This window comes from Anarhichas minor, unplaced genomic scaffold, assembly GCF_050575085.1.
Source record: "Anarhichas minor isolate MPS153535 unplaced genomic scaffold, ASM5057508v1 ptg000026l, whole genome shotgun sequence".
Classification (NCBI taxonomy): Eukaryota; Metazoa; Chordata; class Actinopteri; order Perciformes; family Anarhichadidae; genus Anarhichas; species Anarhichas minor.
Genome location: NW_027466472.1, coordinates 6,673,632 through 6,739,351, shown reverse-complemented (window position 1 = coordinate 6,739,351; position 65,720 = coordinate 6,673,632). Strand labels below are relative to the sequence as shown.

Genomic DNA, 65,720 nt, shown 5'->3' with positions numbered 1-65,720 from the left:
TCAGTGTGCCACAACCACAATACAAGACCCACAAGTAGCTATTGTTGTAAAACCACTAAAAACATAAGAATTTAATAAAATACCACCAAAAAAACACAGTGTTTTATTAAGCACACATTCTATTTTTGTTTTTTTTAAAAGCCATTGGCCCCGTCTTAGATGTGAATTATATTCGGGTCTTGTTCTCATGTGTGTGTGCAATGATATTATGGAAAACACATGAAGTCTTGAAATAAGTTTCATAGGTGAAAAGGGGGGGCAGCTCAACTTCCACCATGAGAGCTATTGTAGGCAGCTGACGCCCCCATCTGGTTTCTCTGAGACTGTCAACCGATATCTTCAATGCAGAGTTGAGCTGGTGTTTGTTGTGAGCCTGGTGCGTCTAGTAAGTACATGTTTTTACGATAGGCGTCTGTCACAGAAGACATTCTGACATGTAGGAAAATCACAGGTGGGAATAAAAAAATAATTAATATCTGAATGCCATCTTGCTGGTCCTGGTATTGTGCACGCTGGTTCATTGTCACACTAGCACGACTTATGACACTTCAAACCATTGTTGTTATTTTTAAAAACTGTTTAATTCAAGTTTAAAATAAAATAACAGAAATTGTATCATATTCATAATTGTAATAAATAAATTCACTAACCACACTTGTTTACCGTTGAACTGCTGTACTGGACTGTTTTAGATTATGTGTACCTAATAAAGTGGCCAGAGTGCATGTTACAATAAATTAGAACTATACTGATGTATAATATACTGTATTTATGAGAATTGTTACAATAGCAATTTGATACATCATCATGTGTTAACATTTCAGGAGTTTTAAGTGTTATGAAATATCCAATAATGTCACTCTTGTGATGTAGATCTCACCAGAAACAATATGCCCACAAGTTCCATTTTTAAATCCAGGCCACAGTTTAAAAAAAGATTCGCTACACAATCACAGCACGTCAGCTGATCGGCCGAGACCGGGCCAGCCACCATAATCAATATGCTACTCATTATACCATCGGGGCTGACCATTATACCTCCAGCCTGCTCAACATAAACGGTCTGACTCCAGACAATGCCGGCTCTTTTCCAGCAAGTCGCTCCACTTCCTGGTACGGCGTGGGCCCTTCGTTGTGAGGGCAGCCTCACAGAGCATTTCTCACATACAGCAGTCCCACTCTGTCTCTGCCTGGCTTCTCACCCAGCCACCCAAAAACCCCTTCCCCTTCCTAGTTATAAAAGTTCACATTAAAATCATGTGTCATCATCTCCTCATCACCACCTTTCCATTCAAATGTTTCAGATTTAAAAAGGTGAAGCAGCAAAAAATATGGTTTTATCCGACTCGTGTGGATGAAGCTGTGATGGTTTGCAAATGCTTTACTGAAGAGCAACAGAGACTTTTAGTTATACTTAAAGTCTCTTAAAACTTAACACATATATGATATGAATCCTAATGTCAAAAATATGCAGATTCCTAACTGAAATTACAGAGGTGCAGAATACGTGATTTGCAGCTGACACCCATGATATCCTAACTTTTTCTAACCTCGAGGGAGAATTTCAAAAGTTGCAGTAATAAAAGTGATTCACATTGATGTACTTTGAACTAAAACACGGTCCGTGTTGAGCAAACGTGCTAAAGCCTGAGCACAGAGGTTAAAGTCCTCCAACGCAGATGTCTCTCTTCCCTTCAGTTTATGATGCGCAAAACCCCAATACAAGGCTGATCCAGCATTTTGTTCAAAGCGTGAACAGATGTTTTATTTATGTATTTGCTATAGGATTCTTAAATCAGTCTGCAGCATTAAAGCAAGTTTGCGGATGATATTTGGACACAGATATCTTCAGACAATGAAGGGTAATCTTCTGCTCACGTCCTTTGTGCTTATTTTAGCCGTGAATAAGCTTTCCCTTTGACCTGTTGCAACAACAGTGTGAGTTGGCATGGCATGCCAGTTTAAGGGCTGGGCAATAATTACATTTTATTGTTTATCTACTTTTAGTGGAATTATCATGATCATATCATGTTAATCATTCTGGAAACCCCTTTTGTCCAAATTAATGTTTCTAAGCAAGTAATCAAAAACTTTAGCTAGAGTTTTATTTTGACATTAATTAAAAATGTGTCTGTTGTAATTGAGCATCAGTTCGATTACTTTATATGTGATTCGTGTTTTGCCATCAGAACATATATGTGTATTTGATGAGTATTTAAAATGAGGACGCTCGTGTTGAAGCAGGATCATTTGCATACCACGCGCTTACACCGACGATGTAGGTTTCAGACTGACTTTTGACCTTTGCTGCATGTGAAACAAAAAGCATCACTCCATCCCCGTCTCTCTCTCCCTTTACCGCTTTACCATGCTGTAAAACACAGACGAGAACTCCAAAACAATCTGTAAATCAAAGCCATTGTTAATGCCGCCAGGAACTCATCGGTGCACTTTGTTCCACTTACTGACCTGTCACTCATGTCCAGCTCTATTATTCTACAGCCAGTCAGTGCAATGAGGCCACAAACCACCGCCTGCTGTTTCTGCCGCCTCGGTGCTTTTAATGGTCTCGCTCTCATGCTCGCATGCTTGTCTGTGTACTACATGTGTGCGGATATCCCTCCATAACTTCCCCGCATTCTGAATTGCAGGATGTAAAAGAACTCAAGACAATGAGCGATGGAGGGCGAGAACAACAAGGCAAAGAGGAAGACAAAAGACAGAGGAGTAAGAGCTGAGCGTTCAATGAGATAGAAACACTGTTGTACAACCACACCAACTGCCAACCACGCATGTAGTCAAACACAGACACAAAAAGAAGAAAACTCCGTGTGGACCAGTGAAGGAGAAGGAGGAGGCTGGCAGCCGGTCTAATTTTAAGGCCTTAATTATGTAACATACGATGTGGTGTCACTCCAGGGCTCTCGCTGTCCCAGCTGAGGAACTGGTGCCCCAGAAGTTTCCCAAAAGCACTAATTATGGTTCATATGAGTCCATAGATTACTACCTACCCCAGCCTTCAAATGAAAGACCTCTCCTGACCACCAACAGCTTGGAGACCGTTTTACAATTTAGGAGAGTTGGCATCACTGACATTTTGAAGCCTTTAAATAAAGCTTATACCGTTTAAGTGTTTAGAACTGACTTGTTATTTACTTGTTGGTTGTCTTACGGCTATTGAGAACACAATAGAACACCGAAACATCCAATTACGTCGAGACAAACCAAAGATTGAATCTCCCCTAAACTCTGAATTAAAGAGTCAGCTGCTATTATGAGGCAAAACATGTCATTAAAAACAAGCGCTGTGTGCTATCCGGCGGCCCTGTTTCGATCTTTTTATAACCCTGTGTGGACACTATGACAGAGAGGATTTTGAACACACCCTGGCTGTTTACCCAACAGAGAGACAGGCGAGCACTTCTCAGAATCAGTGTTTCTATACTTTGGCTTTGCTGTCTGCAGTGCACACTGCTCATATTCACATTCATGTAACTGTAAAATATTGAAATCAGGTTGCATGTTCAAGGACATACTGTCTCATCTACTGTTCACCCTTAGTACTGTCATACTGCCAAACAAATGTCATGCAAAGCAACTGATCATGAAAGTTATTCTGCTCTGTGGTTAACACAATTATCTCAAAAACGTTTCTTGTTTCAGTCACAAAAATATGGAAGAACTTCCTCATTCGGGCTTATCAATACAAACATTCAGCTTTCACTGTACTTTATGGCTAAAACGAGACTGCAGGAGACGACAGACCGATATGCAGACAGACAGGAGGTGAAAGCCAGCCACCCAGCAGATTTAGGCAGCTTTAGAGCACAACAGATCAGATGAGATTATCTCTCGCTGATCCCCTGTAAAGTAGACAGCAGATTCATTGATTCCTGCACCGCCTGCCACGGCTGTGGATCCCCCAGTCAAAAATCAACCACACAGGAAAGTATAGGGAAACAAAACATCAAGACTACTACGAGGTAAAAAAGAAAAAGAAAATCATGACCAGTGACTCAATATATCACAGCATTACAGAATTGGCACCATTGGTATCAACAACAAACTGGTTGAATGTGTTTTGTTGGACCACTGATGAATAACTTTATAATGGTAGCAGTGAGCTAAACAAAGCTCTGTGCTTCATTTAAAGGATCTCAAATAATTGAGAGCTAACTTCCTACTCCATTCTTTTTACTTCCATTGATCAGAACTCCGAAGAAACTATGTGCATGACTTGTGTTGTGATCCTGGAGACCATTCTGCCTCGACACACTCCCAAAGGGTGTGATCTCAGGAGCATGACAGTGACCTAGTGACCACGCTTGGCTCGGGACACATAAAGCCATGCATGCGCCCCTCCCAGTCTCTAATCCATGCTGCTAATGTCCCAGATGGGAGAGGCGTAAGAGACCGAGGGGAAGGGAGGACAAAACTGTATGCAAAACCATCCGGACGCAGAATTGACAAACACGGACTGTCCAATTTAGCTGCCGCTGTACACGGGAGAGAAGCACGTTGCAAGCACTACCACGGCAGTTTGTGCTGCCTTGATCTGACCTACTTTCTGCCCCCTTTTCCCTCCCCATGTGCCTGGTCTGGGGAAGGGAGAGGGGAGGGGAGACCACCAGGCAGGAAGCAGCAGGCTCCACAGTATAACATACATATGCTCACTGGGAGAGCACTTCATACAAAGTCACGAGCTACACGGTATTCATTATTCAGCAGAGGACATACCAGAAAACTTAACATAACAAAGAAAGATCAGTGCATGTATTCCATTTAGATCTCATCATTCCATCATCACCATCATCTCTGATCCTGCCTGGAGGCCTAAAGAAGGCGCTGACAGCCTGTCTTACTTGACAGCTCCAACTTGCCTCCCTCTTGTCTGGTTTATTCTGCAGATAGGCTAAACAGCACAGTTATCTGAATTCAAAGGGCCTTTGACCTACATTTCAGCAGCTCTTTTGTTGTACAGTGGACTCATTTGTATCTCTGCTGATCACAGACAGACATCAGGGAGAGCAGCACAAGGAACAGCCCATAATCTGAGCAGGAACAGTGAAGAATCAAAAATGGAAGGGTTTCCTCCAATATGTCAAAATGTGATTGTCTTTTTTTTTTTTTTTTTATGGATCCTGAGCTCCTATCGTTAGAAAAAAAGAGATCTCACAGTGCACAGTTAAATTTAGGAGCTGACAGCAAATATCCTGGCATGATAATTATCATCCAGCCAGGATCTTCCTCCCACGCTTTCAGGAAAACAACGCTATCTTTTTATTAATCATTATGTGACCTCCTCCTCCTCCTCCTCCTCTTCTGCACCGTACCTGCCCTCTCTCAAAGTTGTCCTTCTCCAGCTCCAGGCTGTTGGCCCCTCCGGTAGTCCGTCGGATCACTTTGGGAATAGCGTTGGGTACTTGCTGCATGGAGCTCTTCACGCGATCCATTGTCGTGTTTTTCCCACAGCAGCAGCGAAACAAAACACAACTTTCAGCCGATAAACAGGCCGGACTGTAATAAAAAACAAAAAAAACGCTGCACTAACTATGGCGCGCACCAGTCCATGCTGCGCTGGACTCGTCGCCCCCGTTGGGTCATTTGGCCTCTCTGTCCACCACCCCAGTCAATGACAGGAGGAGCAGTCTGAACGGCACCAGAGTCAAGTGAGCCAGGCTTAGAGGAGGAGGACACTTCCGCTTTTCAAAATAAAGTCCCTGTTCGTTAACGTGCTGCAAACATACAGTCTGACTGCAACGTTTTTTTTTGTCTGTAAATGAAATCTGTCGGGCGTAAAAATAGGTCTAATGCTTACATGTAAAATAATATGAGTCATATTTCTGATTGTATTGCCATAATTAACTCGTATGCGCGATGAACTGCAACCGGAAAGGACAAGTGGCATTTTCAATTATTTATATTTCACATTATTATTGTTGAAAGACTAATATGGTGCATGATGAATTTCATCTAAAAGAATGTAGGAAGTTTATTTTACAATCCACAAAAAACAGAAATGATATGTGCAACAAATTGCGGGAACTTTACAGAACTTAATATCTGTCTTTGTAACACTCAGTTCTTCAGAAACCTGCACAAAACACACGACGTCCATGGGAAGCCTTCACGCACAGTGTTCTCACACACACACACACACACACACACACACACACGTACAAACGTACGTCTGCTTCAGGTGTGAGGACACCGTTTAGCTGCATGCTGATGAGTGTCGCTGTTATTTGGATATTTTCTCTGGCAACTGTCTCTGACTCCTCCCAATGTTGTCAGCCACTGGCTGGAGCTGCAGCAGGCTCCGCCCACTCCATCAATAATGCGTTGTGATTTTGAATTTCCAACTATATGTAAAACAAAACTACTCCTGCAGTCTTATCTTACATATATGACATAAGTGTTTACAAAAATATGTCTGGGTTGGGGGATTCAGGCGACTTCAGGCACAATAATATTCAGTCAGTAAAAATACTTTCAGACTGTTGATGTTTATTACTTTTGCTGGAAAATGTTTGAATCTATTTAATTCAATATAATTTCATGAGGAGCTGTGTGTCATCGTGAATAATGACACACAGTCACAAGCCAAATTATTAGAAAGTTGAATGCATTTTAATGTCTCATGCGCAAACATCATTTTGCCATAAAAGCCCCAAATTCCTTGTCATTGAAAATACAGTGCTTCATGCTATACGCTCTGCATGAAATTAAGAATTTCTGTAATGGTGTCCTGATTAGTTCTAGCATTACTTGTCCAATTAACAACAAACTGGCACTGAACGTTGCTGGGGAAGTGTGCCACTATCAGCACTGTCTGAGGAGTGATACATGTTATCAAGTATTGATTGCTATTAGTGGGAGAAGAGCTTATCATACTATGTCTTTGTTCCCCTTTCCCTTTCAGTCACAATATGTTTTACAAAGGCATTCTCTGGATGATATAGGCAAGCAGCGCATGGTTTCCTGTCAGTGATCATTCCTAATTACAATTACTGCAACAGGCTCAACCTTTGCTATCAGGTTGCGCTGCACAACTCAAGGCTACCCTCTGTTGGTCAAAGATGGGAACCAGGAGTCAAAACTATAGTGTACATTTAACCAAGCTTTTGTCGACATAAACACATTAGTAAAGGAAAATCCAGTTTTTCACATTCACAAAAATACAAAAAAAAACAAAGCACAAAAAAAAGATATAATAGCAAAGGGACCACCTGGACGTTATTTAAACAGTTAAATAAAAGGTATGTACCAGAAGCACAGTTTAAAAATACTCCATAATAAATAAATGCCCTGCCTTTAAAATCCCACTTAAGTAAAAGTACAAAAGTACCTAAATGTACCTAAAGTATACTCATTATCATATTATTAGATTTATGGTCCAATATTGCTGAATTGTATTGGCGTATAAGTATACAGTTGCATAAAATAGAAATACTCAGGTAAAGTAGAAGTACTTCAAAATTGTACTTAAGTATATGAATACATGCACTGTGAATAGCAACTTCCAACCCAGATGAATACATATAGAAAAAAAAAATAATAACACAAAATGTGCGCACCCAATGATTACAGTAAATACAGTATGAGCAGCATACTGAGGAGGATCAAGCCCAAAAAAAAGAGAAACTAAAAAAAAATGAGACGATGAAATCTCGCGAGACTACCACTGTAACGGAGGACTGGGGCTTGGTCTTGAAGTTTTCAGATGCATCTGTAGATGAATCATAACAGCATCAAGATGTCGGGACGAACAGGCCGCGCTGAGACCCGAAGTCGGGCTAAAGATGACATTAAAAAGGTCCTGGCGGCCATCGAGAAGGTGCGCAAATGGTACGTAGGCTGTCCGGGGGACAATATGGAGGGGAATGTATTAGTGACTGTAGCCTGATATCTGCTGCGTCGCTCAACAAACTTCAGTCGGAAAAGTTAGATGATTGACGGGGCTGCCGACCAATCAATGCCCCGGCTTGACAGGAGAGGCGGAGCTAACTGAGTTTTTTTCTGCCAAGAGCTGTCAATATGGCCACAGCCTCACATGCCGCCGTAATGTAGCGGCCGTCCCGTAGTCACACAACAGGGACGTCCACGAGCACATTTGGACATCCGTCCTCGCGGGCTTTACACGCGCACGTCACCTAAAGTAAACGATGGCTGTAAAGTGAGCATAGCAGGATATTTTGATGTAGCTGTCATCTCTCTGCTGTGGGCAGAAAAGGACACGAGCACGTAGCCCCACGTTACAGACTAATGCTATTAAAGCGGACGGTGTGGCGTTGGACCTACATTGAGCTCATTTTAAAACAATAATGTCTGAACTCATTTCATTCCCAGGGAGAAGAAATGGGTGACAGTTGGGGACACATCCTTACGCATATTCAAGTGGGTGCCAGTAACAGAAACAAAGCAGGTAGGGGCCTCTGCCACGTAAAAATACCACGATCATTTTAAGGATTTACTTCAATGAATGTTGTGGCATCAGTTGTCTGATTTTTTTATTTTTATTTTACATCCCCTCTTTCTTATCAGATATATCGCACCAAATCCACAGGTGGAGATGCTCGAGGAATGAAAGATGTGGTCCTGGAAAATGCTAACTCTTTACTGGATTTCACTGGTGACTTTTGTGGCTGTATTTAATAAAATACTGGAGCCATGGCATGCATAATGGCCTTTACGTATATGTCAAAATATCACACAACCAAACGCATCAAATAGAATATAACATAACAATATAAAAAACCCAGATGTTAAGTGCAACTCCTCTATTCCTCAGATGAAAACAGCAACCAGAGCTTTCTGTCGGATGTCTACCAGCCTAAAATGGATAACAGCAGCAGCACCTCCAGCTCGCAGCAGGTCAGCCCTCCACACACCTCCAGCCTCCGGACTGAGGACTCTCAGCCACCAATGCTGGGCCAGGAGAGTGTGGATGGTATGTGGATGGCTCTCTGGAGCATATTTACACTCAATTTTTACACATTATTCCTGTAATTTAAGGTTCACACAATAGATCCTGTATTTGAGTATAAAATGGCATCCTAGAGCTAAGCGCTGCGTTAATGAGGTTATATTTCCACCCTTCCCTGTGAATGCAGAGCCGGTTCATTTAGGACAGGAGGGGGCTGATGAGCCTCCCACACTCATCAAGGAGGATCTTCTTTCATCAGGAGCAGTCCGACAGAGCACCCCAGACACACAGGTCCACTTTCTGAAAACGGTTTTGAAGGATAACCCAAAAAATGTTCTTTGATTAATTAATCATTTAATCTCTGCGGTCCGTAGCTTGGTGTAAAATGTATGTGAACATTTAAGTAACATCGTGTTCCTTTTTATTCGACAGGAGGAATTGGAGGAATCAGGAGCACCGCCTTTAAAGAAGATTTGCACAGGAGAAAATGCTGTTCTGAGATAGCTCATTTATAATAGTTTCGTCAAAATACACACAGTACCTGTCCTCAATCAGATTAGCTCAATTTAAAAATATATATATTCTAAGGGTTTTCTTGACATATTCACGCAACTGTTACATTTCAGCAAATGAGGGAAAAAAAGTATTTACAGCTCAATCTTTGTTCATTTTTAAAGGTCTTTAAAGTATGCTGTTATAAGTGATTTTTGAAATGAATGGTGGAGAATTGTCCAAACTTTGTGTGGCAAGTCACTGCTGTTGCAGGCGGTGTATTTCAATTTACATGCTGTAAATGTTTTCCTGCAACTGTTTCCAATTGACTCGTTATGCAGATGAGCTTTATGTTTGCATGTATCCTATTGCTTTATTTTTGAGGTTTACAGGCCATTTTGAAAAGGTGTTAAATGTGTAGCTTTATGCAGATTGATGTTTAGATGTGCCATTTTTCTATTAAATACAAGGCACTTTCTGGAACAGAGTTTCTTTTGGCTTATCGTATGCAAGGAAATGTTTTTTTTTATATTTAAAATATAATTTGCCCATGTTTATAACTGACGACATTGTAAACCATAATAAATGCTACTTTCCAATTCCATTTCAATTAATTGATCCTGCGGTCCATGCTGTGATCGGTATGCACTCATTATTATATCTATATTATAAAGGCAGGGCCTATTGTTTAATCAGACATGTTCAAAATGGAGACCAGACAATGGATTCAGAAATGAAGTCAATAATTCAAGAGGGAATTAATTCCACAACAATTTTAATCAAATACATAATCAGAGTGTTGAAATGTATTTTAGTATAAATGAGATATATGGATCATATAATCTTTATTGTCGTCAGCTGACCTCGAGTTTTTCATCTATATTCGATGCGGGCGTGGTTTATTTGAAGGGGATATTCTACTGTGACGGACAGGCCACATCAGCCAATCAGAGACCGGTTCAGAGCAATTCGACGAAGGCGCTTTGCTGAGGGAGCCAATGAACGTCGAGAGGGGGCGGGGCGTGCTCCCGACGCTGCTTGCTGCCGGGGAAACGGAGTTCCGATTGCGGACGGACGTGTGCCGGTGGACTAGAAACTCCCGCCATTTCGACAAGGAATTAACCTCTTGATTGATCCAGGTTACTTTTTTTGTAGCTCTTGCTAATTATCTTATCCGATAACAATAAGCTCCGGCAGTACGAACACGCGGGGAATACAAGTGATCCAACGAGAACAGGCCTAGTTTGGAAAGACTTTGGAGTCGTCAACGCGCCATACCTCCTTCTGAACTGAGCAGTTCGGTGTGGTTCATCCTTACATGTTCACTCGGAGGAGCTAAAAGTTTACTAACTATACCGAGCGACAAGTCCGGCAACCTGGTTTACACCTGAGACACTGCGTAAAACCAGCATGGCACCGCTAATAGATGAGAGAAGAAGGATGCGATGAGGCGGGCGGCAAGAAGAAGCGCACTGTTATTGTTTTGCAACGAGATAGCATTTGAGCCCGTTTGCGTTAGCTAGTCAGCTAGCTGCTACACGTTGGAGCTGGGCCTGCCGGCGGTAACGTGCTAAGATATTTGCGGGACACTTGCATACATGCTAAGGACATATTATTGCATATTATTGTACTAGAAGATTTAATTCTACCATTCTACCCCGTGCCATCTGTGGATTTGGAAATGGCACCGCTTTTAGGCCGGAAACCGTATCCACTGACTAAGCCGCTAGCCGAGCCACCAGGCCCGGGAGAGGAGGTCTACATCATCGAGCACACCAAGGAGGCCTTCAGGAACAAAGAGTATCCTTTAACGTGATGATGCTCAGACTTATCGAGCCACTCTGCATGCTGTATACGTGACTTTGTCTACCTGGCTAAACTGATGTCCACATAATCCCGTGCAAAGGACCGGGAAGCCAGCGAATTAAGTTAATTTGATGTTACCTGGCGGTTTCCCCATTTAATGTTTACCCGCATGTACACAGTGAAACGTTACACTGATGACAAGTTAGCTAGCTAGCTAATGTTCACACCGCTGTGCTAATGCAGCTAAGTTAACTGGCTATTTCCCAAAGCTAGCGAAAGTATTTTGTGTGGCACATAGGGAAATATATATATGCTTAATTAAATATAGAGAGACGATAAAGACGTGCTTTCACTTTCAGCTTCCACGGCCCCGCTGACGGCAACCAATGCTAGCGCGGTTAGCTCGCACGCTGCTAACGTTAGGTATCCCATTATATCACAATAGCCCGTCGTCTTCTCTCTTAGGCTGAGGATGTTGCTCGGCTGGTAAGAGTTAGCTTTTAACGTTAGCCTCTGTAGAATAGCTAGCATTAGCTACCAGTGCATTTCTTTTTGAGTTTGACAAGAGGACAATAGTCGATTCAAATTGGTTTGTTTATTCATGGTAGCATGTTTGGTAATAGCTTTGGTTATGCTGTAATAGTAAAGTGACTTTACTTGTTTCGGTGTCTGAGTGAAAACTTTAAACGTCAGAGATCCTCAACTATCAGTTATGACAACCCAATGTGACGCACGCAGTGTGGAAATTAACTTCTAAGTTGTATTTATGGTTACCTAAGTTGTCATTAGTCGTAGTAGATTTGGATTTCTACAGTGGCATAGCAAAATTGTTCACTCAACTGTTTTTATGTAACGTTTTAACATCGACATTTGTCATCATTTCATAAAGAACAGCTATGTGAAGCGCAGGCCTCACTTATACCTCCCCATGCTATCCCATCTACAGTAACGGGGATCTTCACTTTACTGTTGTAGTTACTGCAGTCTTCAGTGGTAGCACAGTCAAACTTTCTACTCCCATTAACTACCCGTAGAGGTGTGTTCCACAGAACTTCTCTTCATCATGAGGTAGCTAGGACTCTTTTCCAGCTTCCATCACAATCATTATTCGTTCCTAGCTCCCTGTACCGTTTTGCATTGTTAATTACACCGTTTGTATACTTTTTAGTTCTTAGCATATAACCGTGCATTTCGTTTTTGTATGTCTGTGTTTGTTGGTTGTCCCATGACCTCAGCTTCTTTCTATATTTCTGTCAACGACAGACCACGTGTGTCTTGCTTGTAATTAGTAAGTAAATGGCTAAATAAGGAAGAACTGTTTCCATATGACTGTTGTAATTTCTTTAACCAAACGCCTACAGAGAGTATGAGGCACGCTTGCAGAGGTATAGTGAACACATCTGGACATGCAAGAGCACTGGAAGCGGTCAACTCACGCACAATGAAGCATGGGAGGAGGAACAAGAAGTCACCGAACTGTTAGTATGACTCCCTGTTTGTGTTTGCATCTACACGATTCTATCCAACATGTGAAATAAGAGCCATTAGTCTACTCTCTGTTGTCCAACGCCTCTACAGATAGGCTGTTGATGGAGTTCTGTGAAGAATACACAGGTACAGTTCAGTAGATGGTAGTGCTTTGCATTCAGATGCCCAGTAAACCTCTGGTTCCCATTATTTTCTAAATAGCTATGCCACCACCGGTTGTTTAGACGCCCTCAGAAGCAGATTCGCCTCTATGACAGCAGCTCGGTAGTATCACGGAAGAGCCGTACTCTCCCAGTGAAGGTCACAAGGCTGGCTGCTTTGCTATGATTGGATAAATCTGCTGCTCCTCCTCTCATTCTATTTAGAGGGTGTGGGATTGAGTCATCCTTGAATCTGCAATGGCCTGGTGAGAGTTCCTTATCCTGATCTGCAAAATGGGGGAAAAAAACAGCCATATAAAATGTAGAATGGTTCAACTGATCTTTGTCAGTCCGCTCATCACCAACCAGGTGTGCGTATACTGTGTGTACGTGCGCTGTCAGCAAGAGAACGTTGGACCAAACCGTATATATATGTGGCCATGGAGATCTCACAGCAATGACGGGGCAGAACATTGCTCAGTTGCCCGGAGCTAAAGTCACTGAGGATCACAGGCTGTGTTTAAGCTCTGTCTTATTATATCAGCCAGGAGGTTTTACTCCCCCTACTGGTCACTCCCAGCCCTTTGTTGTCCAGTTATGCAATGCTCTCATCCCGGTGACGAATGCGTTGCAGAAATCCAAACAATGTGAAAGAAATCATGTCTGGAATAGATTGCTTCACACCCTTGAAAAAAATTCAATTGCTTGTCTGATATGCCAGTGGCCTTGTTTGCTGAGCATCAAGGCATTAAAATCAGTGTCTCGCTTACTACAAAATAGTCTGAGCTTACTACAATGGGAATGCAAGACACTTAACTGTGTTGCACTTTTATCTTCATATGCTGTTAAACCTTGTTTGTTTTTTAATGCTGATTTATTTTCTGTGTGCAGGCTTCAGGAGGAGTATCCCCAGTGGTTTGAGAAGCCAGTCCTGGAGATGGTCCACCACAACACAGTGTCTTTAGACAAACTGGTTGAAATGGCCTGGCTGGAAATCCTCACCAAGTATGCTGTGGATGAAGAGTGTGACTTCCTGGTCAGTTTGACCCGTTACATTTCTAAACTTGTTTTTTTATTTATCTTTTATTTTGCATTTTTATCAACAAATTAGACACTTGACATTTTTGCTGCATTTACTAGAGCTTATTAACATGTTAAGATGAATGTTCTGCCCGTCCTCAATGGTAGTGATGTGGAAAGCAGGTGTTTTTAAAGGAAAACTTCCTCGTGGTGTGTTCTGAGATTCTCACAAGACTTCTTCACTTCAGGTGGGGAAGGACAAAAGTTTGCAAGTGAAGGTGGTGAAGATCCATCCCCTTGAAAATCCAGAGGGTGAGTCTGGGGAGAAGAAGCTCGAAGGTGCCTGTGACTCTCCATCCAGCGACAAGGAGAACGCAAGTCAGGAGAACCAGAGGAAAGAACCTCCTCCCAGAGAAGAGGAGAACAGGAGAGAGAGTCTCAGTGAGTTCCATTCGCTGCATGAACCGTGAAAACAGAAAGTTTTGATGCCCGTATATGGATATGACAAAACTTGTGGTATAGTGATTAATGATGATCAGTGTGTTCCTTTTTAAACTGCACATTGGTTGTAGGCCCAAAGAAACAGTTTTTTTCTTTAAACGGAATGTTTTCTTTTTCCCAGTTTCCACTTATTTCACAAAGTTTCAGCCACTTTTTCTACACGATTGGGGCGAGAAAAGGGGTCCTTTTTTACATGTTATTGTTTCACTACCTATCAGGTGACCGAGCACGACGTTCACCAAGGAAACTTCCCACTGCCATGAAGGAAGAAAAGAAGAGATGGGTGATGCCCAAATTCCTTCCCCATAAGTACGACGTGAAGCTCATCACTGAGGATAAGGTCTGTATCCTGTGGTCAAGAGAAAGTCTCTCAACTGGTCTCTTGAAACCATGACAGCATATTACTTCTATTTGTGGTTCATGATCTTTTGAGGTCTACACAGTTTGACATTTTGTGAAAGAAGCTGACGCTGAATCTTCCCCAACGACTTGTCTCACAGGTGATCAGTGACGTCCCGGCGGACAGTCTCTACAGAACGGAGCGCCCTCCAACCAAGGAGATCATGCGCTACTTCATCAGGCACTATGCTCTGAGGCTGGGCATGGGCGAGAGTGCTCCCTGGGTGGTTGAAGATGAACTTGTAAAAAAATTTAACTTGCCCAGCAAATTCAGTGACTTTCTTCTGGATCCACACAAGGTAATTTGCTCATGGTCATTTTTTGTTCCTACATAAGACAATTTTAAAGATATTGCTTGTTTTTGTCTCACACTTTTCTTCTTTTTTTGTTTGTCTAAAGTTTTTAGCGGAGAATCCCTCCGCAAAGCGTAAGAGCTTGTTATCTCCAGAGGGTAAACCGAGCAAGAGGCTCAAGACTCCCGACACACCAGGAGAGGATTCAGGAAACGAGAAGGGAGAGAAGAAAAGGAGACGAAAGAAAGACTCTTTAGGCATGCCCCTTAGTCCAACCATTTGGGGCCACATGCAGGTAAGCTGGCTTGTATGTACATTATTGCGTGTCAGTTATTACTTTATGATGATGGGGTATCTCTTTTCAAAAGCTTCATGGGCTCATATTGTCTGTATTTCAGAAAATGAATGGCGCCCCACTAAATATGAAAAACTCTGGAACTCCAAAGAAAGGAGAAGGCAAAGGCTCGGCTCCCTCCACTCCAAAATCAGGCAGGAAGTCCGGGGACAAGAAAGAAGGAAAGAAAACTGGAAAGAGCGGCGATAAGAATGTCCTCAAAGCTTCTAAAAAGGACGGTAAAGCTGGCGCCAAGACGCCGAAGATGAAGCAGATGACTCTGCTGCATCTGGCGAAGAGCACCTCCTCTGGGAGCCCTAAGAAGAGAGCCCGTAGTACTGGCATGGGTACGCCCAAACTGGGGAAGCCACTGCACCCTATGGCTCTCCACCTCCTTCGTTTCTATAAGGAGAACAAGGGCAAGGAGGACAAAAAGAACTCTCTCTCCTCCCTCATCTCCAAGGCCGCAAAGACCTTGTCCCCAGATGATCGGGACCGGCTGCCAGAGGAGCTCAAGGAGCTGGTGCAGAAACGCTGGGAGCTGCTGGAGCAGAAGAAGCGGTGGGCGGCCATGAGCGAGGAGGAAAAGCAGGAAGAGATGAAGAAGAAGCGCGAGGAAGTCCGAGAGAAGCTGCGAGAAAAGGCCAAGGAGAGGCGCGAGAAGGAGATGCTGGTCCGCCGCGAACAATCGCGCAGATACGAGGACCAGGAGATCGAAGGTGGCAAGACTCTGCCGGTGTTCAAGCTCGTAGACATGCCCGAGGGGTTGCCCAACACCCTGTTTGGTGACGTGGCTATGGTCGTGGACTTCCTGCAGTGCTATGCAGGGCTGCTGATGCCCGATGACCAGTATCCCATCACAGCAGTGGCTCTGATGGAGGCACTGGCAGGCGAACGCTCCGGCTTCCTCTACCTGAACCGTGTGCTGGTGGTGCTGCTTCAAACGCTGCTGCAGGATGAGCTGGCGGAAGGCTACAGCGAGCTCGACATGCCGTTATCCGAGATCCCGCTCACCATGCACTCGGTTTCAGAGCTGGCTCGGTTGTGCCTGCGGCCGTGCGACGCCCACGGGGAGGAGAGCAACCAGGGCTCGGTGGACACGGGGGCTTTGGGCGGCTTCGACGATGTGGTGACCAGCGAGTTCTTGGAGAAGCTCGAGACAATCGAGGTGTTTGAGCTGAGCCCCGAGGAGAAGGTCAGCCTGCTGGTGGCACTGTGCCACCGCATACTCATGACGTACTCGGTTGAAGACCACGTCGACGCCATGCAGCAACGGTCAGCCGAGGTGTGGAAGGAGCGTCTGGCAATGCTGAAAGAGGTCAACGACCGCAAGAAGGCCGAGAAGCAGATGCGAAAGGAGATGGAGGGCAAAGGTAGGCGGGGGTTAGCCGGAGAGCTCCTCCTGCTGTTTTTAATGTTAAAAATATGTTTTTATCATTTCTATTGTTAAATCTTCCTTCAGCTCTGCATTAGTCTTTTATTGATGGTACCAATACATCATTTTTTTTTTTCTTCTGGGCTCAAAGGTGAGAAAAAGAAAGAGGGAGCTGCTAAGAAGGAGATCAAAAAAGAAGTAAAGGTAGAGCCAGAACCGGAGCCAGAGGACATGATGAGCTCAGTGAAGAGCCGGCGGCTGATGTCCATGCAGGCCAAGAAGGACAAGGAGGAGATGGACCGACAGAACAAAGGTAAACTTTGTAGCAAGGAGTTGAGCTGTTGATCCATTTCAAAATGTGCTATTTAAAAAGAAGGCAAGTTGGTTAACTGACGAGCTTGATAGGACTGAGGACCCAGAACACAGAGGACCACAGAGGACCACAGAGGACCAAACACAGAGGACCAATCCTCTGTGTTTTGTCTTTCCACCACTGAGATATTTTAGAGCAAAGCCAGACAGTCTACTGTTAATTACTTTATAGTTTTTAAGTTGCTATACCTCACTCTTATTTGTTTCTGTGTTATTTCCCCAAAGAGCGCATGGAGAAGGAGGCTGAGGAGGAGCGTATGCGTAAGCAGAGGGCTTCTGTAGAAAGGGCCTTTCAGGATGGAATAACCAAAGCCAGACTCGTCACGCGCAGGTCCCCACTGGGAACTGACAGAAACCACAACAGGTCAGTGCTGAACACCGTTTCTACTCAGATAAATGTGAATTTGTAGAACAAAGTAAATGATAACCATGGTTGCTGGATGCCTTTGTTCAGATACTGGCTGTTCTCTGACGTGGTTCCTGGTCTGTACATTGAGAAAGGCTGGGTGCATGAAAGCATCGACTACAGCTTCACCCCTCCACCCGAGGACAAACCAGCCGAGCCCGAGGTGGAAGAGGAGGGTGAGTCGGCCGCTACTCATGATTCACAAGGTACAGTAACTTTAGTGTAAGTTACCTTCATTGAAATGTTAAAAAAAACAAATGGTGGCATCAATTCTGCAATCTCGCTCTGCTTGGTGTGGAGTTTTGTGTGTGGACATAATTGGTCATTTTGGTCTTGGATAATGAATGTTTATTTTGTAGGAGCTGAAAAAGACGATGGCAGCATAGACGGTGCTATAAGTGAGGGACCCCAGCATGGAGCAGCGGCAGACATCTGCATAGAAACTACTATTCCCAACCAAGGACAGAACCTCTGGTGAGAGCTTTGTTTCTGTCTTCTCTTTCTTTTTATCCTTTTCTTTTTACACGATCTTCCATTCTAATATTCTGCCTCTTGAATACAGGTTTGTTTGTGACAATGCAGCTGAGCTGGAGGAGCTAGTGGAGAGTCTTCATCCTCAGGGCGTTCGAGAGAGTGCACTGAAGTCGAAGATACAAAGCAGGTGCATGCTCTCTCATTATAAGAGATAATATCTTTAACAAACGTGTGTACAGCTAAAGCATTGCCAGCTGTGCTATTTAAAGCTTTTACATTCAGTTTGCACAGATATGCCTTTATTTTGAAATGATCATTTGTTGTGTTGGTATTAATAGCAGCAGCAAGCTTGTTAAGTTGTTTAAGTGAATACAGAACCACCAGAGCGTCTACAAAAAGTATGAACAATGAAAAGAAGCGGGCAAAACAGATGAGATCGTTTTTAACAATGCAGCAGTGATGGAGAAAATATGAAGCCGTCTCTTCCCTGTTTCAGGTACCAGGACGTCCTCCACTCGGTCCATCTGACCCGTAAGGCCAAACTGGGCCTCAGGACCTGCGACGGCTTCACAGAGCTGCTCAATTACCTGCGCAGTGACATCCAAGAGGTAGCCTCACGGCTCCAGAAGGGAGGCCTGGGATACCTGGACGACAACGTGGACATCGAAGAGCAGGTAATAAGTTTGTCTGGTTACAATATCAATATTAATGTTCACTGAAGATTATTAATCGTCCGGTTTAAGGGAGTTTGTAGTACCGTGTCAGGCTGTAGACATCAAGCATAATGTGATAAACTTATTGGCATTTTGATTATGCAGATAAGTCTACTCGGACAAGTGATTTGGTAATTCATGTATATATATAATTATTGGGTTAAACTGGTTGCCCTAGTTTTTAAGGATTGATGGTGCACACAAACTATCATACAACTTTAAAAGGTTTTATTTAGTGCTGGGCAACGATTAAAATATTTAATCGCGACTAATCGGATGGATTTTTTGCGATTAATCGCATTGTTATGGCAAAGTTCAAAAATGAATTCAAAAGTAGTGTATTGCGCACTTTTATTTTAAAAGTACTGCTATATGAACAAAAGGGCAATAACATTTGGTTCACGAGATGCAGGTAGCATGTTTTATACTAAATGTGAATATAATTCATACTTTGTTGGCATCTTATTCTGAAAACCGGATGTTCGTCTGAAGAAACCGGATGTTGTCTCACGTTAATCTTTCCGCTAACTTTCAAAGTCGTTCGCTCGCTCCCGATCTGTGCCGTTTAAATGCGTTTACCGTGAATTTCAGCATATAGGTGCACTAAAATGACTGACTATAGGATGTTTGCTGGCTTTTATCCCACTGTTCTTGTCATCCTCTTGTTGTTATGTATATGTATTGTCTCTTGTCTTTCAATTAAAAAAAAATTAAATTAAAATTAACTTGCCCAGCACTAGTTTTATTATATCATACTATGTTTGTAAAACAGCCTGTTTTTATTATACTGTGAAATATATTATTTCTGATTTGTCCACTGAACGTTGTGATTCATAACGTTTCCTTCCTCCTATTCACAGTTGAAAGACACGGAGAACTTGAAAGACTTTGGTGAGTGCATCATCACCATTCAGGACTGTGTCATCAAAAAGTTCCTGCAGGGATTCATGGCCCCGAAGCAGAAGAAGAAGAAAAAGCAAGGAGGGGAGGAAAGCAGCAAGGCCGAGGAGGTGGACGACGAGAAGAGACTGGCGGAAGAGGCCAGGGTAAGAGAACCCAGTTTCAGTGTTCAAGTTCAGTTTTAAGTCAATATTAGATGGCCCACATAACAACAAAATTAAAGTTAAGATGCTGAAGTTTGCTCATGAAACACACTGAATATTACAGGCAGAGCTACCACTATTCAAGTCTTTCTTCACGCGAGTTTAAACAAGTCTGTGCTTTGTTCCTGTCAGGTGGCGACCGCGGTCGAGAAGTGGAAGACTGGCCTCCGAGAGGCCCAGACCTTCTCCCGCATGCACGTCCTGCTGGGGATGCTGGACGCTTGCATAAAGTGGGACATGTCTGCAGAGAACGCTCGCTGCAAAGTCTGTCGCAGGAAAGGTAGGCTTGTTTTCAGCTGCTGTCTCGCTCTTTTGGTCTCAAAGAAAGGAATTGGAGCAATAGAAATAAGAGCATTCGTTATGCCTTTTATTGGAATAGAAATGCTTTTGTTATAACGCGGCTTTCTTCGTTCAAAACAGAACTCCAGCACCTCTACTGTCTCCTGTCTAATAAATATGGTTTCCTTCTGTTTTTCCTCGTAAAGAAACAGTCAGTCCGTACTTGATAGGTGTGCTGAATTATTGAGTTGCAGTGCTCCTCTACTACCCTTCTGCTCCCTGTCTAGTGCTCAAGCATGACCCGTCTGTGCTGAAGCTGATGGAGTCTGGACCCAGATCCAAACAGGGCAGCAGGGACAGACTCAGAGCAGGAAAGACTAGTAATGTCAGGCAGGTCTACATACAGAGCAGCCAGCTCCGCAGGCCAACAGGTGAACCTGTAGTGATAAGATGACGATAAAAGACAACTTGTTTACTTGCACAGCTGCACACAAATGTTGTTGGCCTTTCAGGGAGTGAAGACAGAAACAAAAATATTGTCATACTGAACGTCTTTAGCTCAGAGCTAAGATTTACATGTCGATCTCCTCCAGGTGATGATGAGAAACTTATCCTCTGTGACGAGTGCAACAAGGCCTTCCACCTGTTCTGTCTGCGGCCGGCCCTGTACGGCATCCCTACCGGAGAGTGGCTGTGTCCGGCCTGCCAGCCCACTGTCTCCAGGCGTGGCTCCCGTTCAAGGTGACCGTCTGCCTCACACTTTGTCATATTTTTCTTCAATGACTAACTTATCGGTTTAGGTTTTCAAAACTCACGAGAAAATATGGTACTTATCATTATAATTATAACTACAGATAATGTTCTCTTTGTAATTTTTTGATTATCAACCTCTCTGTTGTAGAAACTACAACCAAGACACGGATGAAGAAGAGGACGAGGAGGAGTCTGAAGAGGAGGAGTCTGAGGAAGATGAGGAGGAAGAGGAAGAGAATGACTACACAGCCATGGGTCACTGCTGTGAGTACCAGCAAGAGAGGATTTAGTCCAGATTCTGATGGTTCACCATAAGGGTTTCAACCAGAAGAAGTCCATGTTTCCGTCTCTTTTGACTTCTATGGACCAACTCCAGACTGGAATCTTTGCGTCATCAATGCGTTGCGTTTTGTATTAAAAGCCAGCATTTCTCAGATTGGAGTGAGAGAAGGAGAAAAGGTGATGTTGTGATCTTCGCAATAAAACATCTTTGATGTGACTTGTCTAGTCTTAGCCAATCAGCGTTAAGCTGTCTACAGCGTCTTCATTTCCCTCCGTTACAGTTTAAGTTGCGTTCATACTTGCTGGGTTAAGTTAACGTCCTCTGCATGCGGGACTTTGTCGACTGTTGACGTTCGTCATAAAGAATTGTAACGTGATGAAACATGCAGCCCCCCCCCCCCCCCCCCCCCCCCCCCCGTGTTCCGGTTCAATTCACACGGTCAGTTATTAACGTTAAACCGGAACACCAAAGGATCTGGTTGCAGGTTGTTTTTTTTTTAAAAATCAAAGTAGAATGAGGCCCAGATACTGATGAGATAATGAGGTCAAAGAGCTTAATGAAGAGGAGGCTGGTTGTGGAGCGCAGCTTGATGCAGGGCTGAGCTGTGAGTGGAGCGGGGCCTGGATAAAGGTGGAGGTCTAAATGGACGTGAGTACAGCTTCCTGCTGTCACAGTGTTTTAAATACATTGATAAGGCAGGGTATGCTGAATGCAGCCTCATCTCCAAGGAGATGAACTACAGCAAAAATTTAAAAATGAGACCTCGGTCTCAATGGATTTTGTCTAAATAAAGGTTAATAATAATAGAGCGGAAATACTGATTAATAACTGAATAATAAATTAGTTTTTTGCTTAAAGTAAATGTCTTATTACTTAATTTTCTCCTCAGAGTACACCAGACTGCTACATTTTAAAGCTCATATTTAAAATGAAGTTCTCCTCCCGACAGGGTTTCGGTGCTTGTCACCTCTTATGAGTTTGCATGTATGGAATGAGAGGAATGCTGACGGGGAGTTACGGCCCCGCTCTCTTTTGTCTGGACCTTTTGCTTTGAAGCCTCGTTTCACTCCGGCTTCCCTCCGAGTATGCGACAGGATGATCCACGCTGTCGTTTCAAGCCGGCACGTCAAGGATAACGAATAGGAAGTTTGATGCATCAATGCTGAAGAGTTCAAGAGAGAATCCTAAGAATCTTTCTCATTTCTAGAGTGACACTTCGTCACAGTTCACGGCATTGCACCCTATGATTGAGTTGTTTCAAATAAAACTATAGAGAACAGTTGGGTCATCATTGTAATGGAGATATTGTTTGAAAGGGATTTAATGCCTAACTGCAGGTTGTGTAACTTTGGTTATTTCAGATGTTTTTATACCTCTTCTTGTCTTGATCCCCTCTCCATTATTTCTTTACAGTGAGACCAAGGAAGAAAAATAAGCAGTCTTCATCTCGGCAGAAGATTTCAAAAAGTAAACCCAAGAAGCAGTCGTCTTCAAGTAGTCAGAGCAGCAAACAGAGGGCCGGCCCCAACAGCCCCGCAGACATCGACGAACTGGTGAGAAAGCAGCAGGACTCCCTCGTACAGAAGCTACGTCTTAACTCTTAGACGTATTAAGGAATGAAGTGTGAAGTGTTGTTGTAATTGTGTGTGTGTGATGTCTGCAGGTGCGACAGAGTTCCCAAACAGGAGTTGTGCGCCGGCAGGTGCTGGAGCTGGAGAGGTGCGAGGAAATCCTCAAGAAACTGGCGAAATTCCGCTACAGCTGGCCGTTCAGGTGAGCAGAGAACACGATCCCTTTGAATGGACATTCAGTTTATTATGGAGCCGCAGCAAATACTTGCATGTGCAAGACCAGTGTTTCCACCCAGAAGTTCTAATAATCTAATAGAAATATCTGTAGAGGCACCAAATCTTCAGACACCATGATGATGATCTAACGTGGCTCTCCTCTCACGCTGTGCTCCTCTTTCACAGGGAGCCCGTGTCCGTGGAGGAGGCAGAGGACTACCTGGACATCATCTCCCAGCCCATGGATTTCCAAACGATGCTCGGGAAATTCAGCCAGGGCTCGTATCGCAGCGCCCAGGATTTCCTGGAAGACCTGAAACTCGTCTTCTCCAACGCAGAGGAGTACAACCAGCAGGGCAGCACGGTGCTCTCCTGCATGGTGAAGACGGAGCAGACGTTCACCGAGCTGCTGCAGAAGCTGCTGCCTGGCCTCGGCTACCTCCGCCGGCGTTCACGCAAACGCATCAGCCAAGCCCCTGTAACATCTGAAGAGGAGGAGGAGGAGGAGGAGGAGGAAGGAGAAGAAGATGATGATGAGGAGGAGGAAGAAGAGGAGGAGGAGGAGGAGGAGGAGGAGGAGGAACCAAAAAAGAAGATGCAGAACGGCAAATCGAACAGAAAGAGAACCAGAAATGTTCGAGGACGGAGGGAAGAGGAGAGCGAGAGTGGTGAGGAGGAGGAGGAGGAGGAGGAGGACGATGATGATGATGAGGAGGAGGAGGAGGAGGATGATGATGATGATGGCAGGAGGAGGAGTAAGAGGACCTCCACCACCTCAGGCAAGAAGGATTACAGGGAGGAAGATAGCGATGGCGAGCGGGACACGCAGAGAACTCGTCAGCGGGGGGGGCCGGGGCGATGCCGGCGGGGCGCGCAGTGAAGAGGACCGGTCCAGCAAGCAGCGACATTCCAAGCGACAGAAACGCTCATGAAGTCCAGGGTGCTTTTTCTTTTCTTTTTTTTTTTGTCGTCTCTTTGCTTTAAAGTTTCTGTCCCGCTTTTCTAAAAATTATCAAGAGCCCTTCATCTCCTCCTCCTCACAGCCAGCGGGACTTAATCCTCAGAAGGACTTTTTTGTGTTATTGAATTTCTGTTCATATTTTGAAAAACGACAAAAGAAAACTGATTTATATTTGTAACATGTTTAATATAGGTGATTATTTTTTTTCTTCTTTTTCAACAAAGAAAAGTAAGACATCTGAGATAATAGGTGGGTCCTTGTAGCTCTTAAGACTCTTTGATCTGACTTTCTGTTCCAAGTTGACAACATCTCACACACACATTCACACGTTTAATTTGACTTAATGTTGTCAGTTAAAGAGATGGTGTCCATGTAGCCGAAACCCTCTAGGAAATCTTTTTGTTTAAAAACAACGCAGATGACTGATTATGACTTTCTCCTCTCACCTGTAAATCACTCTTACTACTAAGCATCTTGACACCAAGATTCTCTTTGGTTCAAATGACAGTCTATAGTTAAACTTGATAGTATTTTTACTAGTTTTAGAATTTTTTTTTATTTTCCCAGCCCAGGTGCAGATTTAGTGTCAAAAGCTGGGTCGACACTTCAGGTCACACGTGTAGTCGCGTCGCTCTCGTGCTAGAACACGAGCTCCTTCTCGGCTCTCTTGGTGCCAAGATGTTTTCAAAAACACGGACCGGATTTGGAGTCTGGTTCTTGGCGTGTAGAGCTGAGCAGCCTTTCCTCTGTGGTGCCCTGCCACTTTAAAAAAGAACCGGTACCTCAACGGGCCACCAGTTTACACTCCTGTGTAAAGTGCACCTATTATTATGCCAGCAGCTGCAGGACCAGACTTTGTTGAAATGATGTGCATAAACATTTGTAAACAGTGTTCAAAGCAACAAATGTGACATTTGTTCAAAAAATGGGCATTTTTTTGAATATTTGATATTTTTTGCACATTTTTATTTGGTATTGTAAATGATAACTTGTTGATCTTAATCACATCAAATAAACGGCACGGTTTTGAATAACCGGGGGGGCTCTCCCAGTCAATGACGAGAACACGGCAGAAATAATCGAGTCACTTGTACATTTTGTAACTAAAACGTTAAGTCGCTCCATTTAAATTGTATTTAGTGACACACACATTGAGGGTGGAAAGGCGAGTGAAGGCTTCCCTGCATGTCCTGGCTCAGTCACCAGGTGGTGCTCTCCTCCTGCTCTCTGAGCACTCTTCTTCCCAGCAGTGCAATGACGCTGCTGCTGTGACTCTGCTCATCAAAGGACAGAGGGAGCTCCATGGCGCTGGTGTGTCTTGGCTCTACAACTTGTTTTTGTAATAACTTCCACACAGTCACGACTTAACAAAAACCCTTTTTTTTTTTTTTTTTTTTTCTTTTTTTTTTGGGATGTGCAGACGTTTGTGTGGTGAGGTTGCCAGCGATGTATATGTATACTGATGAGGCTGTGGTTGGTTTGACCTCTCCTCTGTGCTGTGATTTCACTTGGCCACCGATTGTCCCCCCCCCCCCCCATTTTTGTTTAAATCCAGCTTTGTTCCCGACACGATTCACAAATTGTTTAAATCACTGTTGTAATTGTTTGACATTTCTACGAACAAACAAAAAGGTGACTGCCCTTCTCAAGTTGAGACCTGACTGTAAATGCTTTCTTTGTTCTTTGGGGAACTGCAAAAAAGTCTTTTACACTTCCTTTTTTTTTATATATATATATTTATAGTCTAAAGCTGGGTTTGGGCAGGTTAGGAGCATTCACTTGTAAAGAATTTCCAATAAAGGCTATGGACGAAGACCGTAGTTCTCCCTGTGTTATTTGAGCCGATGAGCGTCCCCCTGGTCAGACACAGACATCACTGCCATCTGTAAAGCCTTGTAATAAGACAATGATTGTGGAGGAAAACGGGTTAGCCGTGACTGTCGACTGGTGTCTACTTTTACTTTTTAATAAAATATCAAACATGGTCTTACTCTCTGATGTGGACTCTTTTCTCAGGAGCATCTCCAGCTTCTAATAGAAGCCAAATTAGCTTCAAATCTGTTTGTGTTGAAACGCAATCAAAAGTGATGTTACGGAGGAGAAATGTCTTCAATATTTACAAAAGGAGGCTGAGCAACTTGGACTTATAATTATGCCATGACAACATTTTGTGGAAAATGTTAAGCTTGTGATGATTGAGTTTGGCCTTAATCACACAACTCGGGCTCTATAACTCACGTCATATTGAACCTTAAGAAACAATATTAATATCCTCAATTCACTCTGTTTACAGAAAAGACCAATAGAAAGCTGAGGACACAAGAAACTTAAGATATTTACACAAAGTTATTACCGAATCTAGACTAGACTGCCATTGAGTTTGGCTTCTTATAGACCAAAATAAAGATTTAGCTGCAGTCGGTAGTAGCAGGTTTCACAGGGAGCTCTCTCCACAAACATGTGCCCGTACAGGTGATAGGTGGCAGCAAAGATAACTTAAGGAACTGGGAAGTCCCAAAGTTATATAGAGTATGAATATTATACAAAGGGTGTGTCCGGGATGCATGGAGCAGAGGAGAGCGCAAGGAGGACAGCAAGAAGTGCTGACAGCGGCGGAGCCATCTGTAATTTGGCAACAGGTGTTTAGGGCTGAGATGTGAAAAGTCAGTGGAAACGTAGCACTTGATTAGTGAGCGTTCAAACACAGTGACGGCTGGATTCAGCTATTATAAACATAGAAATAAAATTTATTTTGGAAATAAGAATGCAGACATGTTTTTTTTAAACACATTGCTCATATCTCTGTATGTTAAAATGAAAGCGTGTCGTTCGTGTCCATCTTCCCCGGAAGCCTTTGCAACTGGCAGCATTTTGAGCCACAAAAGAAGACGGAGGACTACAGGTCCGTGTTCTTGACCCACAAGAGAAGAAGTTGATGACAGATTGAGGACATCGTGAGTCACGTGCCCCGAGGCGTTGGGAGGAAAATGGCAGCTTTTGTTGTTATTTCTGAGTCTCACTGCAGACTGCAGAGTCGCTGTGACAGACACTTTTCAGTGGCTGACTGGTTTGGGGAAATGGAGCCAAAACAAACCGAACATTTGCTTGAACTCACTTGCATGATTTGAGTGAACTTCCAGTGAACTCACGCCTCTTTAGTATTCAAGAACGCATTGTTAACCTGAATAATACAATACAGTCGTGATGTATTAACTTTTAGAAGTCTTCAGAAGATTTATCAGGGTCTCTCCAAACCATGAAAGGTGTTTTAAGTATTGTTCATTCCTCACACAGTGCATCCTACGCAGTGAAACACAGTTGAGACATTCATTAATCACCAAACTTCTACTCCCTGTTGAGGTAAAAAAAGACATCATCTAAGTAGCAAGACTTAGAGGCTCAGAAATAGTTACACAGTTACATGATCTGAAAGAATCCTATATGAGGAAACTTGCTGCAGACATGTATGCCCTCTTTCAGGATGAAACATTTTGGTAAAACCCTTGTACTTTTCCTGGCACCAGCATTAGGTTGAAATGTGTCCAATACTTTAGTTTAGGACCAAATACCTGCAAACAATGACAGTAGCCTCATCTGTACTTTGCTAGCGCTACTTAGCGAATATTAGCATGCAAACACGTTAAATATGACTGAGAAGATTCACACTTTTGTCCATTTTGTGTGGAACGTGGAAAAACTTTGCCAGAGTGAAAATAATGACATATTAATAAAAGAAGCAGAGGACTCCAACCTGTTGGAGAGCAGTATAATTTATCGTTAATCGCTGTACAATCTATTATTTTTATTAGTGACAACGTGAAAGGCATCGCTTGTGGTTAAGTCAGCCAACTCTGCAGCTCCTCTCAGCTTTACAGAGCTTTATATCATGTTTCAGCTCATTGTGTAGCCGTCCCGCCTTTTACCGTTACAGTTTTGGTTCACATTCACTGCTCTCAAAATGTTGTTTTTCGACTGCAGTAAAAAGGCTCTGAAGACTTACTCTACACTACCGGCTGAGCACCAAACAACAGATAAGACGCAGTTAGAGACTACCTTGTGAACATAATGGAGAATTTGACAGCTAAAGAGCCAGACATTTCCCTCAGGAGTTGATGGAGACCAAAACAGAGCTAAAAAGGGAGTGAATACTGGATTTACATTCATCCGTTTGACACAAACAAGACTCCAGATGAATTATATGTTGCTCTATAACTGCTGGATGTGTATATAAGCAACTGTTTGCAAAAAAGATTCACCATATTACCATGAAAGGTGATATGGGTCAGTGTTGTGTTCACAGCTCATCTCACTGTTTAACTTCTTGTAGCAGGTGGCTGTGGTTTGACAAGCTATCGTACACTTATTAGGTTTTATGTTGCCTCCACTATTATGTCACAAAGTCTGACCTGACAGGTTGAAGCAAGAGCAGCAGGTCCCTCACTCTAAAACAAGCAAACACTGGCCATGCGCTGAATAATCTTTGAACCCTGAGCAAACTGACAGCAGCAGTGTACGACCGAGACATCAACACGGTGCGTGTGCTTGTGTGTAACAGCAGAGCTGAGCAGCCCACCCTGCAAATATTTACTCCTGGTCCAAGTTGGTGCAGAGGGCATCTGGTAAGGAGCGAACAAGTGTTTCTCACTCTCATTCCAGCAAACATGATGTGCTGCATGTCTGTGGGGGGACTTTACTGTGACCACATTAAAGGACAGTTGAAACATTTCAATTTGAAAATGAATTTCTTTTGTTTTCATTGCTCATCAATACAATACTCAAATGAAAATGTTTATTAAATCTAATGACAGTGTTTCAGTAATATATTAAAAGTTTCCTGAATTGGTTTTAATCTCTTATTTTCGTCATTTTACATTCCTTATGTCCTTTTGTTTCTTATCTCTTCATTAAATGCATGCATGTAACCAAGACAAAAGGTGTTCTTTAATATTCACTCCAGTTTGGTTCCAGAATGCTCAAAATTATCCTCAATCAGAAAAGTTGAGACAGCAAAGAAGAGTTTCTGGCTGTCAACATCTGCTGAAATGAGCTCTGTATTAATGAAGGATCAGAATATCCTGAGGGTTTGGCTCCCACCTCTCTTAAGCCTTTAAAGAAAGGGCGTCGTCACACCCGATTGGCCAAGAGGGGAAACGCACCAAGCTGCTCTCAATTGTTAATTAGGAGCTATTCCTCACACAGTGCACAGCAGGTGATCTGAATAACCCTCCAATCAACTCATTAACATGATATCAATATTACATTTCTGAATATCTTGGTTATCGTCACTACTGATATATTGCGACAGCCCTTATTTGGTGTTTTATAGTTATTGTTTCTTGACTTAAATAGCAAATCTTGTTTTTGTTGACCTCTGGTGGTTTAACTTCTCACCTAGCTGCAGTGATGTAGAAGTGTGCTGCAGGGTGTGTCAGTACACTGTGACATCAGTGTTGGGTGTGTTTCAACCTGAGAGGTTAGTAATGAATACGTATAGGCAGCTAATTAAAGGAATATCCTTAATGAATTAGTGGGGATGCCTGGTGAATGGTTTATGAAATGTCAAAACACAAATGGACACACAAATTAAACGCAACACTCAGAGCAAGGAATGTAATTGAATATCGACAAAGACCACTTATGGTGAGCAGAAGGGGACTTGCAACCACTATATCGATGTTCGACATGACGTGTCTCAAAGTGTTGTTGTGGCTTTGTTGCCTAAACCTAACATTGGTGACGGTTTTCCTCAACCTAACTCAATAGTTTTATTGTCGAAACCAGACCTAACTTACACTTTCTCCGAAAAAAGTTGTGCCGAGCGACACAAAAAACCTCCCCAGACAATTCGTGTCCCTCGCACGGAACCAATAAATTGCATTTCGTGACTATTTGACAAACTGAGTCACCTCTTTAAACGTGTTCCCTGTCTGTACCTTTATTAGCTATCACTTTCAGATGACTCTAGGGATGGAGTCTTTATAAACATCTCTCTCCATGTTGAACAGGTCTTCAGCATGAGGATGAGGTTACACTGAGGCCTACTTGCTGCGTTTCTGACACCTGTCCCGCCGGTGCCGTCACATTCAAATGATACAGCGAGTCAAGCTCTCCTGCTGGAGTCGAGCGTTGCGATGAAGGTTTTTTTTTTTTTTTTTTTTTTTAAACTGGAAGCGTAAACTCGATTTGTGTCATATCATGGTGCACTTCAGAATGAGCTCAGTCAGTCTTCTATCACGCTGGCAGCTGCATAAAAGCACACAGAGGAAACGAGGACAAGGGGGAAAGAGACAGAAAAATCCTGACAGTCTGCCAGAACAGAGAGAAGAGAAGTAACATAATCATTCACCGAGCGTAAAGGTGACCTGGAAATTGAGTGCCAACATCAACTTATATGACCGCAGCGGCGACATGCCCTCGATTTCTCTCTGCTTTAAGTGCCTGCACAAATGATTATTAATGCATTATTCACAAAACAGAGCCTTCTCCCCCAATTTCCTCCACTCATGTGCGTCCTCTCCCTTTGATGATATAACCAAAGTAAAAGCGGAGAAAAGCGAGGGAGTGCAGAAACGGAGGAGTTCTGAGGATGGCTTTTCTCTTGGGAACACAGAGCTCTCACCCCAAAGGGGATCCTGCACTCCTCTGAAACAGTCTGAATCTTCCTGCAGACCAAACAGCAGCATTTACATATCAGTCATATATGCTCCCTGCCATGACTGCAACCAGACGCACCAGTGCCAAGATACACACTTGGACCCGCGTACTCCAGGCTGGCTTTTCATCAAACGGCTAAATGTAGGGTATCCCCGTACACGTTCCTTCTTTATCAATAATATAACGATTCAAGATTTATATGAAGGCACAAATCGGAAAAAATGTTAAAAGGCAATCTGAAAAATGACCAGACGGAAGAACCTCAGAATCACCCAGGGATTTCTTTGAACTCGGGTATCCAGATATGGCAGCGGCAACAATTGGATGAGCGCGCGACGGGGAAGATGAAAGGCAGTCAAACTCGTAGACGTCATAAGTGGGCGGAGGCCTTTCATGAATCACACTGAGGCTTCATCTTACCGTTCAGTAAAGCTAGTGATCCCACATGTTGAATGGGCTTATATATATCCCTGGATTCTTTGTAAAGCTTAGCAGTGGATGATAGAAAGCCAATTAACTTCCTCCTCACTGTTCTGAGGGGTAAATAGAGCGGGTTTTTAAAAGAAAAATGCCCAAATTATGACGAGTTCTCTGCACAACACATGAGACAGAGCTGCAATTAATTGAATTTCACTGTCGACTCTTATTTACGCCAAGAGAAGATGTATCTTTTTACAAATGCTTTCTGGTAAACTGCCCAGACCCTTCACTCATTCATTCACTCATTCACTCATTCTCATTCTATATTTTATCTTCTTTCTCTCCAAATCAGATCCATCTTAAGTTACATGATGGCCTTGCTGCTGTAGCGGCTCATGTTTCTCTGGAGTGTGCATATGCCCAGTGAGGAGGATGTCAGCAATAAATAGATTAAAGTGTGTAATGGCCCAATAACCACCCCTACACTGCTCCACCATGCACGGGTGATTCACTTTAAAAAAAAAACACAAGAAGGCTGCAGCTGTTGGGGCTGATTTAAGTTCCGATTTTTGTTTGAGTAAGAAACTGGAGGTGAGTGAGTGTGTGTGTGTGTGTGTGTGTGTGTGTGTATAGCATATATGACTATTTGCAGAGAAAGCGAAAAAGACAACACATTGTATATGGAAATACCTATTGAAAGGTAAGCAGGAGTGTTAATGTGTGCATGAGTGCAAAGTGTGCGTGTGTGCCTGGGTGTGTGTGTACAAAGTGTACATGTGTCTTAATAGGAAGCAGTCACAGGGCTGCTGACGGTTCCATAAAGGAGCCTTTGAATGGCTTGGCTCTGGTAAATTCATAGCAGATGTGAGGGAAAGAATATCCACCCAGGTTGAGTGGTCCTTCTCTGGGAAGGCGACAGGAGTCCAATCCAGGGGAGGCAGACGGATGGCAGACAGGAGCCAGGAGACACACACACACACACACACACACACACACACACACACATATTGGGTGAACTCCAATCAGCCAGGAGGGAACTCTCCACAGCACTAAACACTAGCAAGGAGTTTTTCTTTGCGCCACTTTTAAATTGAAAATAATTCTCCCTTTTATTTCTGAAAGAACGACTTCCCTGTGTTGGTCTCTGGGCAGGTTTTCCATTCAAGTGTACAAGTTCAGGCCAGGTGTGTATTTCAGGGACGGCCTCCACACTCTGGATCATGCCTTCTGGTTCCCTCTGGACCCACGGAGTCTGGAGTGCTCCGAGGCCAGGCTTAATGCCACCTTTCCTGGCTCGGACTGACGCCAGAGGAGGGGTGAGGGGAGACTGGCGCCTCATTGCCAATTAGCATCCTCTCGCACTGAGAGCATGGCCAGGTAACACATGATAGGCCAGACTCTTTCTAGCAAAGAGACCAGCAGACAGTCAGGTGGGGAGAGAGTCATTAACTTATGCATGCGCTGGACATCTGTCGGTGATACTACCCCAGGCAAAGATGGCGTTCGCTTAGCACAAAGAGTAGAAACAGGGACAGCTAAAGCTTGGCCCTGTGCAAAGGTAACACAATCTGCCTGCCAGCATCTCTAAAGCCCACACACTCAACACACTTAAACTAATTTGTGTAGTCAGTACAAAAAGTGACAATGTCGACAGGAAGTCACTGCGCCCAGGCAGGAAATAGTCCGGCATATAAATCCCCGTGAAACCACTTCTTGTTGTTTTTACACTTCTATTTTGTACAGATTGAACAAACAGAATGTAACATGTTAATTAGTGAGTCAGTGAGATTCATTTTTATGATTTTATTATTTTCAGACAAAGCCAGGCTAGCTGTATCCCATGTTTCCAGTCTTTATGCTAAGTTAAGCTAACTGTTGACAGCTTCATATTTACCATACAGACCAGGCAGAGATATCAGTTTAAGCATATTTCCCAAAATGTTTAACAATTTCTTTTAAAAGTCACATGCACACCCATGTACGCACCACAGTTTGTTGTTTTTACACTTAGGTTTTTGTACCTTTTGACAGACTCAAGCTAGATGTTTCCCTGTTTTCAGTTGCTAAGCTAATCAGCTGCAGGCTGTAGCTTCATATTTACAAGATTTCTATCAATGTCAAACCGTGTGACCATGCGTATGGTCAGTGTGATGACTAATTGTTACAATATCTTAAAACTCTGTCAATTAAGTTTCAACATGTAGAAATCAGCATTTGAGTTTTTTAACTTGACAAATGGTAAAAGTTCCCTGCTCTGTTAGCAAAACCAGCCCTGACTTTAATTAAAAGTAGTCTGGAACATTTATCACGTGGGAGCACTGAAGCCCATTCACACACTTTCTGTCTCCTAAAGGCAATTAAAACTGATAGATGGAAGTTTGAGCTTTATTACCCGTGTTGCTATTAACAATGTGTATGTACTATGTGCTTTTTTTAGTTTAAAGTGATGAGGGGCTCTGTGTGCCAGCTCATAAATGAGGCCCCAGCAGTTTGTATCCGGAGGCGATTGGTAAACACAACATGAGCTCAGTCTCACTCGTAAACCGCTGCTCTGACTGTGACAACAATGCAAAAGCTGCAGCAGTGTCGGGATTTACTTCATCCAAGATATCTTGCAAAAATCTTTCCAAAGACAAATTCTCCAAATCATTAATACTACAAAACAGGATGGATGGATTGATGTATTGCCCTCTAGTTGTCCTGGTTCTGGGTTGTGAAGGTCCGTAATGTGCTTTGAGCCAGTTGACAGAGGTGATCTTGCATGCAAGGGTGCTTCTGGAAAACCAGACTCTGGAGAGTAAGCAGATTTTACTGTAAGCAATACGCCCTCCTCTGTGTGTGGGAGCAACGGGCACGTTGTCTCTAATTCAGGCTGTTCCATCCGACTGCAACTGAAAACAAACAGCAAGAAGGGAAATTTCACACCTCCTGAGTGATAGATTACTCTTTATCTCCTGTCGGCATCTCCTCACCTACATGTCTTTGCGTTTGTTTTCTGCCATCTGTCTCTTCTTCTCTATAGTTTTGTTTTTCTCCCGTCATTTCACTCTCAGATGAAGCTCAGGGGATAGACAAAGCTTGGGGGGGTTGGCCGGCGGGCATGGCTTTCACTTTTAATTAAAACTTCACACCCAAATAAATGTAGCTGAGTATCACACCCACTCATATCGCCTTATGAAAAGAGCCCGCCGGGGCCAGATGTTTGCCTTAGCAAGGATAAATATCTAAGTGGCAGCTTTCTCTGTAAGAGAATCTGCTCCCTCTGTCGTTTTGTCAGATTAGCCGGGGTAGGGAAAACATGGGGATCGTGTTCCGTGCGTTTCCCACTCTCTGGCTGTTCAGCATAAACACCACGAGATCTTGGCCTCCCTCACATCCGCCTCCTCACCTCCTCCACCACTCTCCTCAGCCCCTGGGGTTCCAGCGCAGGGTTTGTTTTAGTAGCATAGACCCAGAAGAGTGTTTGGTTGTGTTGTGTGTCACACTGGGTGAGTGTTTGATTATGTCGAGTGTTACACGGTGCGGGTGTGCATGAGCAGAAAGGCGGGGGACGCTAATCCCTCTCTGCTTTGTCCTCTGCACAGCTTTGGTCTTTGCAGGACACTTCACACTGGAGTTGTGGAGGAATTCATGTCGCTGCTGCTGAGAGAGAGAGAGAGAGGGGCCTGTGAGATGTGAGGGTCTCACAGTTATGAACACACACAAATGAACAAGAAAGGGCTACTTGCACATGCACAACCAGAGGGAAAGGATGAGCCAAGGACACCTCAGTGTGTTTAAACTGTTTTCCGTCTTGTATGTTCTGCATTTAGTGGCCACGCACAATGCAATGAACTTCCGCTTGAAGGATCTGGTGATCATCAAAAGATCGAAACCAGCAATTAACTGATTCTACTAACAAGTGTGTGTATCCTGCTTCGTATACCGTCAATGAGCGACACTGTTGCACTACATGATATGTTCTTGATGAATGTGGGCTCTTTGGTTTTGAGTCGATCCCACATTCACATTGTCTTGCTGTCGTAAATATTCACTAGCGCACCAAATGCGGATTAATCCGCAGCTTAAAATAGTCCCCAACAAAAGCACTTTTTACCCCATCTTCAGTAATGTTTGCTAAAATCTACAGTGCCCTTCTTTTTTTATGAAATTAGTTAACCTCGTTTTTAAATGAAACTATAAATACAAGTTTTTAAAGGTTTACGTCTTCAGTGGCAACGAACGAATTAGAGTGCCAAAGACAGGGTAGAGAAGTTGAGAGAAGATTGATTTTGGTGTTTTCATGGGATGTGATAACAAAAATATAGAATATCACCATTCCTAAAATGCAATGTCGAATTTGAGAGATCACCATGGATGATAAAACATGTGGTGTTACAGAGGGGGGGGGGATATTTGGCAGAAATTAACGATGCACACTTTTCTAGTGAGTAAGCCCATTTTAGCCCTGTTTGCCTGGCAACCAGGCTGTATCATGAAGCACCTGGCCCAGTTGGGTTCTGGTTTGGGGCTACAGGCCGGCCCCACTAATAGGCACTTGAGCCCCTCCACATCCGTCTAGTAACATGTTCCACTTAATGAGGCTCTAGCCTGGGCTGTAAACAAGCCCAGATGCAACCCCAAAACACACACAGGAAATGTCTCATGACCATAACAACACAAGGATCCTGCCAGCTCATGCATGATGGGGTGTGAACAGGAAGGCTGATCCTTGCAGGTTTTCTCCCGCTCTGCTCTACAAGCAGTTATTATCCTGAGGTAAAGGGCTGCATGTGGTACTGCTGCTCCAAGCTCTTGCTCTACATGCCAAATCCTCACCGGCCGCCAAGATCATCACAGACCGCTGCCTCGCTCCTTTTCCACAGCCTACAGTTACAGTATGTACACAAACCACAGTTTATTCAGCACTGTGTTGGACCTGGCATGTCAGCCTTGACACGCCACAATAGGAACAATGTCTGCTTCCACACAAAGAGTATCTCTCATGCAACAAGGTTTTTATTTAACTTGTAGGGGGGCTGAGACCTTGACAAAAGGTCCAGTGTTAGCGTGAGTGTGGCCCCAGCTGGTTCCTTTTACTACACAGACTGGCTCATGTACAGTGATCAGCCTGAGTCAACAGTCCTGGCTGGAAAAAGGGCTTAATTGATGATAGGAAATTTTTGGGCCAAATGTGTTTGAACCCACTCCCCGAAATGTCTCATTGGATTTTCTGTCTCATTTTGTTCACAAAATACAAACCCTGGACAACCTCAGCGGATACTGTGCAAAAAGTACAAATTTGAGTTAATTAACATGTTCATTTGGAGAAACCAAGAGCAGAATTACGATGAGGACAACCCCCGAACACACACACACACACACACACACACACACACACACACACACACACACTGGCACCGAAACCCACACAGCTTCTCCTTAATTAGCCAATTACATCCCACCATACAACCTTTGAGCTGGTTCACAAAGGACTTTTATACCTTTCGACAGTCGGGTCGTTTAAAATGCCTCCTCTGTTTGAGTCTGCTTCATGTGTCCCACTCACTTTTAAAAGAATAGTTTAGAACATTTTGGCTTTCTTACCAGGAGATTGATAGCCTACCATTCTCATATTTGACCATTTGGCCCACTAGGCTACGTCCGGTTAGCTTAGCATGCTTTGGGGAAACAGTGTCTGGTCTGGTGTTACAGGAAATTGTTCTTCATTTATTCCCTTCTATTATTATGATTATTATAAGATTAACATTTTGTCATCTCTGCTGAATATCAATAATTAATATATGAAATATAATTTTAAAGCAATAGTTTAGGGCTGCACCGAATTTCATTATTTTACAATCAAAGCTTCCATTAAGGTTTTCAAGCGAAGCATTGTCAGCATTCCAATGTTGACGTTGTGAATGAAGTTTTAAAAACTACTGAGCTTTCTTGCTGAGACTTAGATTGGAAGATTCATGTCCGTACATTAAACATTAAGCTACCGCCTGCAGCTGCTAGCTTAGCCTGGCTCTGTCGTAAGATAACAACATCCACCCACTTCTTAAATTTATAAATTAACATAGCTGTAAAAAAACAACAGAAAAAAACATACAAAAACCGCAAGTTGGCGCTTTACATTTTGTTGGTTTTGTAACTTAGCTTAGAAGAAAGACTGGAAACAGCTAGCATGGCTCTGTCTAAAGGAAACAAAATCTGCCTATCAGTTCAAACTTATTTATCTAATAAAAAGTAGAAAAAGCGAGTACAATAACCTCCTGTGAAAACGCAACGTGAGCGTAAACTCAGCTATTTATGCAATGCTAACTAACAGGCTGTTAGCTGTAGCTTCATATTTAGCGTACAGACATGAGAGCGTCAGAAGCAACAGCACAGTGCCAGTTTTGCCCAATCGTCTGGATACTTCTGAGTCAAGACAATCAATATGAAACACAACCGAGTCAAATGTGAAAACAAGAACAAACTTCAAAACTCCCAATCAAAGAGTGTGAAATGCAATGGAGAATAGCAGATCCTTACAGAGCCCGGGGCCGGGGTGGGAGGGAGGGGATCTGTGTGTGTAGGGGGGTGGGGGTCTCCTCTCTGAGAACACAGAGCCGAGGGGTGAGCCTTTGATGGCTGAGCGTGACATGAGCACATTTAGGGTGGGGGTGCGGTGGCAGTGTGACAGCAGACACACTTGCCAGACGACCGAGTCCCCGGATCTGGTTCTGACCCATTTTGGTACCTGTTGACAGCGATTTGTGCCACAATCTCACATCAGCCGTCCTGCTTTCACTGACCCACTGGAGCATTTGGACTGACCCTAACCCTAACCCTAAGCTCGATTTGAGATTTGAAATAAGGTTTCCCAGCATTCGCAAACTGGCGCACATTAGGATGTTGAATCTACCCTGCAGTTGGAGTTGTGTGATTGGTTGATCATCCTTCAGTGATTCAGTCAATGGCACAAACAAAACCACGGGGGTTTAAAGATGTTCAGCAGGGCCAGAGTGGGTTTCAGGGCCGAGCTTAGACTCCCACATCCTGTCCTTTTCCACTCCCTCCCTTTAGAGTGTTTCTAAAAGGAGTCCTTGCATGGGTTTGTGTTCTTTGTTGATGCGGTTTTCACATTTTTTTCCCGTCCTTTGTAACTCCTGCTCCCTCTCTTTTTTCTCCGGGGAGAGACTCTTTGGTACAAGAGATTAGAGCGGGTGCTGCCTAGCAACTGAATAAAAATGGCAGCTACAAAAGGGGCGCTCTCACTCTCTCAATGTCTGACCTACATAATCCCAAGCCTCTGATCGTGCAACATAACAACACGATGAAAGGCCCGCTGTGATTTAACCCTCAAACAAATACTTGCCACCACTGACCCCCTGGCTCCAACAGCAATTTCGCCTGCTGCAGAGCACCAAAGGGTGACTTCTGAAATCTTGACGATGCCTAATTAGAAAGGAAGAAGAGGCCGTGCACGCTATTGGAAATGAGATGGATGTATTTGAGGAGATGGCAGCAGAGTGGCAAAGGAGATTAACAGTGATCACAGCAATGCTGTTGGCTTCAGAGAGCGAGCGCGAGCGGCGGACCCTCCCTCTGTTCACTGATTCATCTCTCCTTCAGCCACAGGCAGACGGAGCACAGGAATGAGTACAGGGGGATGAGAAAGCTTTACTTCTCTGTCTTCTGCCTATTGATCAAAGGACATGAAAAAAAATAAAAAGATACAGCAAAAAGCTGGAAACTTTTTCTTGAAACTTTGTCCTCTTTCTCCTCCTGCACTATGTTCTTAATATAATCTGCCAGGCCTTTACTCTTCGATGTTACCACGTATTTGCATCCATTTTGACCTGCCTGCATCTTTGACTGCACGTTACATTGCATTCATTTGGTGGACGCTTTTCCCCAAACTAATTTTAAATAAATGCCTTCAATCACTGCAGGAGCTAAATCCAGATTGCATCAAAGATTGTAAATGCGTATTATCCAAATGAACAACTAAGAACATTTATAACAGACATACTGTAGTTTGAAAGGCAAGATTTTCAGCCTGTGGTTCAGGATGGGTAGCGACTTCAATATCATGCAATGAATTCACACTTCTAGTGTGAAAATATTCACTTTTTATTTGGGTTTTCACTTCCTTGAACTTTATGTCCTTGGTCAAATATGTATGTATTTTGTGTAGTAGCTCTCTTTATAATTTCTTTTTAACTTTTTGTGTGTAAACAATTGCTGGTAAATTGCAGTACTATGTTTTAATTTGAGGTTATTGTTCTTTTTGTGTGAGATATGTGATTTTACCGTTCTAAGGATAGAGGGTGGCGTACGCTGTGCAGATTGTATAGCCCTTTAATGAGGATGTCTGATTGTCTGAGAAGGAAAAGACAAAACGGAGAGTGAATATGAAAGGGACTTTCGATTCATCTAATTGTACATACACTCCTGATAGATGTGTTGCTGTTGATTAGAAAACATGTTATTTTGAATGGAGTAAAAGACCTTTGTGTATTTCTTCCTCTGCGGTGCTTCTGAAATTCCAAGACACTGAACCTCACAGACAATCCTCTGTACTCTGAAGCAGTCTTTTAATCTCTCAGCCTTTCATTTCACTGACATGATAGATGCTGCAGAAAAAATCTCAGCCGCCGTATCTCTTCAGCCACTTCAGCAACTTGACACTGTATCCTCATTTTAACAAAAAAAGTCACTGCAAAGCCAAATTCTCCAAGTCGCATGCGTTTTTTTGTTTTTTTTTTACCTCTGGAGTGGATTCTTCTCAGAGGTCACAGTGTAAATGTTTATGTCTGCATGATGTTATGATTCAGCATGCGTTGGCACAATAGTGTGTGTGTGATTTTATGTTTGTGTCCCGCTCTAACAGCGGCGGCGTACTGGGTGTCTGATTGGAGTCCGGTTGCGAGGAGTGGTGAGCTGTGTGAACTCTGCTGCTCTCTGACTGCTGCATTTTCATGGAAAGCATCTCTTTGGGGGCCTGCAGGTTTTCAATGCGCTCATTTACACATCAAAACAGCACAGGAAAGGGATAGTGCTCAAGGGGGGTGAGGGACTGCAGAAGGAGGGAGGGCAGGGTAATGAAGGATGCTTTATTTTCTCTTTTTTTTTTTTAACCCCTCAGGGGTGGGCAGGGGTTTAAGTCTATGAGGGAGACGCATTGATGCCATAATGATCGCCTTTAATCAGACCCATGACCAGATGGAGGGATTTCTCCTCAGCAGACAAAAACATGGCGTCAGCAACTAAAGCGGGAAAGGTGTTTTTACGCCTCTTTATCAAAAAGAAATGCACAAATCCTGGGTAAATACACCCGTTCTGTGCTGCTTTAGAACAAATAAATACACCGTTAGGCTCACAGTCAACACAATGAAATGTTCCTGAATAACCTACGAGGAAAAGTGAAGCCTTTTCTGAGAGTAGTCTCACTGTTTTTGGCCCAGACAAACTTGCTGCTCAGTGTGACTGACACTATTTAACCTCCTGAGCCAGAATAGAAGAAAAACAGCGCGGAGACTCAGCCAAACTAAATCTTTCGAGCGAGACCGAGCTTACTTGCTCCTGAAAATGGACATTACTGGCAGTCGGGGTGGGGTCTTCTTCACAACAAGCTTGGTGTTGATTGGCTGCCGCTGCTCCAGCACTGCAGACCTCAGGTGTCTGTGTGTATGTGTGTGTGTGTGTGTGTGTGTGTGTGTGTGTGTGTGTGTGAAGGTGTTCCCGGCAGCCACATCTCTGGCGCCAAACGAACCACAGCTCAAACAAACTCTGTTTTTGGAATGAACGTTTCTTTCTTGCCTCTATCTGAAGCTCTGCGCACCACTGATTCCTTTCCTCTGCGAAAGAGATAAACTAAAAATAGCTTCCAGTGACCTGGAAATGTAGTGATAGAATTCATATTTGTGGAAAAGGAAAACAGAGCAAAGACATCCTGCTGCTGCTATAACAAGTCATTTCTGTTGACCTTTGTGATTTAAAGAAGAAAAACCTGTCTTAGTCATATTCAGCCATATGTGGAAAAATGCAGAAAGGGCAAGAAACTGAAAAAAAAGAGAAATGCTGAGAAGGGAAAAGGAGATTTAAACAAAGCTTTGCAGCAGAAGACAAACTTGCCCTCTGTACTACCCCCGTGTCCTTAACCCTCTGCGGCTACCTCCTTCCTATCTAATCAGTGCAGCTCAGCGCAGGTGGGACAAGCTGGTTTGTGTCTCACACAGCAAGTGTTTGGCCTCTCTGGGTCATGTCACTGGAGTGTAAACTGGGGAGGAAGCACGCGCCCCGTTCAGGCGCCCATGAACTGGAACATGTGGCTAAAAACACCACCAGCCGAGTCTCTGCCTACGAGCGGGCTCCAAGCAAAACAGGCCTTTTTAAACAGTTAAATGTGATCCACACGGTGTCAGAGTCCAGGACTCGTAACGCTTGCCTGCCAAGCCATGGACAACGTCTACAATGGCTGAGTAATGAAAACAAAAAAAAAAGGAGGGGGGAGGATGCTGGTAGTTAACCCGCATCATGTTCTGCGGAGGGAAGGAATAAGTAATTTAAGTTAACTCAGGCGTTGCACAGATCCACACAACACCGCACCGAGTGGAAAATGTGGTTAATTTACGACAGAGACATTATGCAGCTTTGATTTAGACTGATGTGTTTTTTAGTAAATGAATACTAACATCTGCTGTAGTACATGGATCTTATTATACTTCTGCTGGAATGCAAAGGAAAACAGAACAACTTTTAACCTCTGGAGATGTCAGCGAGCACACGCCTGCTTCACACTGCTGAGGTTCCAATAACGTAATAAAAACAAGCTCCTGGTCATCACATTTTTTTCCCATGCTATCACTCCCATGTGCTGCTGCTGCTGCTGGTGACACAGCACACAATTACACGCAGACATAATAATCAATCCCACTGCTGTCAAACACTGTAATTTCCACTGTGTTTTGCCTGTGAAACGACTTGCTGTGTGTGGCTGCAAATTACGTTGGCACTTAAATTGTTAAAGTCCCGTAATGTAAACGCTATTTATTTTCATTTTATTTTTATGCACCACGTGAGAACACGGTGGCTCTTGTGCTTAATAAAATGGACTTTATTACTGAAATGTTAGTGGCAAGACCCAACTTAGGTATTTATTTAATGAAAACAACGTTAAGCATTCCTTTTCTCTGAATCAGTCAGTGATTATTTATGCCTGATGGTAGTTTCTTTCACCAAACAAAAGGCCTATTTAAACATTTACACATCTTATACATAGCAGAACTCCCTTAATTTACACCCGAAATACAGCTTCCAAGAGCCACAACCCACATATAAGCTTAAATATTAAGTGAAATATCCATCTACTCGATGAACAACCACTATTTTGAGTGCCTGTGCTAAAATTAAATCTGCCAGTGAAACCATGCAATAAGGCTGAAATCCACTTCAGACTCGTCCTCTCAGATCAAAGTGCTGAGTGTTTGCACGGGGATCAAATGGAGCAGCGAGAGGGCAACAACAATGATGTTGGTGGGAGAATTAAAGCAGCCATTAATTAAATATATTCCTCCGCTCCTGCATTTTTAAGACGATGATGCAAACATTAATACTTGCCACGGTTTGCCACTCTATTCATCAGTGATTCTCTTTGAGGATTATTTTTGGGGACGCCTCTGGGGATGTGTGGCATCATGCACTTAGAAGACAACACACTTGGCAGGGAGCCCCGCTGTAAAAAATAAATAAAATATAAAAATCCCTGGAGAAGAATGGCAGGAAAATAAAGAAAACCAAGACTGAAATGAGCAATCATTTGTGACTATTAAATGTGAATCAGTTTAAGACTGTTAAGATGGTTAAACGTTCATTAGAATGTGAGATAGTTACAAACAATCACACCAGGCAGCGAGGAAGGTGAACAGGAATTCAACAAATTTATTTTCCTCCAAAAAGACCAGAACCAGAGTTCTTATAAAAGGCACTTCATTTCCCTTTACCTTTTTAATAAATGCATCTAAACAACAAATCTCATAAGAGACAACTTTAAATTAAATATATTTACAATAAATAAAACATTTATACAGATTTATACAGTTATTAATCATGCCACTTTAGGGGAGGAGAATATTTCCCAACATACCTCCCATAACAGTCTTTTATTTTGCTTTGAAACGCTGGGCATGTCTACTGCACAGATCACTATGAAACAGAAAGATATGGGTAACAATACTGAACATTTCCCTTTATGCATTGAATACTGTTGATAGATTAGTTTCTCATAGTGAGGCCTGTGTGTCCTCTGTCCTCTTGGCAGCAGCAGAGCAGCAACGGACAGTTCAATTCCACCACAAAGTCTTTAGCAGCTCCTTATTCAGGGCATAGGTGTGTATGTGTGTGTGTGTGTGTGGTTGCATTTGTCAGTGTTTGTGTGTGTGTGTGTGTGTCATGCTACCTCTCAGACATGTGTAGGGTTGTCTGAGTGCAGGTCAGTCTTGGCCATGTGCAGGACCACAGCAGGAGATTTGTAGTGGCAGTGTGTGCTGCCACAGCTGACGCCGCTGCAGGGTTTTCTACTTCTAGTCCTGTCGGTGAGCTTCCGGTTGCACAGGCCCTGCCAGGTCTGCAGGGTCTTAGAGCTCCACACCCACACGCCGCTGGTGATGCCGACCACCAGCGACATGAAGATCTTCAGCATGAACACGGCCACCGTGGGCACCGACGTCTGCAGCGAGCAGTCGGCGCTCGGCCCGCTGAACGACCCGCACTTCATCTGCAGCCCCCTCAGCTTCCAGTAGTCCATGTTCAGCCTCTCGTAGAAGTAGCAGACTATGACGCAGGTGGCCGGCACCGTGTAGAGGATGGAGTAGATGCCGATCTTCACCATGAGCTTCTCCAGCTTCTCCGTGTTGGTGCCCTCCGTCTTCATCACTTTCCGGATGTGGAAGAGAGCCACGAAGCCGGTGAGGATGAAGGAGGTGCCGATGATCAGGTAGCAGGACAGAGGGATGAGGACGAAGCCCGTGAGCGCCCCGGAGTCCATGCTCCCCACGTAGCACAGTCCCGTCAGCTCGTCTCCAGCCACCTTCCTCATGGTGAGGATGACGATGGTCTTCAGAGCCGGGATGCCCCACGCGGCCATGTGGAAGTAGTTGCTGTGGGCTTCGATGGCCTCGTGGCCCCACTTCTTACCTGCCGCCAGGAACCAGGTGAGGGTGAGGATGACCCACCAGATGGAAGAGGCCATGCCGAAGTAGTAGAGGATGAGGAAGACGATGGTGCAGCCCGTCGATTCCAGCCCCTCCTGGATGATGTACAGCTCTCCGTGCTCCCGGTCGCAGGCAATGTTCTCGGCACCGGCTACCGAGCGGATGACGAAGGCCACGGAGTAGACGTTGTAGCACATGGAGAGGAAGATGATGGGGCGCTCGGGGTACTGGAAGCGGTGGGGCTCCAGGAGGAAGGTGAGGACGGTGAAGGCGGTGGAGACGAAGCAGAGGACGGACCACACCGTCATCCAAATGAAGGCAAAGTCCTTGTCCCGCCTGGACCAGAAGACGTCTACAGCCGGGGAGCAGCGGGGGGCACACGACTGGCTCTTCTCCACAAACTGGTACTTGTCCGGGTTCTCGCAGGACCCAATGCCGCCCGGAGAGCGGGCGCTGCCCGGCTGCCTGGGGCGAGGGGGCACCGGGAGCATGCCCTCGCCTTTCTTCACCTCCGTCCTGGTCTCGTTCTCGGGGGCCTCCATGCACAGGGCGTTGGGGTCGTTCCTGGTGGGCAGCTTGGAGCAGTCCAGCGAGTCCGGCCAGGTGTAGCTGAACTTCTTCATGACGGGGGCACACCTCTCCCTGGCCTGCTCACACATGGGTCTGCAGGCGGGGATGGAGGTGGACACTTTGTCCGTGCACATGGGGGCGTAGAGGGAGCAGAGGAAGAAGCGGAGGTGCACGTCACAGCCGTACGCCACCAGTGGGGCGAACTCGTTCAGCTTGATGGCAGCCTCCTTCTGGTCGTCGTGGTCCATGAAGTTGGGCATCCGGGTGAGATTGTAGCCGATCCCCTCGCACATGGGGATCACGATGGGCTCGCACTTGGCCGGTCTGCCTCGCTCCAGGTCGTAGGAGCCGATCTCGAAGCCGGAGCCAGAAATCACCAGCAGACACCACAGGAAAATCCCCACCTTCAGCGGACAGCCGTCCATGCCCATTGTTTCAGTCAAAAAACGGAGCTCTGTCTTTTTAGATCATGAAAGAGTCAGAAACGCGGGGTCGCTCGCGGACAGATCCCCCGCTATTTCCCCATGGCGAAGGCAGGTCCAAGTGTTGCCTTTACCGTTACTGCTCCGGCAGAAAGAAAAACACTCCTAAAAGAAGCTGCCTCAAGTAGCGAAGTGTTCAATTATTTAGTGCTGAATTAAAACGATCGATCCAACACTCCGTACCTCAGACGTGACAGTCGGAAACTTCGACAAAACAACGGAGGAAAAACCATCAAAACACAAACACGGAGAGCTGAGTGGAAGTCCTCAAACCGACCGTTCGTAACCGTTGATAAAAAGCAGTTATCAAAGCGGACGTTTGCGCCGTTTGTTGCGGCTCCAAAAAAGCCGTTGATTAGCTGCGACTCTGTCTGTCTGTCTGTCTGTGTGTGTGTGTGTCTGTCGGCTCGCTGCTCTTCGTCCTCCGCTTTCAGGCTCGACACTGAAGTTTGAGAGCCGCTCAGTGGGACTTCAGTCGGGGAGAGACCGAGAGGAGGAGGAGGGGGTAGAGGAGGGGGCTCCGTGACGCTCACGTTTCAACCGGCAGCACCACACAAGGGAAATTATCAGACAGATGCTGGAGGATGGTCAAATACCTCTCACGTGTCTGCTTTGAATTTCATGCAGAGACTCTTAATCTGAGTAAAATAGATACAAAAAGGTGTGAATTGCAAATGTACAGGTAAAAGTAATTCAAAATGGCCTGCATTCAAGTAGGGCTACTCTTTTTGTGGGTTATCACCCAATAGGCTGCTGACACATTTGTGGTTCTTGCATTTTACTTGAGTTTTTCCTTTTCATACAGCAGAGAAACATATTTTAGTCCTAGCCTACTTAATTTATTAGACGGACAATTTGCTCTACTTTAAATTAAGATTTTACATCGGCAACAAAACAGAGTTAAGTGGTTCAAATTAGCATCATCCCAACAAACTACAACAATGAAATGCTCCTTAGATATCGATGCATTAGGATTAATAATTGAGTGGTATAATTGTATTACACTCACAGGTTTCTTTGTATGATGACTACATTTAGCTTCTGCAACAATTTGAATGCAGGATGTTCACAGTGTTGCTACTTTTATTTAAGTAAAATGATACTTCACCTACCATTGCTCTTTTTGCAGAATGGCCCTTAGTTTATGGGATTATCACTACTCATAAACAGTGGGAGCAGAAGTATACTCAACGTAGACATGGAAGAATACTCCATTCTAAGTAAAAGTCCTGCATTCAAATTTATACTAGCTATTAAGGAAAATTTAAAATGTGACACAAAAACTTCATCCTGTGCTTCCATAAGACTTTATCTGTGCTGCTCAAACACCAGTATAGTTTTTCTCCAGTATAGTCGTAGAGAAAAGCCTGCTCCTCTTGTAAAACGATAGTCCCAGTGGCGTTTTACTGTTGCTGCCTCATAATTACTCTGTCACCATTTTCTGCTAATGTTTTCAAGCAGTTTAACATGCAACTTTATTGAGCCCTGCAGATCAGTTCTCTTCTGTTAAACAAAGCTCTCCTGCAGCTGGTAGGGGGTTTCATTGGCTTCCTTAAGGACACTTCAGTGGGGGGCAGGTGCTTCAAGGGTGGACCATGTTGAAGGATGGTCCCTCTAAAAACACAAAGACACAATGGATCCGTAGATAGGATGATTTGAATTGGCATTATGGCAAAAGACAAAGCAGTGCACAGAATCAGGCATAACATGCAACAAATGGATGCAACAGTGATTGTGCGGTGCAGAGGACTATTGTTTCCATCTAGTGGCTGAGTGGGGAGAGCCTCCAGCTCAACAGCTGTTGCACTGAGCGTTTTATCTTTCCTCAAACAGGGCTGGAACTCAAGGATTTTGGCCTCTCGCCCTGCAGGACTGAATTGGCTGTCAACTGCATACTGTCTCTATTAGCCCCCCTGTTAAAACTCTGCTGAAGGCAGCATTGCACTTGTCTGGTCTGAAAGTGACTTGTGACGTTGTAACATTTAGATCAATGCTGATGAATAATGTTGAATGTGTTGAGAAATAAGTATGATGCTGTGTTGCCTCTTGCACGTGAACTAAACTGCAGAAAACAACCAATTCTTTGAAGGAATAGCTGAACATTTTGGGAAATTATATTCACTTGTCTGTCAAAGTGAATTGAGAAGATTCATGTCTGTATGCAAAATACAAGGCTAGAGACAAACATCATTAGCTTAGCTTAGCAAGCCTGAAAGAGCTAGCCTGGCTCTACCCAAAGGTGACTAGCTAGCAGCATGGGCGCCTGGAAATGTTTTAAAATGGAGGAAAGACACATAATTGGGAGGAGCCTGAGGGTCCGCCCCTGTAAAAGAAAATTGTAATTTAAAACAAATTTCTTGCATTTCTACACCACCTAACCTCTTGGATTGACCCTCCACGACACCCTAAATAATAAAGTCAACAGGGCTAAATATCAGAAGCCACGTTCATAGGCGTTGATTTATGTTTTTGTCCATGGGTCACAAAATTAAGTGAAAACTGCCATGCGGATAATTGTCACAAAATCACTTTTATTGCAATTGCTTTAGTAATTATTACACCATACCAGCACACAGTCTTTAGGGGGCATAATAGTATCAACCGATAGCAATAAGCACTATACATACTGAGGGAAACCAGACATCCCGAAAAATTCAGGACAGTCCTAATTTACAAGCAGTTTTACCAAATACCCATAGCTCAAAGCATTATCAGCGGCGCACAGCAGACAGGCACCAGCGGCCGCGCACAGCAGCAGCGACGCACAGCAGCGACGCATTAGCAGCAACGCACCAAGATACCAAGATAATAATCTCGTTATTTCAGAATGCATTGCCCTTCCAAAATTGTGCCCTGTTTCCAGTCTGTTCTAAGCTAACCAACTGCTGACTCTAGCTTCATATTTACTGTACAGATATGATATCAATGTTCTCATCAAGTTCTCAGCAGGAAAGCAAATAACCATTTCCCCCCCCCCCAACTATTCCTTCAAGACGACTGTATCCCACAATATTAAGATCTCGTCCAATGAGGTGTGAAAATGCTGCTGTTTAAATACTGCACTTTGTATAATAGGGCTATAAATTTGGCTGTGCCTTATGAAAGGAAATCTCCTCCTCTAGATGACAAATTGAGCTAGATGAAGGCACTGTGTGCTGCTTTATCAGATCTGGCTTCAGGTAGGGAAGAAAAAGCCTTCAACTTCAAATTAAGCCTGATCGAGCGGGGGAGGAAAAACATTCCAGACTCCGAGATGATATCTCATTGTACGTCAGCGGCGAGGCTTTTGGTGAATCAAATGAATTGAAGTTCCATTACTACTCAGCAGCCTTCTACGCTAAAACGTTTTCAAGTTCACACTTCAAAGACGAAGGGTCATTGGAGAGGGCCTGGAGAAGCCTGAGTGTGCCCTTAGAAGGCCTCAGATTATTATCAGACCGATGTCTTTCTCCAAGGTAAGCAACACATATCAGGATGCATTAGCATCCAAGTCACAAAGCCTCTGGTGGATCAAGGTTTAACCCTCAAAGCAGTTTGGATTCAAGTTAACTGACCCGCAATAAGTGTCATTGAGGGTTATCTAAGAACAATAAAGCAAACTGATTTATGTTTTATTTGCACAAAAACTAGCTAGGCTAACTGTTTCCCCCCATTTCCAGTCAATATGCTAAGCTAAGCTAACTAGCTGCTGGCTAGAGCCTGAACGAACAGATACAATAACAAGAGTGGTATCAATCTTCTCATCTAACTCATGGCAAAAAATCCCCCAAATATACATATTTTCCAAAATGTCAAACTAGTACTGTAGTTCATTGTGATGCCACTAACTGGATTGATTTAGAAATTAACAATTGTGCACATTAAGTCCAGGGGGCTTTTGATTATTCTGCACTTATCCATGAAGAATAAATGGCACTGATCTGCTGATCAGTTTCGGAGACACACGGTCTGACCGCACCGCTGCTAGAGTCCTGGACTCTACAAAAGGATACCATTGTGCTTTCTTTATGTATTTTTATTTCACTTAATCGTGTTATTTTTCTTGACCTGAGCGGAGAGTGGGGAAAAGAGTATGTGCAACTAAGTATTTTGATTTGGACATTGGCTGGCTTGCAGCGCATTTGTTTTAAGAAGGTCAGTGCTATTTACTTTGCCATTTGGTGGAGGAAATGGATATATGCTATTTATCTCTCCCCCTGCTCGCGCTCGCCCGCTCATAATACTGCCGTATGTTAAACCTCTGAATGGCTTTGTAATAACTAGCCTCCACAAAGAACCCCCCCGTCTTTTATTTCACACATTCATCAGGCGATCCGGTGGAGTGTGGGCCTTGTAATTACTACCTCTTACTTATTGGTTATCATATATCAGGCACAAAGCTATAAACATCCCGTGGAGAACAATGGGTGAGCCTTGCCACAGCCCGGCATGACATTACTATCCAGAGACACGGGCTGTCTGAGATTGTTATGGGTGTAATAAGAGACACCTCACACTTAAAGCAATGCATCTGGACCAGTGTACTGCCTTTGACAGGGAGAATAAGGGTAAATTGTTGAGGCTTGGATCATGTAATTTTCTCTTTGTTCATATTGTGTAGTGATAATTGGTAATTTATGCAGTGCCAGGGGAATGAGCAGACACCGGAGACGAGTGAAAGCTAGCAGCAGTTTAGTTTTCTTGTTTTCTAATCACGACTGCAGCGTTATGATGTCTCTTTAAGCGTTCACTTCTTTCCAGATCCACAAGTTAAAATGGTTATTTGTTGTAATGAGAGGACAGTGTGCACAAAATGTCTCAGTTTCACTCTTATGCAATTTCTTTATGTAGTGCTATTAGGTGACCGAGTGAATGGGCCTGATTCATCACCTCGGTCCATCTGTGTTCCTCATCCTCCAGTGTTTTTAAATGAGATAATGTCCTTTACAGCCTGTGGCAGGTAGCAAGAATGACTCTGCTGTCATATCCTCAAGATGTCAGCCCTACTGGAATTAAGCAAACAGATAATCTAGCCACCAACTTTTTTTTAATGTGCATTTCTATACAAATTTAATGTGTTTTGAATATTGATGCATCCAAGTCAACCTAGCTACTAAACATCCTCACTGTTTTGGTGGTATGTAATAATGTGTGTTCCGCTGTGCAATACACAGCGGAAATGGAGGAGCTACTCACAGCTGGAATAAAGGTGAAAATACTGCGAATGGTGGTGCGATGGGAACAGCAGCTCAAAACACTGAAATTAAAGTAATAAATCCATGGAAAGCATTTTTGAGAGGTATTTGTGACGTTTTCAGATTTTTAATTGGTGATGGTGTTCCAAACAGGCATGTCAGTCAGTGCAGATCTTTTATTAATAGTAAAACATCACTTTCGTATAGTAATTTCTTGTTCTTGTAACGCCCAACAGTGCTATGTCAACCTACGCTGTAGTCCAAAAAATAAGGGCACAGTCACTGCTATATATTTTCAGTTATATTTCTTAGCCACCAGCTGGCTACAGGCAACATTTTATCAGTGTTGCCAGCCTTCTTTCAAGGACAGTGGCTATACTTGTTGCTAAAAAGGTTTCAATAAGATGCCAGATGATGGTTTGTATAAATAGGATATATTTATGAGTGAGTGGGGTTGCACAGTAGCACATCAGAAGCTGTATGATCCCACCTGGGTTATGGGTTTTGGGTATAAGATCAACAGTGGTTATGTCTTCTGTGGAAAAGGCTTGTTGTCACCAGCTTTTCTTGCTGTCCCCCAGTCACCTGATCATCACCTGCTTGCACACCTGTCCCTCATTCGCCTAATCAGCCTCCCAGTATACAGTATGTAGCAGTCCACCAGCAGTTTGTAATTGCCACATTATTTATCCTCGCTCCATTTTGGGTCTGGTTTACCTTATCTGACTGCTCACTGGTAGTTGACCTTGTTTTTGAATGAACAAGTGACCGTCCTTTTAACTTTGCCAGCTCTGCGTCTGCCTTCAACAGCAGAAAAAAATGGAAATCTAGATATGTGAAAAGGTTCCAGATTTGTCTCTAGTTGCTTTCAACAAACTACTTCAAATAACTACTTCTAAGTTGGCAACACTGGATTCTGGGGGGAAATTGTGCCATTACATTATGATGGCACAATGCAAGTGCAACAATCTATAGACATCTTTTTGCTATCAAGTTGCAGCCCCTTTTTTAAAATCTGCTAAAAATCCTTCTGCAACTGGGTTCTGTTACTGTTTGTTTAACTTCATTTAAGATTTCCCTGAATTAAAAAACAAAAACAAAGTTGCTCTGAATAATACATGGATTCATCACTACAGATAATATGTTTAAGAGAGAGAATAATAATAGTTTGTATGGAAATCGTTGGCTCACAACAGCTGGCCTTACTCTGAACTATCCCACCCCGACTGTGACATAAGTTTAAAATGGCTCCTGTGGGAAAGAGGTCTATAGGGTTTCAGTCCTACAGCTGAATCATCAACTAAAAAAAGCAAACAGATAAACACAAAAATAGAGTTGCAGATATTTACTGTAGGGCAAATAACCACGGAGTGTTGGAAGGTTTTGTGATGAAGTTTTCTCACAGTATAGACGTAGGTTAAGTAAGCATATTTAATATTCATCAGTGTCCACATGCAGTCACTGTAAATATGTCCTGAATGAGAGGAGCCAACAAGAGCAAAGGATTTTAAAGGATTTCTAAAATAAATGGGGTCTCCTCCTGTCAGAGGAATTCATGAAAGTATCCACAGTGTCCTAAACGTTTGTATATAATAATAATAATTTAGAAAAATAAAGAGGTCCAAAATTAAATAGCCTACTGATGCATGTGTGTTTATGTATGTGTGGGTGTTTGCACTGGAAGGCTAATGCTGAATGGCTCAATTTGCAACAACTAAATGTTTCTGCTTTGTTTTTAAAGGCTGAAGTTTCTGGGCACACTCAGGTCCACTCTCTGATGTCCTTTGGGAGCAATGCAGTTGAAAGCAATACTACTGCGCGGTCATACAGCCGTAGTGGAGAGAGGTGGGGGTGTTTTGAATGGCTGGGGCTTTGCACAGAGGGAACATGGGGTCAGAGGATTTAGAAATATTGAAAGATAAAGTTTTTAGGGGAGGGAAGCCTAAACAGTGACATTCATTTGTTTAAATTGTTGGAATGTGGGAGGATAATAAGAAGAAACAATGCCTGTACGGTTGTATAACTGGTGAAGACGTTATATTCTTCTTTCCCAGAATATGAGTTCCCCGCAGGCGTCCTGTGCTGGTAAGTGCAGGGATTGATTATATTTCACTATGAGTCGCAGTGCAGCTAGTAACGACTTTAGACTGTCAGCCAGGCCGGCCGGGAAGGACTAAAAATGGACTAAGGGGGGGTTGCTGGATCGAGCAAGGTTAAAGGAACAAGTAGCATATCTGACTTGAAATAACACTCGCAGTTGCCATTTATTTTATCAAGGCCTGTCAATCAGCTTTGGAAACTGTACTTATAGAATGAAAAAAACATAAAGGAAGGTTGAATTTCAAATATGCTCGGTAAATCTGCTGCTTTCTTGGCATGAGAAATCATACTGAGAGAAGGGGGTGAAGTATTTGGAATTTTGAGATTCACTTTGTATCAACAGCTCAACATTATGGGAAACTATTTGCTCTCTTGCAGAGAGCTGGAAAAGCTACCGTTTAGCTTAGCTTAGCATAACGGCTGGAAACGGGGAAACGGCTAGCCTAGCTCTGTCCAAAGGTAACAAGTTTATTAGGTGTGAAACTGCAAGTTGTCCTTTCGACACTTTGGTTTTCATACGTATTAAATGTAAGATATGACATGTTAATTAATGAACTTTATAAGATACTGGTCAACACATTCTCCATCCCAACTTGTCAAATACCGACACATGTGCCGCTTGGCATTGCAGATCGACGCACTAGGTACCCCTCTGGCATTAGTTTTCAACGTATTGGGACGACGTGCCAATATCATTAGTTACATGCATAGTGATCTTTCAAAATAAACTTCTTCACAGGAAGTTAGGTTTAGGCAACAAAAACGCTTAGAAAAAGAGAGTGGCTGACATTAACTTCACTTACTGGCGACTCCCATGACTACCAATTGACTGACAACTGACACGACTAGCAATTGACAGATGAGTCACGTAACTAATGACTCTCGAGTCTAACAACACTAACGACTCATGAGACAAAATGTGAATGTTTACTTTTAGTTTCGCACGTATGGGACACGGACGCCGGCCTCTTAAGTGAAAGTCCTGTGTTTTACACTGGAGTTAGTTGAAAGCCCAGGTGTGTCGCGTACAGCCACTAAATGATAATTCTGTGCGTTGATTTCCGATGTACTGACCAAAGGTCAACGGTACACAGGTTCAAGTGTAAGCCCCCTCAAATTTCTCCCTCCTCTCTTTCCCTTCTCCTCTCCTTCATCTCCGTACTGTCGGAAAACTAATAAAATACTGACGGAGGGTGGATTGCTCGCTCTTCTTTGAAAAATAAAACGAAGGGAGGGGATTATTCCTCACAGCTGTGCAGTCCTGAGGCCATATCTAAGGAGCCGCCAGCGGAGAGGTCAGCCCTGTCGCAGTCTCACACTGTCCTTTAAATCAATCACATGTCAAGGCTGTGAATAGCAGGCCAATAAGCTCAATTAACACCAAAATACCCTGAATCCGTGCCCTTCTGCCGTCCGTCACCACCTCCGGGGAGAGGCCTCTCAGATCTCAGGACATGAGAAGACACCGACAGCCCGCCCCACTATAGCTGCCCGCCCAGCCGCGGCCTCGCAGCCACGTACAGCCACTATCAAGCTATAGCCACATAACTTAAGCCTGCACTCACACACAAACAGCTCGGTGCCTATTTATACATCACATCCTGGCAACGCACATGGGAAAACAAGACCCCCCTGCACTATCAGTGTATCCAGTGTTGTCTGCCTCTTACTGTTCTGTCCCCGTCTGATGTCGGAGGGGACAGAGACATGAGATAGCTGCTTAGGATGGCTGAAAGATGGCTGCTTTAGATAGCTGGAGATACCAAAACAACTTGATTATGCGTTTCACAGTAGGGAGCAGTTGTTGATATTCCAGACTTTGCCTTTCCTGCCGACATTCCTGTGCATGTAATTGTCTGCAGTGGCGTGCTATCAAATCATTGTCAACATGCGTTCGCTACGATAAAACAGCAAGACGACATGATTTAACTCCGCCTGCATTGCTGTGTGCCGCAAATAAAAAGACACAAATGATTCTTTAACCGCTGTTCTTTATTTGGATCTTGATTCAACCGATACCTCGATCAAAAAAAGACTTCATGGCACAAATAGACAGTGATACGTGATAAACATGTGGTAGACCAAATAACAGAAACACCTCACAGTAAATAACAGTCCAATATACAGAAATATCTTCTGCAATAAATAGGACAACTGTGTTTGGGCTGTTTTACTGGACTGCATTATACGGTAACAGTTAATTTTCCACCTCTTCAGCTGTTAAAGTCAAGAAATAAGTTTAATCACAAAACAAGCAGTTAAAATTAAAGACACAACAGGTGCTGAACGCCTTCCTCCTGCACTTTTAGACCCTCAGTGAAGACTGAAAAACTCTTAAGACATTATTATGAGAAGAAAACAGGCCTGTTCATGGAGGAATCCCAGGGTGGTGTTGTGTTACAAAAGGACATCTGTGTAATTTCCCTCTCATGTTTGATTTTCTCATTATTACAAAATAATTACTCAGTGAGATTGGCACAACAAAACTTACACCAGAATTGTACTTACTTGGCGTTTAAGATGCTGACCATGTAATTGCAGCCCACCCTTCCCCTATTTAATGAAATCAACAGAAGAAATATTTATTTTGTTATCTCATAAATCAAGCTTGTTATACGTCAGATTTGTTGAGGATAAAATAAAACGTGAACATAAGATTTTTTTACAACAGATGCTGAGACTAAACAACAACAATTAACAATGACAACAAATTAAAACAAAAGTCAAAGAATATCAGTCGAGCGTGTAGGTTTGCCATTCGCCTTGAGAATAGCGGTTTGACAAAACACTCTTAAAAGAAAGGTTTTGGGATATACACAAATAGATAGATAGAAATGGTGAAACAGCCAGCTTTGCTCTGTACACAGGCAACAAAATACAAGCATTTGAGCTCATACACGCTTCTCCCGGAGCTTTTCAAGGATGACGTGAGCAAAATCCATCTGTTTATGGAGACTGTGAAATTTGGAAAAAAGTTAGAAAGTGGGTCATAAAACTGTTTTATCCAAAAATGTAAGCGTGTCATATGCAGTAAACTCGACACATCTTAATGCAATTGAAGAGAAGCGAATACATGTTGATGTTTTTTAATAATAATAATAATACATTTTATTTATATAGCGCTTTAAAAGGCACTCAAAGACACTTTACATGGTAAAACAGAAACAATAAAAGCATTTATAATAAAAACAAAATCTACAACATTACAGTAAGAGAAATAAACACGAAGAGAAAGAAAACATACATGAAAAACATACATTTTAGAATGTAACTTTGTCGATGATCTATGTGACACCGAGTGACCCAACCGAGCACATTTTTTTATCAGTGTGTTGTGTTAACTGACTGTGATGAAACCCGGGTCTGCAGCCCAGCATGGGTCCTCTTGTCTTATCTTCATTACTGTTTTATCTCTGTTTTCTTACCAGAAGAAGCCTCCAACATGGCACCAGGAAGTTTGATCAGGCTTGTTTGACTTTAGAGGTGGATCAGCAGTGATCACACAATGTGAGCCAAAAATGATAAGACAGGGTTTAAAATCAATTTGTTGTTCCCCACACACTTTGACTCTGCATTTAATCCGGCTGATCTTCTTTAATCTTTTTAATCTGCATATCCCGTTTCTCAGAGACTCTCTTTTGGGAACTGTGCAGGCCAGAAAACCATAATGTAACACATGTTGACTCATTCATGTGCTTCAGCCAAGTGTGTAGACATGTTCAGGGGCCGGGGGTTAGGGGTCCACTATAATTATGATGATGAAGCACAAATATCTCCTACCATTTGTCATATGTCTGAGCAGTTAGATTACAAGCTGTCAGCCGAGCTCCAGCTGAATAGAGACAGTGAGAGAGAGAGAGAGAGAGCGTCTGCAACGATGATGATGAAGCACAAATACCTCTTGCCATTTGTCATGTTTTCATGCGTTTGACCATTTCAATTACATGCTGTCAGCTGTAGAGAGAGAGAGCGAGAGAAAGAGAGAGAGTGCATGAGGGATAGAGCGCATGCCAGAGAGAGTGCGAGTGACACATGTTGCACAGAGTGAGTGAGGGAGGACACATGGCGAGATAGAGAGGAAAAGAAAGAAAGCGAGGACAGAGTTTCATGTGAGAGAAAGCTGGCAGCAGAGAGAAGGGGGGGTTATATAGAGAGTGAGAGCAGTTAGAGGACAAGCACAGGGATATCAACTATCTTTGACCCTCCATCGCCTTCCAAACCCCCCCCCCCCCCTCCATCTGCCCACCCTGAAAGCCTCTGCACTGGTACGTCAAACGAGTCCTATTTATAAGTTGTGGATGGATGAAGGAATCAGGTGGACTCTTCTCTGGAAAGCGTCTGAAGGGTTTGTGTGTGTTATTGTAGACATGTGTGTGCAACAGGAATGTGATAATGTTGTAAATGGGAATTTTAATTTTTTTTAAATTAAATTTGTTAAAATAAATTATTTATTTTTTAATTTAAATTTTTTTTTTGTAATTTTTCTTTCTTCTTTCTGTTTTGTTTGTTGCAGTAGGATCCTTCCTTGGTCTCTCAGACTGTCAGAGCATGACGCAAAGACACACAGAATAATTAGTCCCTCTCAGTTATCAATCAATACAACTGATATGATGTTAGACAACGCAAATGTACGGTACGCTCCCCAATCCTTTCTATTAAGAATGGTGCAATATGGATTTGTTTCTGGTTAACGTGGATGTTAAAATCATTCACTCATTCACTACTCCCTGCTCACTATGTTCTATGTAGAGGAGGATATGAGCTCATTGGCAAATTGAATAAAACACTTTCGGACACTACTGGTGATTTTCTTGCTGCTGCACAATTGAAACATGACCAGATCAACGTTGACTGGTGGACCCTCCATAATAAATACTTATTACTGACCTGCAATGATAAATGGATATTTTAGGCTAATTTGTTGAGTTGCCTCTTGTCAAAATGCTCTGAGTGAATTTAAGTTCCCTCTGATGATGCAATCTATGTCTAGAGCTTTTAGTGTGAAAGGTATAAACGGAAGAAGTAAAGCCGCATACGGCGGCAATACCTGTTTTCCCAAATTACTAAATACAAAGCACTTTGTAGTTCTTTGTGTTTTGAAGTATCGATGCTTCAATAATCATAAAAAGTGGTGTTCATTTGTGAAGATTATATTGCTGAACAAAACGCGCAAGTATCATTAACTTGTGTTTGCCACAGAGTTTATTTTCTGCGATAATCCAAAGGAAAAATCCCATTGGCCTTTTTGTCCAGGGAACCAGAGACATACTAACTTTGTCTACAAATTCCTGCAGCACTCTCTCCTCTCGTCCGTCTGCCATTTTTCCATCAGCGCAATGCATGTCTGTCTTTTCATCATGCTAACATCGCCTCCATTCCTTTCCTTGCTTTTGACGATAGCAGCTTTTTGCACTTGTAAACCTCGTGTCAGAATTATAGCAGTTTAATTGGTTGTAGTCTACATTCAATGATAAAAATATAAGTAATATCAAGGTGAAACATACTTCAGGAATGTGTTCGGACAGCGCCTTAAGAGAAGCTACTCAAATGGTGAAGGGCAGAAAGTTTGATCTCGCATTTGAAGAAATAACTACAAGTTAGTTACAAACACAAAATATACAGTTCATTTGTAGAGTCCCATCGTGGTTTGAGGTTATTACAACTGTGTGTAACGCCTCTTTTTACGTTTAAGACTTCCACAAAGGATGCAACAGTGTTTCCTTGCTCTCAGCTCCTCCACAAGCCTCCTTCCTCCTCACTTTTTGGCTCCTCAAGGTGCATTTAAGGGATTGGAAGATCCTCCATGATGACAGAGGAGGAACGATCTCCAGGTCAGGGGAGGAGAGATTATGCGAGGAAGCAGAAGTTAGCATAATGAAATGCATCCAGCGTATGAGGCGGGCTCCCGTTCATTCCTATGAAAGTTGCTCAGTGGTGCATGGAGCTAAAATGGCTCGAAAAAAAAATAAAAGATAAAATTACCCGCCAATCACATGCATTGATTGGCACAAAGAGCAATGCACAAGCATTTTCTTCAACCCCACTTCCAGCACGGTCTCTGGAGGAAGAAAACATACTCTGGATTTGCCATTTGACAAGTTTTAAGACCTAATGATTAAAAGATTATGTAGGTGTTCATTTTGGGAAGTTCATTTACCTAAAAAAATTAAAATCTGCTGATTTCCTGAAGTTTCTTTCACAGTGTAAGTCTATGGGGAAAAACAGTATTTTCAACACGACCTACCCCGAAGTTGTTATTTTGGTCGGCAAGGTGAGGAACTGAAGTTGAAAACACATTCTTGTGTTGGTGTATGTAAGTTGGCGGGTTGGCCTGCTAGCTTCGGTAACGCTACATGCTTTGTTTGGTTGGTGTGAGCTTTGTTGTAGCTAAGGTTTCCTCTTTGTGTTCACTTGTTTGGCGAGTGAGCCTTTTCTTTTAGAGGAACCTTTTGGTGTGCTACTTCAATTAAGCCCTTATGTGTTAATTCCAGTTTTGTGTGTTTTGGTAGCTGGAATTTTGTAAAGGCAGAGAATCTTCAGCTATGTTTGAACATGAGCAGCAGAGATCAACATTTTGATGTTGGCTCATGTGGTTGCACCTCATTTCCTGCTGACGATACACCTCACTGTTTCTTGCTTTTTTTTCATATGTACTGTTTTACACGTTTGGAGACCGTCATAAGAGTTCAGAAACTGTCTCATCCCATTCATAAGCACCAGCTTTGTCATGTGTAACTTCCCAATTCACCAGCTTCTCTTTGCCAGTTGCAATTATCATCCTTAAATTTCTCGTCTGGATCCATGGTGGCCAGATGGGTGATTGGATTTGGGAAGATGGATGCTGGTAGTTGGAAGTATTTGGTTACTTTTCGTATGGTAATTTGTCTGTGTGATAGCCAATCTAGTGTATTTGTGAAAAGCTATAAGTGATATAAGAGATGCAGTATTTCTCAGTTTGATATTACCTTATAGTACTGTTAGAATTGGTTTTATTTGATATTGAGTGTTTTGTTTTCAGATGTGAAGGTGGAATCTTGGTGTGATGCCCCTCCCACTGTCTTAGAGGCTGTCCCGATCAACTTCAGGAGTCTATTGTCTGACATGGGAGGGTCGTCAGTCGATTAGACTCACCTGGGCCCTTTGAGATGTGTAAGTTAGTGAAATGAAAAGCACCTGTCTCTCCTGCTTCCTACAGCTGGCGTCCACCCTGTATCACCTTCTTTTGCACCTGCAACACCCTCCACAGCACACATGCCACACACGCATGCTTTTAATGCTGATCCACCCACTCCAATATTGGCTTAGTTTAAGAAATTATGTTTGAAGTGTGCGTACACTCCCTTGTCACATTCCCTGAGCCAGTTTGTGACATGACAATAGTGTTTGTTTAATAAGCGGTGTAGTTTACAACTGCTTTCTGCCACAGCATGCAAGGGGATTTTGCTCTTTGAAATCTGATCTTACTGCTCGGGTGTAATACACTCTAAAAAAACACGAAGCATTACATATTAAAATATGTCTTGGGACAATATGTCTTGCTGTTGTTTAAGAAGAAGCCTAACTACATTAAGAAATTGGATTTTACTCAGACATTACATAGATCGGTGATAGCAAACTTAAATGCTCAAATACAATCACAAATATTAAGTCAAAGTTAATGAAGAAAAATAAAAGCCTAATCAAACTTTGTGTCAAACCTAGATAGCAACTTCTACAAACATGTAAAGAGAAACGTGTGAAGATGCTTTGACTTCTTCTTCTCATGGATCCGATTGGTTGATCTTTGTGAATAATGGATCTGCAGCATAAATGCAGCTTTGTCGTTTAAATTCCTGACGAAGGTTAAATTTTGCTTTCGTAGGAATTAAACATTTTCCGAACTTGATCTCGTCATCTCTTTCTCAGCAGTTCCTCTTGCCACAATGAGTGTGTGTCTGAGGCAGAGGTGTAAGGCTAAACCTGCGCTAACACTGGACAGCTAATAGGCTCATCCATCATGGAGGAAATGAGACAGGGTCTGCCCCGCTCTCTCCTCTCTCAGCCAACTCTTGAGCCCAGACATACTTTAAGGCGAAATTACTGCAAAGTTCTCCACCAGGGTATCCTTTCTTTATTATTCTACGTGAACAAGGGGGCCCTTGATAGTCAACATAATTTATCCAGTGTCTCATTTCGGAATAAAAAAGCTCAAAAAACGAAGCAAAAGGAGCGAGAAGGCCGTTGTGGTTAGAAACCTCCAAACCTCAGGCCTTCCTGAGCGGCCTGAACGTGGAGTCGAGGCGAGAGGGTCATGAGGAGGCCCATTCAGTCCTGGCTCTGTTTTGACACGGGCGAAAACACAGATCCATCAGTAGGACCATTTACAAACCCTCGCATTCCTGCACTTTGTTCCCCTTCTTAATAATTTTCTGGCCTGTAGTTTCAGAATATTCATGGCTTTGAGAGGCTCTCACACTAAAAACATTTCAAAGATCATATCTTTTCAACTCAGTGTGAAAGGAAATGGCACAAAATGTTCAGCATATTTTCCGGATGGCATCTTGATTAAAGTTTCTTCAACTCAAGTTCTGCAAACTGATGACACTACAACTTTAACCGGGGCTCCATAACTCATGGTGCCTGAGGAAACAGGGTCTAATAAACCATGTTTACAGCTATGGTGTGTGCCTCAAGTGGTACACGTAAAAAAAAAAAGGAACAGTTTGGGATGTTTAGCTAATTTGTTCAAGAAATCAGTTTGTACATCCTGAGTGTTTTCTTCGTAAACTCACTGTTTTTGTAATTAGCAAAAAGAAGGAATTTACGTTTTGTTCTTCTGCAGTGATAGCCTTGTGATAGGGGACATGCATTTTCTGTTTGTGGATACTGGAGATCTTAAGTGTCAGACACACATTTCCTTCTGTTTTTATGCATCAAGTCCTCTGCTACTCTCAGCAATAATGCAAAGGACACAAAGAGTCAATAAGATAAAGGCACAGTTCATCAGTTATATTAACGATTAGAACATCAGATCATGAGCAAAATGTTTGGTCTGTCAAAATAAAACATTTGGTTTATTTGGAAGAAGCAAGAACACAACGATAAACTTGGAGATAGCATTAATCTAATAACATAAATCTCAGTCTTTAGTCCAAAAGCTCTCACATAGGATGGGGTTGCCTTGTCTTTGGAAGACCAAGTGGGTTATTGGTTGAATCATGTGATGACCATAAACACAGTGTGATCTAATAACAACTTACTGAATCTGAGCAGTCTGGAGTCATTAAATTGAGCAATTCCACTCTGCGTCCTCGGCCCTTGCTCTGCTCCGATGTGGTCGTCTCCTGTTGAAGGTTGATCCAGGTCCTACGGTCCACCATGGGCGACAGAAAATACACTTGTACTTGTACTTACCTTGACCTTGTACTCATTCCCACTGACAGAACTGACTCAGTCTACTGTCTGCCATTCAGATCTGTATTTGGACATCCTCTTTCTTTTCAAGGGCAGACTTGAGGTAATCGCCACAGTGTAAAAATTGGCAAGCTAGGCTTAATAACACTTTCTGAGTGGAGGCGCGTTAGGCTAACTTGCTAACTTCCACTTTCAGAGCAGAATAGAAATAGCACAATGATTCCTCACAAATGTTATATAAAAGGACAGATGTCTCAAATCCCTAATGATATATAACTAGCACTATGTGGACAAAATAACTTCTCTCTCTCACACACACACACACACACACACAAACAAACACATCGTGTTTTTATGATTTTTGGGGACATAACATTGAATTACATTAATTTCCTGGAGACTTAACCCTTAACCCTAACCTTTACCTTAACCTAACCCTACCCTAATCTTAAACCTTCACCTCTAAGTCTTCACCCTAAAATGTAATGATTTACGTTATGGGGACAAGAGCATTTTGTCACCATAAAGAAAGGAGTCCTCATAATGTGATCGTGTAGACAGATTTATGTTCCGACAACAGGGGTAAAACATGCCTACACATGCGCACACACACACACACACACACACACACACACACACACACACACACACACACACACACACACACACACACACACACACACACACACACACACACCCTTTGATGGTAAAAGACGTCTTTAATTTTTGTCCCAAGTGTTTTACCCAGAAGTGTATGTTTTCCCAAATGCAGGCAAATCATAAAAAAAGTCCAGGTTCCTAAATTACTGTCACTCAAAGAGTTTCTTTCTCTTCCTCTCTCTCTCTCTCTCCCCCGTCTCCATTCACCTCCCCTCCCGCCAGCCGCGCAGTCTCCGACCCTTTCCTGCTTCCACCAGCAGCAATGGGGGCTTTCTCTTGTTTCCTGGTGCTGGCGCTGCTGGATAAACACACAGCCTCCCCCTCATATAAAGGCTCAATTCTTCTCCATCATGTTTAAATATGGATACAAAGAGAAACTTGTATGATAATTTTTGGCATATGGTGGTGGGGGTCAGCGGGTGGGGTGTGTGTGTGTATAAGAGAGCGGGTGGGGGGGGGTGCAGGCTAGACAGAGTTCTGCCTTGTTCTGATACTTGTCTAAGATTTCAAGGTTTTTGTTTTATGCAAGACCAGACCAATGCCATCTGACAGAGTGACGGAGTGACTGAGCAGCAGTTTGTGTTTGAGCGTGCCTGAAAATGTGAGGTTTAACGAACTCCCGCCAGTCGCATGTGCTAATATGATACGTGTTGGCAGGGTGTGTTGCAGCAGAAAGCGGCACTGGTGTGGAATTTTGGGTGGCATGTGGAAACACACTGCGAAGTCAGAGATTAAACATAGACTTAATTGCAAAACTCATACGAAGGAGATGACTTCGCCTCTCCGATGGTGAGCGGGCCGCTGTCTGTCATCTTTGATTTTGCGATGAAGTAATGGAAGGAGAGACAGAATCTGGCTCCTGGGCTGGAACATGCCAGAGATGACACATATACCCTTGGATGATATTGATGATAGCCTGAAGATCACTTTACTGCCCCAGTGCCAATGGCAGTAGACAAGTACAGGCCTCTGAGGAGCGCGATGTTACCCTCCGTGGATGCTTCAGAGGCTTCCAAGGTGGTGGACGATTGGCTGAACAAAGCATGTGACTTGTGACAGATGTCCTACTAACAGTTAATATCAACCCAATAGTTTGGTGTATCTTTGTTCTATATAAGGAAAATGTGCATGTATTAAGCATAGCATTTAATTCTTGAATTGGGCCAAAACAGTTCGTCAAAATATTCAATTATGATCTTTTTCTGGATCTTACTAGCTACTATGGACTTCAAGTTGGGATTGTTTTGTCAATCTACAATATACATGGTGAATAATATACTTTTATGCTTCATTTATAAGCCAACATGGGCGAAAAGTCCTAAAAGGGCTGAATCACAACAGCTACTAAGGTTCACAAGTCAACAGATCCGACTGAGCAAACTCCCTCCGCTGCTTAAGACGCCCGAGATACGATTGGGTCATTTTGGATTGCACTGACAGACAATCCATTTTGCTGTGTAGCTATGAGGTAGATATAATATTTGATGCTTATCAACACTTGAAATGGAAGTCAGAGGAAAGGCAGCGACCAAAACCATCAGATAGGAGCTGGCTCCAGGATTCTTTCTGGTACGATCCTGGTGATAAAACGGGATCAGCTGGGATTTGAGTCAGATTGGGAGAGTGACAATGGGAGTATAGGTGATGGTTGAACTCTCACTAAAGAGGTGAAAAAGATGGGAGGATTCGGATTTAGATGAAATGACAGCAATGCATGATAACATTACGAAACCCTCTCTTCGTACAGGGACTTTATTGTTCATTGCAGGAATACTGTATGCACTATTGTATAAGTATGACAAGGAATACATGTGCACATGGAACTATATATCTTTATAAATTCTGGTTGTTTTTGCTGCAGTGTGATGAATACCTATAATGATTGGCAGCTCTGCACAGAGGTAATAAAGCAGTTCATTCTTCTGTCTGTCAGGACATAGAGCGCACATTCACCAGCCGCCAGCGGACACAGTCGACTCTGGTTTGCTGAAGAGAACGTATAAAAGTCCTGTTTCTTTTGTAATCGTCCCAAAAGCCTATTTGATATTTCAATCCAATCTCACCTTACCGCCGTCTCTAAAAAAAATGAAGGCTGGAAAAACAACAAATTAAGTTTATATTTGGCTAAACCCTTTCCATTTTGACTTGTTCCAATGAGAATGTTTGTATTTTTGTGGAATAAGTAAAAAATCCACATCAAATGGTGTGTAAATACTCAAAAAGGGAACTATTGACCAGCTACAGTTGGATCCTTGTGCAGGATTTCCAACCAGATAAAACGCTGGAAACCTTTAATGCAACAGAGCAGTCATATCCGTGCATTTAAACTCTGGACCGACTGCTGATTATTACTCACAGTGTAAAAGCTCACTATCTGCCAGTGACAATGTTTCATTCATCCCTCATGCTGGTGAAACAAATAACAAGCGGTGAGCATCAGAGAAGCAGAAGCCGCATGTGCACTGACACAGACTGTCTACACTGTGAGGTTTATCGTTCTGTAAACGAGTCCAAAGTAGCAGAAATACCAGAGGTGACTTCATCTGGGGTGGCTTGTCCGAGCAGTGACCCTTTGTGGTGTTTTTGAATTCACTCACATTTAATCTGGTTGGAATTACATCGGTGTAATTACATGTTTATACTTTTAACTCAACTGTATATGTGTGTGTGTGTGAGTGTGTGCTTGTGTGTGTGTGTGTGTTGGGTCACCTCATGCCCTCATCAACACTGAGGCACTGTAGGGAGCATGATGTGAGATAAAGTGCCCCTATGCCAAACTCTGCACCAGAAAACTGATCTCCGAGATAATAAAGATGGAAAGCATTGATGTTCAGTTGGTAACTCTGACTCATGACAACCTCCTCGGTGCAGCGGGCATGAAAGAAAAACCTTGAATGGTTTCGACGTGTGCAGGAGTGAGAGATAAGGTCAGCGGGAAAGGCAGGAAGCAAACACACAAGGATTTTATGTTTGATAGAGTGTTGTGTACAGAAATATTTACTTTTTCTTCACAGTTGTGCCACTGTAATCACCGAAGACAGTGACAGTTCCAAATAAAATGTTTTGTTAGTCAACATGCTAAATTGCCTGGCAAAATGTTGTCACAATGGTTTCAACTTGTAATAGCAACCGCTGTAGTGGATGCTGATCGGTCTTAGAATATGGAAAGTAAACTCCA

The 65,720-nt window shown here is 43.2% G+C and overlaps 3 protein-coding genes across 7 annotated transcripts; 2 read left to right on the top strand and 1 right to left on the bottom strand.

Annotated features, from left to right (window-relative positions):
* Positions 1-7,680: 7,680 nt before the first annotated feature.
* On the top strand, positions 7,681-10,017 carry bcl7bb (BAF chromatin remodeling complex subunit BCL7B b). 2 transcript variants are annotated; one of them, XM_076101103.1, is made up of 6 exons: positions 7,681-7,848; positions 8,350-8,425; positions 8,545-8,632; positions 8,792-8,950; positions 9,114-9,217; positions 9,359-10,017. In XM_076101103.1, the coding sequence occupies exons 1-6, from the start codon at positions 7,736-7,738 to the stop codon at positions 9,428-9,430; spliced, it is 612 nt and encodes a 203-aa protein (XP_075957218.1). In that variant the 5' UTR covers positions 7,681-7,735; the 3' UTR covers positions 9,431-10,017. The 2 variants fall into 2 exon arrangements, with proteins under 2 accessions (XP_075957218.1, XP_075957219.1); XM_076101104.1 differs by lacking the exon at positions 7,681-7,848 and adding an exon at positions 8,029-8,176.
* A 453-nt stretch (positions 10,018-10,470) lies between these two features.
* On the top strand, positions 10,471-25,889 carry baz1b (bromodomain adjacent to zinc finger domain, 1B). 4 transcript variants are annotated; one of them, XM_076101100.1, is made up of 22 exons: positions 10,471-11,218; positions 12,586-12,702; positions 13,744-13,888; positions 14,121-14,313; positions 14,592-14,713; positions 14,874-15,071; positions 15,172-15,360; positions 15,464-16,772; positions 16,926-17,087; positions 17,372-17,510; positions 17,601-17,728; positions 17,912-18,026; positions 18,115-18,213; positions 18,523-18,700; positions 19,600-19,785; positions 19,975-20,122; positions 20,409-20,552; positions 20,715-20,862; positions 21,023-21,138; positions 22,571-22,710; positions 22,821-22,930; positions 23,131-25,889. In XM_076101100.1, exons 1-22 carry the CDS (start codon positions 11,100-11,102, stop codon positions 23,822-23,824), a joined length of 4,899 nt encoding a protein of 1,632 aa, XP_075957215.1. In that variant the 5' UTR covers positions 10,471-11,099; the 3' UTR covers positions 23,825-25,889. The 4 variants fall into 4 exon arrangements, with proteins under 4 accessions (XP_075957215.1, XP_075957214.1, XP_075957217.1 ...); XM_076101099.1 differs by having other exon boundaries at positions 17,601-17,758; XM_076101102.1 differs by lacking the exon at positions 20,409-20,552.
* Positions 25,890-43,412: 17,523 nt separating this feature from the next.
* Positions 43,413-45,173, bottom strand: fzd9b (frizzled class receptor 9b). The gene has a single exon (XM_076100495.1). It carries the CDS (start codon positions 45,162-45,164, stop codon positions 43,413-43,415), a length of 1,752 nt encoding a protein of 583 aa, XP_075956610.1. The 5' UTR covers positions 45,165-45,173.
* Between the last annotated feature and the right edge of the window lie 20,547 nt (positions 45,174-65,720).

Excerpts from the sequence above, each read along its gene's own strand:
- bcl7bb (XM_076101103.1), top strand. The coding sequence starts at position 7,736 with ATGAATCATAACAGCATCAAGATGTCGGGACGAACAGGCCGCGCTGAG. Across the intron at positions 8,426-8,544 it reads CAGTAACAGAAACAAAGCAG|ATATATCGCACCAAATCCAC; the intron begins GTAGGGGCCTCT and ends CTTTCTTATCAG. Across the intron at positions 8,951-9,113 it reads GGGCCAGGAGAGTGTGGATG|AGCCGGTTCATTTAGGACAG; the intron begins GTATGTGGATGG and ends CTGTGAATGCAG.
- baz1b (XM_076101099.1), top strand. The coding sequence starts at position 11,100 with ATGGCACCGCTTTTAGGCCGGAAACCGTATCCACTGACTAAGCCGCTA. Across the intron at positions 14,314-14,591 it reads GAACAGGAGAGAGAGTCTCA|GTGACCGAGCACGACGTTCA; the intron begins GTGAGTTCCATT and ends ACTACCTATCAG. Across the intron at positions 22,931-23,130 it reads CGCTACAGCTGGCCGTTCAG|GGAGCCCGTGTCCGTGGAGG; the intron begins GTGAGCAGAGAA and ends CCTCTTTCACAG.
- fzd9b (XM_076100495.1), bottom strand. The coding sequence starts at position 45,164 with ATGGGCATGGACGGCTGTCCGCTGAAGGTGGGGATTTTCCTGTGGTGT.